Source organism: Dicentrarchus labrax, unplaced genomic scaffold (genome assembly GCF_905237075.1).
Source record: "Dicentrarchus labrax unplaced genomic scaffold, dlabrax2021, whole genome shotgun sequence".
NCBI classification, from domain to species: domain Eukaryota; kingdom Metazoa; phylum Chordata; class Actinopteri; family Moronidae; genus Dicentrarchus; species Dicentrarchus labrax.
The window spans coordinates 15372606-15429324 of NW_026136701.1; the positions used below are offsets into that span (position 1 = coordinate 15372606).

The window sequence follows — 56719 nt, forward strand, 5'->3', positions numbered from 1 at the left end:
ACTGTTGTAGAATCCTGAACAAAACTGATTGAAGAACCAGAGCTAATTTGTGGAAAAGGAGTACTCCTGGTTCACACTTCCCAATAGTTCCTGTTTGGAGCCACGACTGTAGTGTTTTTGAACCATTCATTTCACGTTCGCATACTATCTTGCCATCACACCGGCTGATACTAAAACTAAATGTTACATGAAATGCAAAACTTATTCAAAATTACATTTCCACGAATTTGTAGTATTTAGTTAATTTTATATGTTTTTAAATTAATTGATTTCATCTTTTAAAAACATATTTCAGATTTCCCCTTGTACCACTAGAAGCAGTTTGCGTACCACCAGTGGTACACGTACCATAGTTTTAGAACCGGTTTTCTAATAAAGAAAAAGTATTTTTTGATTAAACAGATCACAGCTAGTATGTAACTGGTGACCAGTGGTTTAAGCAGTGACAAGGCAAAAAGGTTAGGAAACGCTACACTAGGCCACAATCTAAAAAGAAGCACGAATAAAACCCCCTACTACAAAATATCTCCTCTGTAAGAGATCAGCTGGGACAACAGATGCCACATTGCATCATAAACTGCTCTCCACTTCAAACTGTCATTTTCAGCAGCATTATGATCGAGGCTGATACTGTTTCCTGAGCTCGGTTCACTGATGGCCCTTAGGGTACTTAAGTCTGCGTTTCCTCTCACTCATGCATACTAAGAGAAGCATCACTGTAGACACAAGGTTGTTTTCTGTACCCTTTTCAGAGAGGAGTTATATTCTACTGTATAATCTACAGCTGGGATAGAAAGCTACATGCTGGCATCTACTGTTCAGTTTGGGCAAACACAGTACAGTGCATCCTCTCATGAAAAGACTGGATGGCTTTTTCAAAGCAGACAATATCACGAAACAGCAAATGTACATTTAGTGTTTTAATGATTATGATCTGTATAATTGCATTGGCAGTTTTAATAGAATAAATCATAAGAAATTAATGTTCATGGGCAAACAAGTTGTTTAAAAAAAAAAGGATAATCATGTTTCATATATGATTGCTTTCATATTTAGACAATTTTCATCTACAGTGGTTAAATATATATATGTATGTATGTATTGAAAACAGACATTGCAATTTGTAAAAATGTATCATGAATAATCCATGACATGTAACTATACTGATGTCATAACAAACACATGAGAGTGAAATAACGCTGATTCAGGCTAGGATCGAAAAGATTTTCCCTCTCTCTACCCTCTCGGTCCTTGGTCAAAAGCAAACTCTGTACACTTTGCTAAATCTCTGTAACACTGGTTGATTTGCACTTGAGATTTAAAGCGAGCATTTGGTCAAGGTTGTGTAAACAGTTTTGAAAGGCACAAGATTATGTTATGCTCCATACATCTGTTCATCCTGTGGAAAGAGAAAAAAGGAATACTCTCCACTGGCACCAGAAGTAGTAGGTTCTGATCTACAGCATCATTTTAGAGCACAGTATATCTAAAATATGACAATCCCTCACCAGTATCTATTATGCAAGAAATACAAAGAATAAAAATACCCTCTGATATCTGAGAATATATTTTCCTATGCGAATAACTACATACATAGTGCATTTGCTTTCTCATACCAAACATAGCTCCTGCCTAACTCTAAGCAGACAATATGTAAAACATACAATATCCCATTTCCAGTTTAGTGAGCTATATATTCAAGTATTAAGAGATTTGTCTTAAAAAGCTACATTCTGTACATCTTTTCCCTCTACCAAGCTTTAACAGCTAAAGTGATTTAAAGGCAAACCTTTGGAATAAAAAAAAAAAAAAGCTAAAACTCCCCCCCGCCGAGCCTTGGATAGTCTGTAGAAGAAGCCACTGGTTGCTGTCTGTAAAGCCATTTCTGTGGCTCTTAAATAACCTCTGACTCATGTCGCGCCAAAGCTGGAGGCAGTGTAGTTCCACATGGACCCTGGAAATGGTGCCTGTGCCACATCACACACACAGAAAAACACAAGAAAGTCAGAATTTTAGGATAACAGGTGGAAGGTCATTTATTGAGTTGAAAGTGCCTTGGAGTGAGCAACTGTTTCAAGGTAACAAAAATTGGGAAAGAGGCCTGAATGTTACCTATGCAGCCAGCAGGTGGCACTAAATAGCAATATCCACGTGCATCATTACCCACTGGTTTGGTTTCACCTTTAACTCATATATTTTCAAGTTAACTTACATACATTATAGAACCAGATAGGTGGTATAGTTTCATCTTTTACAACATGCACTCGGGTTTGTTGGCTGACTTACGTGAAGTACTCCGTTTTTGGTGTTGTTTGTGTATTGAATTCCGCCACTGGAATGCCCCTGGACGCAATCTGAGGGCCAAACATGGCTGCTGGGTAAACGATTGAAGATGTGCCCACCTATAGGTTAACAACAGAGAGCAATGACACCACAATCAGCTTGAAATCTACTGTACAGCATTGTATTTCAGCTCCAGTCCTTGAGAGAGTCTGAACAAATATTTGTTTTACATAATAACATTACACAAGGGGAGAATATGACGTGAATGGATGTAAACATGAGGATAACTCACCACCAGACAGAGATCACAGATTTCCATCTCTTTTTCCACCTTGGTCAAGATGTGAGAGTCCAGAGTTTCTCCGAAAAACACCACGTTGGGCCTCAGCAGACCGCGGCAGTCGCTTTCATCACACCTTGATACAGCGGCACCAAATTAATTGTGTCATTCTGCATTCATCACAGAATAATTGGCCATAACACAAAAGCCCAAATCCACACAGACATAGTTTCACAGATTGTGTGCCCAGAGGTGCAACATGCTTGGTAGTTACGACCCGTAAAGAAAGAAGAAGCTGTAGTTTTCTGTCCTACATAATCTAATGATGGAGGGTCAGACATAATGAAACTACAGAGTCAACTTAAAGCACAGTCACTTCCCTATTGTTCTGTATGCTTCAACGGTATAACCCATGTTCTTTGTATGCTGTGTTGCTGTTCACAATGTGTGCATTTGAAGTAAAACTAAATTTGTCAGCCAACACTTCTAAGGTCTAAGAGGAAAGTCAAGATTTCCAAAGCACATTTTCAAACATATTCATATTTTCAAGCCCTGACTTCACTATAAGTAACATGGGAGTTAAGTGAGAGAGTTGAACTGCAAAGAGAAATGCACTGCTGGCACAGCGGTCTTCATTTCATTTGCTCTCACACTGATCTACAAGAGCAGCAGCTTGTAGCTACATCAGTGCAAGGTGCATTCTGTGAGTGAAAGAGTCAGTGGCTCACTGGTAGGTAGCCGGAGAGCACGAAGCTAAAAAAAAAGATGATGTAGTTATATCAGTTTAACTCAAACTAAGAAAAATAATCAATTGATGTATGTATATTATTAATGCAATGGTCATTAAGTGAACTTCTAAGGAAATAAAAAAAAAAGGAGCAACTAAATACGATGCATATACACACACACACACATATACAATATAAAAAAAAAGGCCACTGCAACAGGTGGTGAGGGTGAGTTGGGACAGAGAGCGCGCTGAGCAGGAAGTAGCAGCAGGTCCAACAGAAGTTCAAAGCTGAGCAGGTGGAGGGTGGAGACAGTGGTTAATACAACTAATGTCTCTTGAACCACGTTGAAAAAAACTGCACCTAACCCTCTTACCTAAAGAGTGCTATATACAGACATTCTACATCTCATTAACATTAAGTTCATGTTTAATGAGCACAAACCAACTCCATCAGCATTTTACTTTTGGCCTTATAAGATTCGGATATTTTGTTAGTTCATTATATCAATCTTTGTCTGCTGCTATAAAGATTTTTGTACAATGCAGTTTCATTCATGTTTTTTCTCCCACCACAAAGTTGCCTCTTAACATAATTTTTTCACATAAAACTGGCATTGGCAAAATTAAGCAAATTCCCATGGTAATCGTACACTCCTCCCTCAAATGCATATACAAGTAGAAGAGAGAAGCACATTCACTGCTGCAATGCAGAATGCATCTAAGTTGACAGAAAGACTGTATTTTCAGGCTGGTGCACCTGTTTAATAAAGGGAAACTACAGGCGCAGTATCCATCAGAAAACCACTATAAAAGGCTTAGTAAATCTAACCCTCTGTGTTATTAACATGAACCGACAGTAATCCCACCTTGGCAGTTTATCCACAGGAATCTGGGCATCAGCAACATCTGGGTCAGGGGCACTGTATAATAAGAGAACAAACACAGTAGGTTAAATAGCACATACATTAGTGGTTTAAATTGAAGAGATCGGGCTACAAGTCCTGCATGTTTATCAGTGTGTGTATACTCCAGAGGTGCTGCCTTTTACCCTTTGTCCTTTAGGGCAGCACATATGGGGCTTCTCTTGTTCACAGACACTTCTCCACAGCTCACACAGCGAGTCTCCATCAGACTGCCTGCAGTTAAACACAGAAAACACAGCTGTTTGTTATTTAGGCCCACTGGAGTCACAGAAAACATGTCCCTCTCCACAGAATTTGTTGATTGTTTTGTGCCCTGACTCATACATTAAAGCAAGGTTTCGGCAAAGAAATCAAATCAAAGGCTTTAGCGCTGTTTTTCCTCCCTGAAACTGTGCGAAAACATACAAAACAGCCTCCTTGAGATGGTAATGAGAGAATTAACACTTGAAATGATGTCATAAAAAAGAACTTGTTGTTGGTCCACTGACATTAAACTAGTGACTAACTGTGGGCTCATGGGATGTTTGTTTGAAAAAACAACTATGACTCATAAAATGTTTCCATATCCCAGTAAAACAATGGAACATACTACGCTGTCATGGTTTCCAGTCATCAATGAATATGGAACAGGATTTCAATTATAATTGACTTAATATTCAAGTCTTATTTGATTCATCCCCATAGCGAAATGAAACCTCTGCATTTATCTAGATGGCAACTTGTTCAAATTAAGAACTTCAAGAAACACATAAGCCAATCATTCCACACCTATTATCCTGTGAAATGTCACTATTTAAGTCTAATGCCTGGTAGTCTGGCCCAACTCTGCCTCTCACCATGAACCTTGAGCACATGTTTGGACCCGGCCTGTCGGTGGAGGTCATCTATGCACTGGGTGATGACAACCACGGAGCGTCCCTGCTTCCTCAGCCGGGCCTCACACTCTGCTATGGCTAGATGGGCGGCATTGGGCCTCTTGCTCAAAGCCTGCTCCCTTCTGTAATGGTAGAACTCCCAGACACGAGACGGGTTGCGAGAGAAGGCCTCCGGTGTCGCCAGGTCCTGCATTAACATAATGCTGTTTTAGGACAAAACTCAAGAGCTAAGAAGTTAGTGTGGTACTCAGAGGCAAGAATTAGACACAGATTAAGTTTAAATACTTCAATTAGGGAGGGACATTATATTTTTTGTACAAAAGACCATTTTTGATTCTTTCCTGGAGGTAAATCTTTCAGCAGCCCACGACAAGAATCAATATTACGCAACAAACATCATCTCTCTCTTTACTGGCTGTTGCTCCTGAGTTAAGGCCACTGAGCTGTGAAGATGTATTATGTAAACATAAAATACACCCACTCCACAGCAACAACTCAAAACTACAGCTGGAAACCAGACCACACACAAAACTTTGACCTAAATAAAAAGACAAAAATAAATAAATAAAACCGCCACGTGCATAGTGCGTGTGCTTCGCTTTTTAAGAACTTACCTGAGATTGCCACTTCCTCCACTTCTCATTTTCTCCCCTGAACGTTGGTACTCCGCTCTCTACACTCACACCTGCCCCTGTGATGATTGCTATGTGCTTGGCTTTAGAAAAGGCTTTACGGAATTCAGACATGTCTGGGAAAAGAAAGGGAAAAGAAAAACACATTCTATAACTTAGCAATTACTATCAAGAAAATGTCAGTTTGAGTTATCAGTGTTTTTGTTCTGAAGCTGATCATTTCCAACATTTTCGTCCTGAAATTCACTGAAATCTTTTACTACAGTCCAAACAAAATGTCAACTAATGCTATGTCTGGCTAGATCTCTGGATGCTGCAATATATGATCAATACTTCAGTAGTATTACAATATTTGAGTCATATATTATAGTGTTTTTGATGCCCCTGCTGTACAAAAGTGGAGTCAGGAACAATTGATTAGTGAAAGAGGTCAGTATGGAAAGTAGCAGATAAGTAATCATTAGACACTGGTTCATTAACATAGAATATATTATTGAATCAATAATAACATATCATTATCTACTACATGGTTCTTGATTTAGTTATCCAGAAACTACATGTTTGTTTGCCATTAACTGGCAGTTACTACTTGATTGATTTTTAACTAATTTTCTCGATGCTAGGATATGTCTGAACCTCGCTGTGAAGTGTTACTAAAAACATTTCATTTCGTTTAATCATTTTTATTATCGTGCTTGTCAGGAAGGACAAGGAGGGATCAGTACTGAGCTGACACAGCAGCAAACCAACTTTATATAAACCTAATACCTTTCATCTTACCTGAGTTTGGTCTTGCTGTGTCCATCAAAGGCCCTCTCGTCACATTAGTGGAGTACATGCGAAGACCGAGGGCAAACGCAGCTCGATTTTGGAGCAGCATTGTCACTATTGTTACACGAGGAACAAGACAGTGAACACAAAAAGAGCAGAAATTAGTCCCACTTTTAACTCTTATCTGTATTCTTCTCACCAATCAGTTGTTTTGATTTACTGTATGTGGTGCAGATTTTCTCTCTTTATACAACATGCATTATGACTTTCTGTACTTAATATGAAGATGACAAATCAACCTTTAACCTCAACTCTACTGGAGTTACTTTACTTTACAAATCTGTTCAAACCCACAGAACTTTACCTTATTTTTTTATTTATCCTTCATTTAGTCAGGAAGTCTTCCAGGGAGCACTGGTCTTAAATCCTTAACAGGAACAGTCCAAAGACACCAAATGCTACATATGGAGCATATTTACAAAATTATGCAAATTGTGCATTAGGTGCAATAGCAACCATGCTGTTTTGTTTAATGTATTTCACTGCAGTGAAATGTAGGAAAATGCAGTCTATATGTAAAGCTATTATAAAGAATGTAAAAAAAAAAAGGGTGATTTTGCATAGAAGATTAAATGAGCCTGTGTATGTGCAACTGTATAAATATGCCCCCCCTTAACATTGCTTCGAAATAAATACAAGATATGGAAAGAGGAATGCATGTAATGAGGGTTGTGCAATCACAGCAGCGGTAACTCTCGTTTTAAATGAAGCCTGCAATTGCAACAAAACTGAAGAAGCCTGGTTAGTGGCACTGGCAGGACAAGGAATGTCCAAAAAACACAATTTAAAACAAAGAGGTTGGAAGTAAAAGTAAAAATTGGCGTTTAAATGGGACTACTTAAATAAAACTATCAATAAAAAACAGGCAATTGGGTGAGCCCTGCAAGCCTGAACAAACTTAAAGCCGAACGTGTCGAAACAGGTTTTACAGGCTGCACAGCTTAATGTAGAAAAGACCGCGATTCACTACAAGTTAGAGACAAAGAGCTGTAACTAGAAAGTCTGCATATTTCCATGAGTTACAGCGAAGTTGTGCTCACTACTATGGCTGTTTGTTGTTCTTCTTGGACTTTAAACAGTATTCTTCCAAGGTAACCAACCAGACACTTGAAAATCATATACATAAATATCTTGAAAGTACAGTGCAGTGGTTGACTTTAAGTCCTTTACAGTGTCCTAAAATGGAGCACGGTAACACACCGTCGCTTGTAACGTCGTGAATTAGTTAGCTAGGGATGAAATGTTGTCGTGCTCTCTGTCACATATGCAGGAACTAACGTGCACATCCAAACACGTGTATTTACGGGTAATACCCACCCAACACAGCATTTACCTTCCCCTTAACTAACTATCTTCCCTTAGAAAACCTTGCCGTACCTACCTAACTTTGTGGTATTCCCACTTTGGGAGCAGAAAGCCTCGCCGAGTTTGCTTGTTTACCTCTATCACAGCAATTATCTTGAGAGGCCGTAAACGCACCACACTGTCGTAAATCGCGCTTTACAAAATGCCCTTAAAATGAAAAAAGTTTAGGAGAGTCATCTAGTGGTAGAGTGCTGTAAGTGTGATTCATTCAGGATGATTCATTCATTCTCCTACTCAACACTTCATGCTCCACCATTGAAGTCCTGTCGTTAAATTGTGTTTGTATTGTGTTTTTTATTGTTTACATTTTTGTAGTTCTTCCTGTGGGACAATTAAAGATCTGACTTGAACGCATCACACAGCCTATCACATGATACTGTACTGATCCCTCTAAAATCAATGTCAGTGCCATTTCATTGTGTTAGTGTGACAATGAAAGCCCTGTTTACAATTATAACAATACAAATTATAATTATAATTAGAAATTAGAAATAATCATGCTTCATTCTTATCATGAATTATTATATTGTTAAAGTTTAGGCTATAAACATTGTAGACAAACTATGTAGGCTACAACAATACTAGCAAACACTGTACTTAATTATGGTCAAGCCAAATTGGAATTTGACAGATAAAATAAACACATAGGCTAGTGTAGGTCTAAATCAGCATATACAGTATATAGCCTGAGATCATATGTTATGAATTAAAGTTCTACATTTGATTTAAATGTAAATTAGTTTTTCTTGTGTAACATTGTTTTTCCTCCATATTTTGCCATCTTTACATATATATATAAAAATATATTTTATTCACACTGAAGCCTATCCATGCCAGATTTCCACCAACGCCTCTCTCTCTCTCTCTCTCTCTCTCTCTCTCTCTCTCTCTCTCCCCCCTCCCTCCCTCTCTCGGTGTATGTGTGTGTGTGAACTCTCCCTCCTCCCCATCAATAGCTACCTCTCGGCGTGTGAGTGGCCGTGGTTCTGCGTCTGTCCCCAGTCGGCCAGCAGTCATCCCCCCCCCCCCCCCAACCCCGGACACTGGTTCAAATTGATGGCGACCACTCCAGACAGCAGCACAGACCGCAGACCGATAAGGAGACTCCGCTCCAAGAGCGACACCCCATATCTTGTTGAAGCCCGGCTCTCCTTCAACCTGCGGACAGGTAGGCGCACATCCATCCATCCAACCATCCATCCATCCATCCATCCATCCTGCTCCCCGAAATCTTTTTGTTAGATGTTGTGCCAGATGTCTTTATGTGGTGTGTGTATGTGTGTGGGGGGGGGTGTGTGTGTGTGTGTGTGTGTGTGTGTGTGTGTGGGGGGGGGGATTATAGCCTGAGAAACGCTCCTGCTTTACGCGAATGGAAAAATGACAGGTTATTCAGGCTCCGGGCTATTATCCTTGTGGGCTGGTGTTATAGTTCTTGCTGTGATAGTACACAAATATTCCTGTGTGGTGATGTGACTGAAATGTTATGCAACTTTGTGGACTAACGCTGGTGGTTACTGACGCGTCTGGCGCAAAAAAATAAAATAAAACAAATAAAATATGTGATGGAGTTCAGATATTAAACTGCACATTTTACAGCTTCAAACGCCGTTCATGCGTGAATTTCGGATTTCGTCAGCGCTCGGTAATTTCTACCGCTGTAATTCAACGCGGTTACATAACATGAAGAAGCTTCAACGTGACCTGTAGTAGCCCAAGCTTTGGCTGTGGCTGTGGTGCACGAAATCTGATGGGACATCCGGTTTCTTGTAGATTTTAATCACCGCATTTTATACAGTTGTAATAGATCCGGCGATGATGCTCGTGGTGGATAGTCTTCCTTACAAAGCGTGTTGCATCCCCTGTTACCATGGTGACTTGGCATTTTATGCTGACTGAGTCAACAGGATTCAGATCTTTTGCACGCCAGTGTAATTAAGATACACTCTGCAGCCAGCAGATGATTTACCAGAAATCTCTAGAGGATATTTGATGTTTTGTAGCAGTCACAAATGAGCTTTTCTCTTATTAGTCTCATTCACCGGGATCATTTGCCCACATGTGTAATGACTAGGACGACATCACAAGTCCTACGCCGTTCCCTTGATGCAAATGTTCTGAGATAGGGGATGAAACACATATTAGTACTAAGAGCTATTGCAACTTTATAGCGATATCCTTGCCCCAGCATCTCAGCCTGCTGGAGTCACACCCATTCATCCCCTCAGCAAAATGTGTGAGATGAGTACCACGCCTATAGTCTGCTGTGGTGTTTGGATGATGGCCAATTCAATAAGGGATTTAATAGAAGATTAATTGTATGTTTTGGGAAATGATTTGCAGATGGTCCTATTTAGCCTATAGCCTATCTTATATTGTCTTTAGATAACTGGGGTTTTTCTCTATTGAAATCACTGATGTGAAGAACGTGGTTTGAGTGTTTTTTCATTGTTCTGTTGAAAACAAGCTAATAGTGATGCACATTGCAAACATCTTCTGTGGTGCAGTGTGTATGTGTCTGTGTATAGGACTGCAATTACAGATTGTCATAGATGAATCAATCAACATTTTTTAACCATTAACCATTTAACAATTTAGTCTATAAATGTCACAAAAAAGTCCATTGCAATTCCCTAGAGACCAAAGTTACATCTTTAAGTTGCTTTTTTTTGTCCAACCAGCATTTCACCAGAGATTTGCTGACACTTGAAAAGCTGCCAGCAAATCATTTTAATCAACTACTAATCTTACCTCTAATGTGTTTTACTGTATAAGGGCACTAAGCAGAGTCTTTGTTATCTCAAGTAAGCACAGTAGCAGTCCAGACTCTAGAGGTTGGGATCACCGGGTTGTCACTTTAATCGTAAAGTCACTGCAACCTTCTCCAGGGTTGCAGCTCAGTAACCAACCACGTAGCAGCTATATTGACAGCTCCCAGGTGTGCAATGTGAACCAGGGCCCTGCTGGAAAAGAGCAAGGGTGCTCAGTTGTGTTTTCCTGGATGAGTGAATGTTAAATAAAAAAAAAACCCTCCCAGCATGTTTATCTCAGATAAGCCTCTGTATTTCTAGGCTGCTCTTGCCACTGAGTGTTTGGCCTGTGGTGACAAGCTTGTTGTCAATGGCAGGACACTGTCATTTGTCTCTGTGCTCCTTTTTTTGTTTAAATTTCCCTACTCTACGACAAGCTCATACAAAGCATGAGGATGGTACGGGGGCGATTTGTACAACAGCACTGTTGACTCACTTCCACCTGAAGAAGTGGAGCAGGATTTAGCTTGCTTGCTTATTGCCAAGGAAACCAAAAGTCTTGTGGTTGTGTGCCCAGGTGCTTAATAGTGATAAATGACCAGAGCCGCCGAGGATGTGAAACAGGGACTAAGCAATTATCTCTGTGTAGTTCTGGACAAGACAATGGCATTAGTTTCTCTTGAAATGTTTTCAGGGTGATTACAATGGTCTAAAACACAGCCTAATATTCTCCATAGATCATAAAAACAATTACATTTAGCGAACTCTTTTTTTTATCTGAGTAGACACATTTATTGTGGGGCCACTGAAAATGTTATGTGTTCACGTTTCTATCAATGAACTACTGCTTCACAGACAGCAGGAAATGCACTTCAATATCTAACACAGTCCTGTGATAATCAAGACACTGCCAGCCTGGCGTCTGCTTCAATGAGACCGAGTTGTGTAATATCTTTTGATGTGTGGTGAGTTTGAGTGTGTGATCATTTGGAGACGAGTCGAAGGTTCGAAGCCAACTCAACTGTTCAGTGTGTACACAGCTGATGCTTCGCTTTACTACCAGATGCTGAAACTGAGCTTTGTTAGCCCGTACATGGATCAGCTGAATGTGTGTACGGGGAGTCAGTCTCTGCCGCATGTTATAAACAGGGCTTGTTGCAGGCAAATGACAGATACTCTAAGGGCTTCTAATGAAATCAGAGAGCATGTATGAAACATTGTTTTATTGTGTTGACCTGTTTAGCGTCTGTGCTAATCTAATTTGCCCCACAGTTAAATGGCCCTGTACACAGTCACAAAGACGTAATGATATAACGGCATCTGTTACTGTGCAGCTACCAACGGTTGTGTCACCTGTCATAAAACATAAGAGGATGTAGGTGTAGATGGATGGTTGTCCTATTTCACAGGTTTGATTTCAATCTTTACTGCCTCTACACACACACACACACACACACACACACGCGCGCGCACCCACGTTGTCATCTGGACTAGCAGCTGAGAGATTACAGTGTTTGTGGAATTAGAAACATTATTGTTTACCTAAGGATCTTGTCTATGGATTTTTGGCCAAAAGGCAGAGACATGTTCATGTGTATTTGTGTGTACATGTCAATGTGCATGTTTTGTGAGCACCAAGCTTGTATGCATATCGGTCCCTTGTTAGTGTGATCTGCATGTGTTGCCTGCTGACACAGCATCTGTCTCACTAGAAGAGGTTGTCTGCTTGTTTTTATTTTCCCTTCATTCAGCAGCTCAACTACAGCCCCATCTGCTTTCTGTCTACACACTCATGCTACACACAAAAAAACCTCTCCCAATTACAGGAGCTAGCTCTTTTGATTTTCCACTAACAACCTTCTACCAAAGAGACCAGACATCTTTGGGGGTTCTTACGTCTTTGCTCACACACTCAACCTAACCTTTTACTCCAGTCCTTCTTTCTCTGCATTCGACTCCTTTTGGTAATACTCCTTTGTTGTTAATATAACAGACTGACTGTCTGGTCCAATTACAGTTGTGATTTACAGTACAGCTATCTTGTGAATGCTGCACATTCATGCTTTTCCGCAGGAATGTCTACATGACAGAGTTTTTCTCATTTTTGCTTTTTTAATTGTGCTAAAAAAGAGTAAATGAAGCAGTAATCTAGGTAGGTTTTGTTCACTTTTAATGAAGATGTTCTCTAAACAGAACTTGCTTGTAGCCATGCCAGAATTTGGGTACAGCTCATGAATAAGGATCATGCAGCATATTGCAATTTAGAATGCCGCTAATATGTTTTGATATTCATTACGTTGTTTTTTTTAGTGCACCCTGCAACCTCGACACACAGGTCAGCTTGTCCTTACAGGCTTAGGGTCTTCTCAGGTCTGCTCTGGCATATGGGACATTAAACACAGCACACCTACTGTACAGATGTTAATTGTGCCGAACAGCTGGATGATGTGTGCGGTGTAGAGGTGTGGGGACGCCAATGGCTAACGCTCCCACCATAATACCTGGTCGGAATGCAAATAGACAAAGCCCAAAGCCCAGACATGGCTGCATTGCAGTTGTTGGAGAATAGATACTATGGCATAGTTCCCTTGCAAATGTGTATTTGCATTCTTACACATATTCAACATACATACAACAGACTAAAATTTGAACATGTATACAAATGTAGATGTGAGTTCACATGTAAATATGCACATAGATGTAAGGTTGAACACACAGTATTTAGATATGTACAGTACATGCACTCTCTGTCTCACAATTCAGTGTTCAAATCTGGCTCTGTGTTGCAGCCACATTAAGCTAAAAAAAGCTAAACTCAACTCATTCACCACCCACCACTCCCTGCATCTCTCTCTGTCTCTCTCTCTCCCACTGCTGCTGCTCTGTGTTGCAATCCCTGTGTACAGTAAGCACCACTGTCCGAAAGAGTACAATCAATACACACTAGATGCATGGTGGGACGGGACAAATTTCTGCTGCAGAGCCCTGTGTGCCAGCAGGGTTTACCAGAGGATTTAATGTATGTAGGAGAAACGATTCATACAGGCACCGGGAGAGATTTAACTGCAGCCTCTCTAGACAGGACACGTGTGCAAATATTGTTGTATTGTGTCTCACTACTTTGTTAATTATTTATTGATTATTTGCATATACACTCTCATAGAATAAGGTCTAGTCTAGTTGTTGGAATTCAAAAGGCATGCTAAATGGGACTGCAAGGTCAAGAACAAGCAGAATTTTCAATTACCAATTCGAACTGTCAGTCCTTTTTTTCAAAGAGAAAGTGAATTTCAGATTAACTAGTTGGGCTGGCGCCAGTGCAGAGGCTGTTGAATTTGTAATGTTTTTAGCTGTTTGTAGCAACACCAGAGGCTATTAGCAAAAGTGTTTAACAAAGTGGTGATAATTAGTAGCAAGAGATTTATATACATTTTGTGTTTCTGCCTCCCAAACACAAGCACGCGGCACATGGCTGACATTTCAGACCATCATATGATAGACTAACAGCTCTGCATCTCAAAAGACAACCAAGCATCCATCTTCTCTCCTTGGTTGCACACAGGCCTTCTCGTGCTGATGCATCCCGGGTCTGAATAAAACATGAGTGGAAAAATCAGAGCAAAAATAGCAATCTAGGACCCTTACTGGATGCTCCTGCTGCATAAAAGTTCAATCAACCATCAGTGTCACCAGGCCAGAAAACCTGCCCAACCTCTGGAGCAAAATGGTTCAAAGAAAACGACAGGCAGGTGTCTTCTATGAGAGCCTGCAGGAAGCTGCATCTTCCCAGAATCTCTCTCTCTCTCTCTCTGCTTTCTTTTCATCTCTCTGTCTCTCTCTTTCTGCCACACTTACAAGTGTGGGAAAGGCTCCTGGCTGTGATGTGCTTTTCCACACGCCAGCTGAGAAATAACGCCTATTTCAAAAGCCTCCCAAGCTGAAGAAAGCTGCATGATGATGTGCTTATGGGTCATATTTATAGTAAGAGTGGCAGCACATTGGGCAGAGAGGGGTAAAAGATACCACTGCAATCTGAAAGACAGCATTGCCAAGGAACCAATTATGCTGGAGGAGAGAGCTCCGCCTGAATCACTGTTACTCTCTAATGCTGGTTTTACTGAATTTAAAGCAACATGCAATAATTTCAGTTGGGTACAAGGGTATAAAAGTAAAGAGGCAGCACTCTGTTGCCTGAAGAATGGGTGGGTGATATCCCTGATATCTACCGTGATAACAAAATGTATATTCTCCGAGAGATAACATCAAGCAGGTGGGGGGACAAACGATGGGCATCCATTAAGTGGATATGATGAATGTCTACAGAATGGCATTTGTTGCTGGCGTCACCAGTGTAGCTCCCATAGTGCACCAGCTCTTAAGGACATTTCTGCTGAGTAAGAGACTTTACAGAGTCAGAATCCGTTCTACACTGCTGCAAACCTGGGACTCAATTCAATCAAAGCTGCATTGCACCACTCAGCAGTCCTTCAAAATTGAATCCTATTTTAATGATAAAAGTCAGGATACATTTTGGCTCTTATGCTTCGAAACATGGTCAGTATTTCTATTATTTAAATGAGGTGTAAGGAACCGTTTACATTAACAGCTGATGTGTATTATTATACCATATTTGATTAGCTACACCACTCGATCTTTGTCAAACCTCAGTCCATGAGTGATTCTCAAATGTTTTGTCACAATATAAACCACAAATTAATAATATTCCAGCTTCCATTTTGGAAAAGCATTGCCATTCTGTATTTTTAGAATATAAAAATTTCAGGTTCAGCTGTCATTTATCCTTCTTTCAATTTTGCTGTTAAGCAATGTAGAGTAGATATTACTTTTTACGTTATAGTACAAACCTTATTTTGTCATGAAGCTCTTCAGAACAGAGATGTAGCCTGTGTGTATTCTCTGCACAGAACAGTATGGTAAATTATGCCTGCACTTTTCAGACAGTTATGTAAGTCTGTGCAAAAACAGACCAGTAGCCTACAGGATAAATGACTGAGATCTGAAGAGAATAATTCTGTGAAATTAACTGATTGAACCAGGGGACATTTTACTCCTATTCTTTACGGACAGATCCAATGTAGAATTGATTTTGTGATCACATTACATAGTAACAGTGTGATAAAATGTGAAGTTTGAATACTAATTATAAATAAAGTCATGTTCATGTCATAAACTTGACTAAAAATAAACAGCATTCACTCTATTACCTGTATCTATTTAAGGGTGCAATGAGTTAAATACGTATGTCTCTTTAGAAACATTTTGTCGAAAAATGTGTGTTGCTATATAATATATATTCCACACATATGTGCTTTAAAACTAAAACGAAAATCTTGAGACCAAACTTAGTTTTCATTTTTGTTTTACATGACAGTCAAAGCAGATTGAGTTTTATAATTTGTTAGTTTTTTTATGCCTTTATTAAATAATTGCAGTAGAGTTATAACAGGAAATGAGTGGACAGGAATATATGGGGACCGACAAGCGGCTAAGGTCCCTGGCTGGACGCTAACAGTGGCTGCAAAACTCGCCTTATCTAGAGCTAGTGTTTGGTCTATCCATTCTGGACTACTGTAGAAACATGGTGGTTCCACATGGTGGCACACTCCCTTTATAGATAAAAGGCTAATTTTAAGGTAATGAAAACAGCTCTTATTTTCAGGTGATTATACACTAATGAAAACATGCCAATGAATATTATATTCAATTTCTGCCAATAGGGCCTCCTAAATGTTACAAGCTGGACCTTTAACCATGCAGTTTTTATTTTCTCATAGAGGATACTTTGCCGTACCATTGCTGTATCAATAATACCAGACAACATTACAGATTTAAAATCATGGTCGATGGGGAATTATTCTGTAGTAACGCCTGCAATTATGACAGACGTCAGGGCTCATAAGTAACCAGGTAAACTCTTTGATATTACGTGTTATATAATGCTGAGCTACCTGTGCCTGAGACCAGGAGATATAAGTCTTAACTCCAGCAGGAGGCCAGAGGGGACCTAAGCTCTTTAGTTGATAGTCCACTCCATACTGTGGTGTTCATCAAGAGCGAGCAGGACAGATGGAGGTTTCAGTCAAAGAAAAATCAGAGTGTCTCTGCAGACAGCCAGAACATCCCAGAGGCATGGCACAGTCTGCCTACCAGTAAGTGTTGCAGAGCCCACTGAAGATTGCTTTCATTTTGTGGGATTTCTTTTCTTTCGAATTTTACTTGCTTGCTGTCAAGTAGCGATTTTATGAGCATATAACCAACTTTATTACATCAAAATTAGATTTTGTATAGCACATCCTGTCCACAGCCCTTTCCAGACTCTAAATAGGAAAGCATGCAGTGTTCCCTTTCCCCTTATTGCACTGTTCATTAAACAGAACTAAGAGAAATGTCCTTGCATCTCTACTGTGCGGTTATTACAGAGATGTTCATTCCCCCCCCAAAAAAAGCTGCTGTCTGTCACCCTCTATCACCTTGCCTGCAATACTGTTTCTTAATTAGCAGACAAAGTGGAAAAACAGACAAAGTGAAAAATAGAGGGTTCCTCTGTGCTCTGCAGAGACGATGCTCAGTATAGAAATTAGGTCTGATGCTTGAGACAACAGATCTAATGAAAGATTTAACATTAGTTTCATATTTATCCTCTCAAACTTGAGGATTACTATCATACATAACAATTTCTAATATCGAAATGTTCTGTAGTCCAAAAGTCATTTTCATTTTGACAGCTGGACATGCATTCATAGAAATGTGTTGCATCACGCCATTTTATGGGATGTGGTCTATGAAATTAAGAATGACTCAACTTATAGATCCTGCACATGAAACACAGTTGGACTCTGGCTGATGAAACCGGTCCCTGGAGCACCACTGCTCTCTGGTGGAGCAATGCTTTTTCTGCAGCAGTATTGCACAAGGTTATGCAAAAATTACACTTATATCGCTGTGAATGGACAACATAACACAACACAAGCAATGTCAAGACATGATCTATAGTTATGGGAAATTTTGACTGCCATTTTCACACTTTTGGGGCATTTTACAGACTAATCAGTTAAAAATGATCTAATTTTCTCCAACAGATTCTATATGTGAATTCATCAGTAATACTCTACAATATACAATATATGTAATAATAGTGCACTTGGCTGCCTTTACTTCTGCGAGAGCTTGACCACATTGTGCTCTACTTAAGTAGTGTCTGCTGTGCCGATTTAGCTTATTGCTGCACTGGGCATCAGCAGAAGTTCATAATACAGTCTGATTAAAAAATAGAAAATCATGAAACTGTTTATTTCAAAAACTTAAGTCTCTTTAATCAAATTGTTTGCAACACTTTGCAGAAAACAAGAACATACCATTTTTTTGCTGCTACTTCCATGATCAAATCTGGCAATTATTTCTCAATGAATTTAATAGTTTGGTCTATAAACATTAGAAATTAGTGAAAAATGTCTGCCACTGTTTCCCAAAGCGCAAGTGGACATCTATGGAGTGCATGTGTTGTCCAACCACCAGTCCAAACCCAAAGATATTCAGTTTATAATGATACAAAACAATGAAGATAATCCCAAATGTATGGCATTTTGCTTCTAAACTGAGTTTCCCATTCATTTTCTGTTGACAAAACGTTTCAGCTCGACTCCCATCAAAAATAAATGTCTGAACAAAGTTTTAAACAAAATTAATCAAGAAATGCACTATGCATTATGTGTCTCCTGGGTTTATTTAGACATGTCATTAAGCATAACAGATGTTACAGAACTATAGCCCTGGGAGTGTAAGTTTCACCAGTTATTCTATCTTTCTGTGCAATTTTTGTTGGATTGGATGCATACAAAATTATCCAAATTGTGAGTCTTTCTCCTACTTCTATCAGACAGCCTTTTGCTTCTTTTAAATATCAGCACATTTAAGAAAAGACTTTGATTTGACACACTGTTGTTTTTATTGTCACTGAATGAAAATCATTCACAATCAAAATCAAAACGCTGTAGTTTATTTACACGTGTAGCTTAATTATAAAAGTCATCGTACATATTGAGACATAGTTGATGACAGCTTATGGTACATGTATGTACTGTATAAAGTGGTAGAATGTAGTATTTCACATTAACATGGTAAAATACATAGGCTGTTACATGGTGCACAACCAGCATAAAGTTACAGACATGCCTTTTCTCTGTGCTCCCTAAGGCGAGACTTTCTCGTAAATGTTTTGCCACATCTTGGACACGTGAATGGCCGCTCCCCTGTGTGAACCATCATGTGTTTTTTCAGCTCATTGTTTAACCTAAAGGCTTTGCTGCATATCTCGCACACGAACGGCCGCAACCGCATATGTTTGGCTCTATGGTGAGCCATCAAATGCGATTCCCTCTTGTAACACACGCCGCAGTCTTCACACTTGAACGGCCTTTCCTCTGTATGTTGAACCATGTGAAGCTTGAGCTGAGCTGCACTCGGCCAGCCTTTCCCACATGTGTCACAAAGGTACGGCTCTTGCCCTGTGTGTTTGTACAGATGCCATTTAAGGTATGTTTTTTGAAAGAATTTCTTCCCGCACACTGGGCACGGGTAACCACCTGTGTGCCTCACCATATGCGCTCTCAGGTAGTCTTTTGTACTGAACTGTTTCCCACAGTCGGAACAAACGCTAGGCTGCCGTTCTCTGTGCTTTCTCTGGTGCAGGACCAGATGAGCAAGATATTTGAAGCTTTTCCCGCAGGTCTCACAAATGCGCGGTGTCACGCTTGCAGTGTGTACTTTTTCATGATCACTCAGTAGTCCTGGCTTTGTGTAACATTTCTTGCAGACGGCGCACTGGTACAGTTTTTTGTTTTGCTGATGTCGAACCAATTCGCACAACCTCACAAAAGTTCTCTTGCATAAAGGACAGGGGTATGAGCCTCTGACTTTATGTGACTGGGAATAATGTCTTTTCATGAGGACGATTTCTGAAAAGTTCTTCTCGCACATGGTGCACTTGATGGTGCGAGACGTAGCCTGGGAGTCGTATGCGTGGTCTGCGGAGGTTGGAGTTTTTGCTGTTTCTGAACTAGCTTCGGCATGGCTCCCATTGGTATTATCCGCTGGTCGTAAATTACATGCATTGATAACGAAAGGGTTCGTGTTGGTTCTTTTTTTCCTTCGAGGTGCTCTTTTGGAACATTTGTTCTGGTGCTTCTCAAAACTCTTGTAGTAAGTAAAACTCTGGCCACATTCCTGACACGTCAGAGGTGATCTACACAGCTGCATATCCAGCGAGTTGGCAGCTGTATCTGTGATTATCGGGACTTCACCCATACCACTTGAAACTGTATTCTCCTGATTCCTTTTATTTGCGTTACTCAGGGAATTGTCCTGTGAATGCTGGTTTGAAACTCTGCATTTACCTTCCTGGTGTGTCTCACAGTCTTCATAGTTGTCAAAGTCTTTCCCGCAGTAAGGACAAAGGTAAGGACTCTGCTCAGTGTGGGATGTCATGTGCCTCATCAAGTCAGTAGAACAGGTAAATATTTTCCCACATACGGAGCATTGTTTGACACGCCTGCTTCTTTTACGCGTTTGCTCTTGGTGTGAGTCCGGAGATACTGAAGGCCCGGTTCCCGTTTCACTGGTGAGAGACTCTTTGGCCTTGGGAACCGGGTTTAGTTTGGAGTGATGAGCTAAGCTTGTGGAACACTGTGGGTCTGTCTCTGCTTGTTGTTTACTACTGACCACACAAACCCTCTGGTGTTTGTCAAAGTTCTTTGGGTAAGTGAAAACCTTCCCACAAATATGACAAACAAGACTACAGTCATTAGACTGCTCAAAGTTTGGAAGACTGATCAAATTTGATGGGTTATGTGTTGTGACACTTTCTAAAGATGAAAGCTCAGTCTTGCTTCTACAAGCGTTATTCACAATACAAGTCTTTAGTGTAGGGTGTAAATTTATATTTTCAAAAAAACTACTTTGGCTTGCAGACTGACTCATTCTGTTTGTAAAGCAACCACTATGGGTAATCTTGTGCTTCTTTAGTTTGTTAAGGGAACTGAAATCTTGGCCACAAACAAGACACTTGAAGGTTTTGGTTGATGTCCTACTGCCAGTTTTCAAATGGTGAAACGATTTTTTGTCCGCGCCATCATCGTTCGACTCAGTTTCATCAAAAGGTTGAAGTATTACTTCAACAGAAGCTCCCTGGTCTTCAGTCAGATCATCAACATGCTGCTGTCCGTTTCTTTCTACACTGCTAAGCAATTCTGACTGTATCTCCTTTTCTTCTTTATCCTTTTTTGACTCACTGTCAAATAAGTTATCTCTCTGTCCCTCTTGTAAGACACACGTGGATCCAGATTTGACAAGTGTGTCTCCTTTGTCATCGTCCACATGACACGTTGGTAGGTGATAGGACAGGCTGGATAGGATGCAATCATCACCAGAGGAAGATAAAGCTAGACAAGAAAAGTGACAAACACAAATTATTTTCAATAACTAAAATGTAAGAAACATTAATACAAAATACAAGAATTATGTGGAAAATGTAAGTACTACCTTGTGAAGTTTTATGCCCATGATGTCTGTGATGCTGAATGAGTGTATTCAGGGGCTCAGGTTGATTCATGAAGTCTACACACTCTTTTAAGATAGGCGGGGAGAGACTGAGCCAAAGGGAAGTCTGGCAATGGAACAGAACAGTTCAAATCAACTTCTGATATTTTATATTAACTACACACTTGCATCTCAGGAGATATATTGTATAATTTATTTTTTATCATAACAGCAGTCCAGCAAATTTCCTTGTGCACATTTACATCACTTAATTATTTTCAACATTTCCCAGAATGTCTCTCAACATCTCCCAGAGAAGGGAAAAACTAGTGGAAACGGGTCATTGTAAATTCCTCTTCTAGTAACAGCAAATTTATGCATCAGTGTAGATTTGATTACTTAACAAGTTCATAAAGGCAGGAAAAGTAATATAAAACTTATTCCACACACAGTTTTACATGAAGGTTAGAAAACAAATTTTCTTAAAACCCTCCAGCACACACCTACAGTTCGGAATTTTCTACTTATGAGAAGAGCATATCAGGAGTATCAAGTTACAATCAACAGACCAAATAGGATGGAATAACAGTATAAACATTTATTTGTTTCTGTGCTTACTTACAAGCATACGGTTAACATACTGAACATAAATTGTACCCCTGAAACTGTTAAAAATGTTAATTATCCATATATTTTTTTTCTTTATTTGCCCCAGGATTATTGTTTGTCATGTACCTACTTGTTCGAGGTTTGGAACAGGCAGCAGCTTCTGCAGATTGAAGAGGAATTTTCTCATTAGAGCCTGTAAGGCTGAGTCATATTTAGGGCCGAACATTGTTGGGAAGATTTTCTGAAGAATAAAGAGGAAAATATTTTTAAGTATTACGTATTACATTTCACAAAATACTGCCCCTTAAGAAGACATTTAACCAAATAAATGCAAATAATTTTAAAATATGATATAGTACCAAACAGCTCACCTGATAAAAAATTTCCCTCTGGCACTGATCATCCACTAGAGTGAGAACAAGCTTCAGGAAGTTTGTCACTGATGCTTTAACCTCAGAACTGGATGTCTTAAAATAGCAAATAATAAAGCAAATGTAAGTAAAGGCAAATGACACAAAGAGTGATAGATATTTAACAAGAGCACCTACTTCTTCATCCTGGTTTTGAATGTAGGTGTTTATTCTGTTCAGATGAGGCTGGATGGCCTGTGGGCTGGCGAAATCATCATTGCGGCACAACTCTAGCACCAACTGTTGGCATATCAAGAGACAGAACTATTTAGTGAAGGCTGTCAACTAAAGTCACATAAGGAGGTGTGAATTTGAGTCCGTGCATGGGTAGATTGTGATTACATTCACCTGATTTAGCAGTTATCCTTAAAACAAATGATCCTTTCAGTCTGAAGTTAACATTTGCTTGTCTCAAGCACCTTGAGCAGAGCAATGGCTGTATTTACATAAAATTGGTTACTTGAGTTTCCTGCTTTTGTGTTGATGCACGTACATGTAATAACATGGTACGAAACAGTTAAGTGCAAGGTTTATCCAGAGTATGAGATACCTGGTTGAATTAGCTGGCTTATTCTAAAGTATACACTGTACATCTTCCCCCTTTCACAGCCAGCATAAACTCAAACTTGCAGTGTAATGATGTCGTTAGGGATGTCATGAGAAGCGACACTTCGGTACCAAGTCGATGCCAAAGTACTGAAAATGTGACATACTCGTTTTTCTACAGTACTGTAGGAACTGCGGATTCAATTCTTCCCCACCTGACAGGGCACTTCCTGTCAAAGTCCTGCACAAGGTTGGTTACCCGCAAATATGTTGAGTAATGAGGAAGAAATATATTTTTATGTAAATTCATGGGTTTGGGCATAAGTAAAAAATCTATTAAATTGGGTGGACAGCAGGTGAGATCAAAAATGTGTTGTTTTTTTTCTGGAGCAATCAGAAATGAAATAACTGTGCAAGCTGTTTTCAACATTTAAAACCGGTTTTAAAAAAGGGTAAAAGTAGCAATCCTACAATTGTTTTCATTATAAAAGTAGACTATAATAAGCTTAATGTAAAAAGTAAAAATGCCTCTTGTGCAGAATATTTTTATTACATATATTTAATACATTTTTTATCATTACCGATGCATAATTTTCAGCATTTCTTGCTATGCTTGGTGGAGGAGGAATTATTATTAGTATAGCATAGTTTAAGCAAGAGCATAGTTAACATTTCACCATATTTTATAAAATTAAAAATAAATGTTTTATTCAGTTATCTTTTTCTGCAGTATCTCTCTAGTGTCAAATAAAATGTGGTGGAGTAAAAAGTGCAATATTTCCCTTTAAAATGTAGTGGAGTGGAAGTATAAAGTAGCAGAAAGAAAGTACTCAAGTAAAGAACCTCAAAGTTGTAATAATACTTGAGTAAATGCACTAAATTACATTCCACCCCTGCAGCACCTCATCTCTCATATCTGTAGCATATTGAACCCTCCAGGTAGTACCAGCAGCATTACAGAATAACCAATGCATCTAGCCTCTTATTCCTACCTTTGCACGTAGACCCATAACTAGTTGGACTCTCTCTGTGTCTGTGAGCAGTTCAGGGACCGTTTCCAACACTGTGCTAACGAACTCCTCCAGCAGACCGTAATACATCACAGCTCCCTGCTTCACTATCTCCCACAGAGCTGCAGACACAAGCTGCAGAGGCGGGACGATAAGACGGAGAGAGGAAAGGGGAAGGGAACCTGAAGGAACAAATGTTAGAACTGTGAGGTAACAGCACAGGAGACGACTGTTTTGAAGGGGGGAAATAAGCGACACATTTATTGCAGCGCTACAATATTCCGCACCGTTTTCCGTTAGCATTAGCCTTTAAGTTACCGCAAAACATCACTTTCTAACACTATCTTTTTTATCTAGCGTTAGGGCAAAATGCGGACTGAATCGAGGTAAGTTTAGTTGAGTGTTAAACACTCACCATGGTCCGTTAATATCTTGCTCATTTTGGCGTTATGAACATCACATTTTACGTCTGAAGGTGGAAATTTGCTAACATTGCAGCATATGATAACGTCTGAATGTGGAACATGGAAGCCACGTCCGACGCATCCGCATCTTCTCTTTGGGAAGTTGACACACTACGTCATTACGTACAGACGTGCAAGGCAGAATCAGAATCAAGAATAATCTGTATAATATAGAATATAATATATATATATATATATATTCAGAATATATATCTTAATGCCTCTGGTGCACACATTCAAGGAATTTGACTCCGGTTTTACGTTGCTCTTAATGCACATACTCAGAAAAGGCATGAATAAACAGGTTCAACAAAATAGACATAAACTACTATGTACAGTTCTACATAGCCCATAGATATATATAAACACACAATAACGTTTGTAGACACTCCACAATGGTGCAAAGTGCAAAGGATGCTGGCTGGTGTCTTTCTGTACATGAGGTTCAGAAGTTCACTTCATAAGATTTTTTTTTTCTCATAATAATATTCCTGGCATTTAGAAAGCTCAAAGGGCATTGTGAATGACACGTATTCGTTTTTGTGATTAAAGAGACAAATAAGCAGCGGATAATTTCTAATTCACTCAATCATTGTTCATTGTTGAGTGTGCTGTGAAGTTATTAAGTAGACTACTAAATTACCCCACTAGGTGGCGGCATTGTTATACGGGATAAGTTTCTGAAGTAGAGTTGCCTCCTTCACCTGGCACTGCGACAACCCAGTATTTTGTATGCTTTTAGGCACTTGTGTAGTATCTCATAATATGAATACCGTGCAAAATGTGATAGCATCATATAATGTGATAAAGGTCTTATAATGTAAACTTTTTACACAATATCAATACATGCTGGTGATTACATTATCAGAATCAGCTTTATTGCCCAAGCATGTGTATGCCCTACACGTACAACGAATCTGACACCGGTTTTTACATTGCTCTCAATGCACTTACACATAGAATTAGAATAGAAACAGACATAGAGCTAAAAACAAAGACAAGTAGATGAGGAATAGGTATATAGGCAACAATGACCAACAACAACAATGTATATATGCAAGTCAAGTGTTACGTAGATGACATGGTTTTATTGGCTTTGGAAAACCAAATGATCACATGTACACTTTTGTCCATTTTTCTCAATTGTGTTCACATATCTTTACTTTCTTACTTTAGAAACAATAAGAGATGCTCTATATGAAAATGTTGATAGTATACTGGTTATCCATTAGAAACTGAAATTATCAAACTACACAAAAGTATTCACTTATTTTTAGGAAATCAAAATTCTTCAAGTACATATCACGCAAGTTATCAGGTACAACCTGTTAACTTGCCCTTTTGTAATTGTCAGTGTACCCAGCAGTACAGAAAACATATTGAGACAGGGCAAGACAACCAGGAGGAAAAGGGGAAAAGACAGGCAGGAGTGGATTATAACAAGATGAGAAGCGAGCAGTCATCTGTTTACAGTTTTCTGGAACTGTAGTTGCAAGCATCTTACCACAGTCCCTGACAGTCTGTGACAGTACTCTGTGAACATTTCTGTTGGCTTCAGTGGCTGAGCAGAATTATATTCACAGTGACTATTAATGTCAAGAGGGAAAGTTGTCGACACAAACAACTTTCTATAAAACCAAGTGGATACATTTCTATCTCAGTTTGACATTTGTCTGTCTCTTGCTCTGTGTTTGATTTCTTTTTCAAATGAATACATTGAATACATCTCTGTTTCCCTCCTGAAGTGTTGCAGTCTATGGACTTTACATAATCATGTCACATTACTCTGCTGCCTGTCAAGCAGAAGACTGAGCTTAAAGCTGAAGGTGGAGCCAAGAACTGCATAAAAAAAAACAAATTGTGAGGAATCATTCTCCTCACAGATTATAATTGCGTAACTGTCATTCACGTTTCCCTACAGCAAATTGAGAAAAGGCAAAGGCACTGCACTTGTATAATTAATTCCCTTTTAGATTGTGTCAAAGAAAATGTGGTACTTTGTGTCTGTGTGTAACTATGGGAGAGTAAGACAGATAATAATGCAGAGAGAGAATGACAGATGGGAAGAGACAGAGAGATACACGGAGAATAGGAACAGCAGATTTGTAGTGACAGGCTGCTCAGTCGGAAGTTGTAAGATTGTTTAGCCTAAAACCTGCACCGCATCCATGGAAACCAGCTCAAACCAGAATCCAAAATATTAAAGGAAGATCATTATTAACTCTCTTTCAAGTAAAATCTCACTATGTTACAGTTTAATTTGAATTAATTTGAGTAGAATCCATGCTTTCCCTGCTTTTCAGTGGTACATAAGAACTAACATTTACTGAGGCTTCATGGCAGCAACACTACGAGACAACATGTCCATCATGTGAGTCAGAGAGGATTGGCAAATACTTCTTAGCTGCTTTGGGTGAGCTTACTGTGTCAGTTTAAGTTTATTGTGTGTCAGGTAAGTTGTCAACCACAGGAACATTTATTTTGTTTTTGATCACAGGATTTGTGCTGAATTAGTCACACAAAAAATGCAATGACACAAACTTAAAACCAACTTTTTCTGAGGAAGAAAGAGTGTTAATAATAATGTTTAAGTTAAAGCTTGAAATTTAAATCCAAATAGATCAACAGCAACAATATCTACACAAATTTTCTAAAGTTAAAAGTGTATTAAATACATTTTACTCTTATGCATTAACCGAAGTGATGTGCCAGAGCGCTGATCAGCGCTGCCTGACACAGTTGTTACATAACCACATTGCCATGTGAGCATTCTTCCTTGCAGGTGACAAATGACCTGTCTTGTAGCTTTAATTATCAGATTTTTTGTAAAAATAATTTCATAGGAAAGTGAGGCCAAAGTGGCGTTTTAGGGCTGCCTTGGTAGCTCACCTGGTTGAACGCGCGCCTCGTGTACACAGGCTGAGTCCTTGCTGCAAAGAAAAAAAACAGACATACAGATACAGAATAAGGGTCATACTTTTCTGTGGTACCTCATGCATGGCAGACTTTTGCTCCTTTATCCATTAACCTATCCATTGGAAAATGTTTTTCATAGGTCATTCTCGCTGGTTTCCTAAACTTTGAAAGCATAATGAATGCAAGGGAGTGAGACTTTACAGCAAAAAGAGGCAACTGAGGGCAGCTGCTGCATTGCACCGTGGTGGGAGTAAATCAAGTGCCTCTGTCCCTCATTTCAGAGAAGGCTTTGATGTCACTGGAATAAGCTGCTGCTCACTGAAGAAGCATCAAAGATACTCACCCCCAACCCACGACCATTACTGTTCTGGAGGAAACGTGATTGGAAATGCCGTGGGGTCTGTTATCTTTTCCATGATTAACGCCTCATTAACTGGCCATTAATGTTATCAATTACCCCAAAATGTGCTCAGTAACTTCAGGGATCAAGCAAGTGGCTATTTGGAATTTGTGATGTAAAGAAAGAATATTTAATGCTTATTACTTTAGGCTGAACTCTCTCATTTGAAGTACTGAGCTTTCTGATCACTGATTACGGTCCCTTTGCTGTGTTTCTTTTCTTTGATTTTAATTCTCTGAGTTCTTGTCTGTTATTATCCCCGAATTAGATGGATGTCATCATTTTTGCATTCACTACAGTTGTCCCTTGCACTTAAAACTGACTTTTTAAATCTAATATAGTACTTTAGCCTTTGTAATCAGTTTTGCATCATTAAGAAGGTGGATAAACCTGGTGGACATATCCTTAATGTATCACCCATTGATGTTATTTGTGGATAATGTTGAATTCATTGATGCACATACCTGTGTGTGTATATGAGCTACCAGACGGTCATTGTTTCTTCTGTTTCATATGCTCGTATTTCACACAAAAGTGTAGCGTGGGATTTAATGTGCATTCCTGGAGATGATTAATATATAGTGTCATAGTCTACGTGTCCATTAGAAGGTGTATTATGCCATGTTACTTAAAGAGGGAACCCTAAAACTATAGGACACCCCATAGATCTCTCAGCTGTTTACTTGAAACGAAAGCAGTTTTTCAGATAAACTTACAATCAACTTATCTATATGTCTGTTCAAGGGCTTTAAATAGCACAGGGAGCATTCACTTAACAGCGGATACAAGAGGAACCTGCTCCCTTTCAGACATAGAATTCTCCACTATTGGCAGCAACTCAAAAAGGGCTCCATTTTAGGTCCACTCCCCTTCATTTTATTGGTTGCCAAGACCCAGTACTACAATGATCTGTATAAGGAAATAATTTGCATTTAACCATTTTCACTTTTTGGGGGATTTGCCAAGTTGTCTAGCTCTATTTATCTCTGTTCCATTTTTTTAACGTTCTTATATGTGCAGAGTTTGACACTAGAAGGATGTTTTAACATGAAAGTGGAGTTTCTTTGTGTTCATTGAACATCTGTTTTTTCAGGGGTGATCTTATGAGCATGATTTGTCACATCACAAATAGTTTGGAAATGAAACCTGGCCCACTATGCAACTTATATAAGTGTATTTTAGAAACCTGAAGCTGCCAGTGCACATAAAATGTGGAGACATCTTGTATCCAGCAGGAAAAAATTAGAGATGAACCCAGTTTGCATATTCATAGATTCTGGGATTGTTAATGAGGTAGAAGGAGTAGATGTCTTTTTAACGATTTTAATGAGGAAATTATACTTTTTTTTGCAGAGAAAACATATCACACACACATTATTGTTGCAAGCAGACTATTTGTGTATGTCTGAATACATGTCTGTAGGGGATGTTTTAAGATTAGATTAATTATTAAAGCTCTTCCGACTAAATAATAGCCTATGGTGATTATTATTTATTAGTGGTGGGTTTTAGTTGCTGTTGCAATGTTTTTAAATACAGAGAGGGTCTATCATATAATGCAACTTGCAAAAAAAACAAACTGTTATTGGAATCCTATTATCGGAGGAGCAACTTTTCCTCCGTCCACACTGGCCTATTAGAGGAGCGCACCGTGCAGCCAATCACAGGCCCTCACTGCTCAGCTCCACTAATCGTGGATTAGCTACAACCGACTGCAGTCTACAGCTCTGGGAGGGAGAGGTAGTCGCTGCCATTCACTACTCACCCTCTATTTTATTATTAGCTCACTTGGATCTGGCAGCGGGGACTCTTGCATTGCGCAACCGAGTAGCTGCACATATTGGGATCTCAGGTAAAGGTGCGGGGGATACAGCACAAAAAAAAAAAAAAAAAAAGAAGCGGCTGGTTTTTTGGGGGTCGATGGAAGCTGCTAACGTAGGACAGGTAGGACTCATTTGATGGGGCCTTTAATTTAAAAAAAAAAAAACCACACCGTCCTAACGCCGCGCACCAAAGCGCCGCTCTCGTTTTTCGCGTCCCCGATGTTCAAGACGGCCAATTACCCGACTGTGGATCCTGCGCCCACCATCATGCACGGCACTTGGTTTACCACGGGGTGCCGAGAAAACACGCCCGTGGCGGTGGAGAAACCCAAGAAAAAGGCGTTCAGCCTGGTCAAAATCATGTCCCTCAGCAACAAGAAAGGGCACGGCCAGCATCCGCACCACCACAACAACAACATGCCCTTTACGATCCACTGTCACATCGGGAAAGAGATCAAGCACATTTGCAGCAATTGCAGTCGCGGGAACGACACACAGGACGGTGAGTAGGCTCAGCCTCGTGTGGTTTCGCCCCATAGTAGCCCTGCGGTACCGCCATCCAGGATACTCCTCTCATTATCCGCCGATTGCCATGCCTCTGGGCTCCTTTAGTGCGCTTGACAACCAGACCCAGGCGCTCCATCATTCAATGTGCTCTGCGTCTCCTTCGTGTGTCTGTGCTTGTGCGGGGGTATTCTGTAGTCTTAATTTTTAAGTGGGTCAACGTATACCTTTTTTTTTTCTTTTAAAACACTACACGACAGTGATTCACTGTTGCTGTTGTGGAAACTGCCTCTGACTGGATCAGAACTTCCTCCTACAGGGTTGGGCTCTGACTTGGATTGCTACTTGTCGGTTTGCGTCACGAATATATATATGTGTGTATATATATATATATATGTGTGTGTGTTTATATTATATATATATATATGTATATATATATATATATATATATATATATATATATATATGAATTTGTATTATTATGTGGGAAGCTTAGCCTGAGTATTTATTTAATTGACCCATTCATCCTATAGGTGTCATTCAAATGGCATGGAAGTGTGCAGGCTGTTTGCACAAAGCCATTTCTAGTTCAGTGTCATTACATCATCACTCAGCCATCTTGGTATGCAAACAAGTGTTTTTAATTAAAAGCAGCCACATCAGTGTGGTGTGTTACAGTAGTGGAGAATGTAGGTTATATATGCAACACAGTGAAGATGGGATTTAAATGCTATTGTGCCCCAGATGTCATGTAAATGATCACCTGCCCTGAAAAGACCACATTGTAATCACTCTGTTGGGACACTTGGAAGACCCATTTCTCCTTTTTACTTTGCAGATTGAGCCCCCGTCTCTCTGCCAGGCAAGATTGTAATTAATTAATTAATTAAATCATCAAGACATTCTTGTGGGTTTCTACCTTGAAATGGACCTGTAAAAAACAGTGAATAGTATTTGAGGAATACAAACAGACACACCCACCTTTTGGGTAGAGCATAAACAGAGGGTTCATCTTCACAGGATGCACCAAAAAAAGAATGCTTTTTTTTTTTGGTCCATATAGTATATTATTTCAGGAATGTAGAATATGTGTAATATATAAAGAAGTGTTTCAGTTGTAAGCACTTATTTTATTGAACTAAAAGTGTCAATTTAATCTGTCTATCATACATGCAATAGTGCTGGGTCCTACTTGGTTGTTGGATGTTACTCTGCTTAGATTTGCTTCTTTGTCTTCCTGTCTCTATCAAGTTTTTGGACCTCCTAATGAAGTAATTTGAATCTCTACTGGATTCGATTAGCATTGACTGTAGAGCCTATTTATAGAGTGGTGTGGTGTCAGTATTGCTAAGATGGTCGGCTCTGAGGCACCAGAGCATTCAAGTGAGTGTCTGTGGCACTGATTTTTACTGCATTACTGTCACATTATTCATCCTGCTGTCCATTTGCCTTGGGGAGGTGACTGGCCTGCAAAGTAATATGTCGAGTTGGCAAAACATGAATGTGGTCTAATTATTTAAAAACAAGCAACCAGCACATTTCCTGACAGCATGTCATGAGTGATGATCTGATGCAATGTGGTGACACTGACAACTGACACGACACGCTGTGCTAGAGGTCACCTCACACATACGGACTGTAGTCGGACCAGTCATGAGAACAGGCTTTTTTTTGCTTGTCTTGTTCAATTAGTGTTGTATGTTCATACTTAAAGGGTTTTTTTTTTTTTTGTACTTTGTAGCAAAACTACTATTTAAATATGTGTCCCACCTTTAAAGGCAGTCATTGGTATCCATTCTTGTGTCTGGTTTCATTGTTGTCAAAGTTGGGTTGTCATTGATCCCAAGAAGCCAAAAAACTGTGAGTGCTGTTTATAAGTTAGGTGAGAAAATTAGTTTTAGTAAATACCTTGCTGGTCCACTGCTCCAGTCATATGTTTTCATTCAGCTGTTTGAGTCGGGGCATGTTATTTCATTTCTACGGCTTTTGAACTACTTTTAATGTCAGTTAGTTTTGCAGTAAGAACATTAAACGGCAGAGTAGAGAAACGGTTCCATGTGTAAAGGCACATCATAGTTTATTTGCTGCCAGCATTGTTCACAGTTATTAGATCTGTTCACAAGCTGCTGAGCGTGTTTTGAGCCAGAGATTTCAGTTTGAATACCTCTTCATGATCACACCCCTGGAGCTAAAACCTTAGATTTTCATCATCACATGAGCACAGCTTGTGTGTGTGCCCTGGTGTCTATTTTTTTTTTTTTTTTTTTATGTAAGTGGAGCCGGTTGTAGCCCTGAATTACAACATCTTTCAAACAAAGCATGTACTCACCTTTTCATTTAATGGTTTGTTAGAATAAAATGCTTAACATTTGCTTTTGATCTCCAATGGTACGTAAAAGTGTAAAAAGCCGGGCCTTGTGAATATTTTATGAGGAGTAGAAAGATTTCCCCTTAATGAGGTGCTTATCAGTCTCTTTAGTGTGTTTTGGCAAGCTAATGCCAACCTCTCAGTGTGATGCAGCCTCAAACTGTTTAGACTCTGAGCGTATCCTGCGTAATTCTATCTGATATGCAGGTTTGTTTATCCTCTCCCAACCTCATCCAGTTACGAGGGAATTCAGGAGGCCACTTGGCAAAGATCCCTGCTGCTTGGGTTTTTGTAAGCAAACATGTCTGCTGCATTCACAGCTAGCTCTCCCTGCATGATTACCAGAATATCACCACCTCTGCATCCTCACCTAAACTAGACCCTGTTTTTTTTTTTTATTTTATTGTAATTTTAAAATTTTTTTTGTTCCCTTACAGCTGAGGAAGTAGAGAGGCTGGCCGCCATGCGTTCTGAGTCCTTGATCTCAGGCACCCACACTCCACCCATCCGTCGTCGGAGCAAGTTTGCCACTCTGGGACGCCTCCTCAAGCCCTGGAAATGGAGGAAGAAGAAGAGTGAGAAGTTCAAGCAGACCTCTGCTGGTACATGACTCTTTATTTCCTTAATTCTACAGTATGTTAATATATGCAGAAAAAAGACATGCATTGTGTTATGAACAACCATGCTTCCCGTTATCATGTACCATGTCTGGTTGTGGAAAGAAATTCAGTGTATATCCTTTTGACCAAAAGAAAAATTATTAAGTCTCCAGGGTGATTGCAAATGCAGAAATTGATTCGCCAAAAGTGCAGCGTTGGAGTTTCATGTTTTGAGGTCTCTTTTAGAGTTTCTTTGATCTCGCAGCCCAGTGTTGTCAGGGGCGAGTGAAGGACATGCTTTCTTCAGATGTGGCTGTATTTATTTTCCTTGGCTGACACATCCGGAATTCTGCTGTCAGCCTGGTCGACAGGAGGGAGGCACATTGTCAGACTGCGTCTTGCGGGTTGGAGGCAGAATTCTTGCTTTTGTAGAATATGAGCAATTGCACAGAGACCTGTATCCGGTCTAAGCAGGACAGGATGTTCTAATTTAGTAATATTATTACATTGGTATTGGGTGTGAGTTTGATGAATGAATCAGTCTCTGTCTGATTGAATCGTGTTTTGCTCTCTTTCTGTCTCTTATGTGATGTCTTTTCATCACTTTTCATCATCAATTGGAAAAAACAAAAACAAACATACATTTGACTTTTAGGTTGAAGTAACCTGTCAGCCTTTGACAGTTGCTGTTCCCAGAGTGCTGTTTGGCTGCAGTTTGTATTTCTGCTCCAACATGGTTTTCAGCAGTCTCTCTGGACTAAGTGGTATTTTTAGTAGGTTGCAAAAGGTGCTGATGAAATCTATATTAAAGCATTAAATGCTTAATGTCTTGATGTTTTACTGTATTGTAAAAGACTGTGCATATTTGATGGAGATGTTTTTCTGTTCATTGGTACAGTCATGTACAGTATGCTCTCTGATAACAGCATCTCCCCTGTTGTGATGAAGGACAATAATGAAGAGCTGAGCAACAAAAGGTTTTTTTTTCTGTTACAATAGTGTTAATGCACAGTGGACTTGAGTGAAAAAGCTCTCTCCATCGCCTTTGTTATCCACTTGTTTTGTATCCATAATGCTGCTGTCTCCAAATAATCATTTTTGCTATTGTTCTATTCAACCCTTTTTGATAGCAACATGATGGTGGATTATGATGACCTACCAGTATATCTCACTAGAGTGGTCCCTTAATGGAATTTCTGCATTGTTTCAAGCTTTGGTGGCATACACAATCCTGCAAGGAGCTCCAGTGCACAGACAGGGTTCTTTCACCACATTGACGCCACTACAACTGCACCCACACTGTCACATCGATCAGCGAGAAGCATGAACCCTCAAGTCCCAAATAAAAGGAATGTGGCCTGTGTGCAGCAGGCAGTAACATGAGCCGGTGTGGCAAATTTAAATTTAAAATATTTTGCGTAAAAATGGCTCAAATGACTACAAAGGGGTCGCTAATAGTGATGAACAAGTAAGATTAAGTTAGCTGGTGAATGTAGTGACGTGTTTAGTGGCTAAAGAGACAGATATTTCAGATATAAGATGGTGTAGACTAAAACTGAGCTGGATGAATATTGTGAATATTGGGAGTTTTTGTCAGGTCAGAATCATGAATTCAAATGAATGCCAATAATCTGCATTTAAATAGACCTGGGAGCATTAACAGCACCTGTTGTGTTGTGTTATGTAACTCACTCTGAGTCTTAGCCACTTTGTTTTCCCATTTACCATAACCCAAAGCATCGGTATTTGACGACTATGCTTGGTGACAATTTCTAATATATCTTAGAGCAGAGCAAAAATGGGGAAACAAATCTGATAAGTGAAAATAATCACTTTGAGAAAGAAGTAATTGCTTGCTCCTTATCAGAGAACAAACGATAGCTGGGTGTAATTATTCACATTAATTTAGTCCTCTTGTAACTACAATTTTGTTGTGATGAAAGCTGAGTTTAGTGGAACAAAATTCAGCCTGTTTAATCTAGGAAAGGGCATCGACTTTGGCTGACCTGTAAGCCCCGCTATTGATTTGTGTTTTTAAAATGGAACATTGCGCATACTGTTCTGCACTTGTGCAACAATTTATTTAATTTGTCAACGATAAGACGGCAGCCTGTTTATTGCTTTCCTTACAGCCTGGAATGGGATGACCTTATTTGAGCAGATATAATAAAACTGCTGCCACACAATTACGACCCTATACTAGACTTAATATAAAATACTTGAGCTGGCAGGTTGAGCTTTTGTTTGAAATCTCCAGCAGGCACTGTTGGTCATTTATCAACCTGTTGCCTTTTTTTTTTTTTTTTTTACATTTATCATATTCGAGACAAAGTTGATGGCCAGGATTCCTTCTGCACTGCTATGATCTTGGACTTTCCTGTCCCCGCATACTGTCTTCTTTTCTCTGCAGTTGTCTCATTGTTGATTATGTTTCCTGTGTCAGCAGGGAGCAGACCAGCCACTGGGCATGCAGATGTTGTCGTAGATAATTGGACACCGAGCACAGTAGAGGATTATGAATGTGCTGTGATATTAGGCAGATGATGGCCAGCTCTGGGGGTACTGTACTCTTCACCTCAGGAAAGAAGGAGGTTGGGAGGGCCTGATGGTCGGATGTCGTATCATGCTGTCTTATCATGCTCAGTACATCCTCGCAGCGAGCTTGTATCCCAAAGAGATCTCACTCGGCAGAGGTTCATCAAAAGAACATGCATGTGGTAGTCTGATGTTATCTTCATTTTCATTTCTAATCCAATTAGTTAGCAGCTTTCCTTATGAAAAGCTGTCATCTAATTCACTATTCTTGCTGTTTCTTATTAACATAATCTTTAATGAATATCATAAGGTTCCATTGATTCTATACTGTGTGAAGAGGAAAAACAAATGTCACATTAGGAACCGTTCTGTATGTGTCAAGAGCTTGTTTAGCCAAGCTACTCGCATATAAGCCTTAAAGCTCGGGCTTCTCATTGATAAAAGACTCCATTAAAGTTTTAATACAGTTTTTGTGAGGCTCAGGCTGAGAGAATTGCCGCGGTAAAAGCCTCCACTTTGAGCTACAGAGCCTCGGGGTTGGTAGGATTTGTTCTGACTATCTGGGTCACTTCGCAGTGGAATATATTCTCTCTAAAAACTAAGTGTAGTGTTCTCAGATCAATACAGGCTATACTCGGATATGCCAGTTTCATTTAATATGCTCTCAGCTGAGTCTCCCCGATGAGCGTCTAATCTTCTCATCTTTGTGCAGACTGAGTGGCTGCAGAGTTGGACACAACTTGGGCCATGGTGGACTGTCCAAAATAGAACTTGATATTCAAGGTGATTTAGAGGACAGTTTCTGCTTTTCATACTCCGATATGAAAGATTGCATTGTGTTATCTGGTAGTGATAGGCCTATAAAAGTAGTTTTGGAAAAGTAGTTAAGTAACACACACAAGTAATATTTCAACCTGGCAACTGGTGATTTGCCCTGGTGGTTCCTGTCAATCATACTCGGGACCAAAGTTAAATATTTGGTTTGAGTGGCAGTTTTTTATCTGCATTTTTTATTTTATTTTTTTTGAGTGTAGCCCTCACAGGACCTCGATGATGAAATTAACATGAAATTCCACTTCTTGCACACTATTAATGTATTCATAAAATATTAAACAAATTGTTGTTTTTTTTTTAAAGACCAGCCAGTGTTTTAACTCCTGACTGGATGCCCGGGCTAGTGCAGCAACTGCTGCGGTTAGTTAAATTAAATTTCTTCTTCTCTTGTTTTATGGGCGCACAATATCTGTCAAATCTGAAGATATCCTCGCAAAGGCTTTTCAGTTAATGGTATTGCGTAACAGCGCACATCCCATGGCATAGCAGTTATGTCATAAAGCTTTGAGTAATTACTTTTCATTTTGGATGAAACCGCAGTATAATCCCTGAACATATTACAGCACTGGCAGACCTAGCATCAACCTTTTAGCCCGGGGTTTTCCCTGTCTGGCATAGAGTTGATGATTTTTAAAGAGATTTGTCATTCTGATGAACATTGTGTCTGTCAAGCAAAAGACTGGCAAATAAGTCTGATAAAATAAATAGATTTTATTTTCAGATAACCCACACCAGGGATGTCAAATCGAATTGAGGTTTTTGATTATTGGTGCTAAAATGAAGTGTCAATGAATAATTTGTATTTAATAAAAAGAGATGTTCTAGAGACTAAAAATATTAACCTTATTGTAACATGGCTTTGTGTTTTTATGTTGTACGTCTCCAAAGAAAAGATCAAAACACATCCTCAATTGACATTTGTAGTCAATAGCGCAGTCAGTGCTTCTCAGTTAAAAAGGGTTGTTTGGAGAGTTTTATGAAAATTGACTGCCAAGGTGAAGAAGTCCCTAGTTTTTGATGACATTTTCAGAGGACTTCAGGGTTTACTTTTGTCATTATCCAGATTCTGCTCAACTTGCAGACATTATTAATAGAAAAACCACTCCAGTTTCTGAACTGTTGTAAATTTTAATGAAGTTTGAGAATGCACAGGTACAAAGAAAGGAAACGTGTGATGTCTGACTGCCTCTTGATGCCTGCAGTGCTTTGGGGAAACCATTTTTGTGAACTGGCTGCATTCACTCTGTCAGAAAAATTCCTCTAGGTTTGTTCTGGGTCAACTCTTTTGATAAGTCTATTTACTATCCCCTTGATATACTCAACCTAATGTTAAGTTTGCTTCCTCTGTGGGGAAAAAAATCCCTTTTTTTTTTTTTTTACAATGGAGCTGTCGGATTTAGCACCCAAACCCAAGTAGCATCTACAATTGGCTACAAATTTCTTTTATTTCACATTCTTCAATTTACTGCTTTGAAGGGCTCCAGTGGAGATGATTCTTTGTGTCACACATTTTGGTCACGTATTTTTCCCCAAAAATGTTTAGCTGCCTAACTAATTCCTGGCTTGGAGCTGATCTTAAACAGGCTTCTTCTCAAACTTTTGAAGTATGGATTGATATTGAACATCTGGTATCCTGGAGGAGCTCATGGTGGAGCATACTGTTTGATGATAACTTGCTTTGCTGGGGTATTTTTGAACACTGAAGCACAAAATTATCCAAATTTCTGCCCTGGAGGCCTGTCCCGTCTGACATTTTGTATGACTCTTATTTGTGTTTTTTAATTTTGGACTCTCAGCAGTTGGTTTTAAATCCACTGTGTTGTGACTAAGGGCAAGGGAAAGAGAGGTCAAGCTGTCGGTATTTTCGTGAATCCACACTGAAGATGTATTTAGCATTGAACACACCACCCTCTGACAGAGGTGGGACAGGACTCCTGGGTCATATGTAAAGCACACACACGGCACAATCTGTGATCTCCCTCTTAAGCGAGGGCTACAGAGGCATGCAAGAAAAATGCTGCGCACTGGGCTCAAGTGCTGTTGCTGATCCTAATTTCACATTCTTAATTGGTTTCTATGCAGGGGTGGATTTTGAAAATGCTAACATGTTTTTTTTTTTTTTTTTTTTACTGCTTTTGTTCAGCTTACTGTTGGAAGATGTTAAGTGCCTCAACTTTTGAAGCTAAAAATAGAAGCAAGCCGTAGCTATGGGACATGCTTTCTTCTGCATAATGCATTACTATGAGAAGTGTTGTTGGTTAGTGTATCTCCTCCATCCTTTATCGCTTTTGTTAATCAAGATTTCGTTTTTTCGCTTTAGTTGTTTAGAAGAGAAGCCGCTGTTTCACAGATTATCTTTACAATAAAATCAATTTTTTTAATACTGCTATTCAGCCAACTGAAATTGCATTTTTATATCTGATAAAAGATCACATCTTTTGTCAACAACACCAGTGATATATACTGTAGATACAGTTATGTTCAGGTAAATCATTAAAAAATGTTTTTACTTACAGGATATCTTTTGGCAATTCTTATTTTCTTATTGACAAATCCCATAAAATGACAAAAAACAACAATGATTTGATCTTACTAACAAGTAGCCAAAGCCTGATACATCTTTCCATATACCTCTATTGTTGTCCAACAACTATTAAAAACACATTAATGAGCCACATTGTTGCACTGGGTGACATGTTCAGTCATCACAATTAACATTGACATTGTAATTTATTTTGTGTTCATTTCACATAATCCATCCTGCTGCCATAAATAATAAGTAGCCCACCAAACGATTAAAATTGTCTACTTACTTCTGTTTGAATAGCTTGCTAAGAACTACAGTACCCAGCTGTTTTAAACAGTTTCCAAATATATAGTTTTAATTTTTTTTCAAATGGCTCAATACCTGCTTAAAACATTCTTTACATCTTCAGTTGGAATAATAATTTATATTAATCCCTTATCTTCTAAGTTTCAGCAATCGGGTGTCATGTTTTCAACAAAAAACTCTCTAAAAGGTTGTATTAAAGCTGTCAGAACTTCTTTCTAATTCTATCTTAAAAAAGAATATGGAGATTTTTTGACAACCATGCCCTGCTATTTCTAAAGTCACACAGAGACTTCTACTTATTGTCAGTATCACTGGAGAAAATGTACTAAAAAAACACAGCTTATGATGGCAAACTATTTTGCCTGGGGTCCTCTAAGATCAGGACATATTTTTTTAAAATTTTATTTTGTGTTATTGAAAGATCTCACCAACATGAAAATGACTTTAACATTATTCTCTGTTACCCCCTCAGCTTTGGAGAGGAAGATGTCAATGCGACAGAGCAGAGATGAGCTGATCAAGAGAGGAGTGCTGAAAGAGATCTTTGAAAAAGGTGAGCTGGTTTTATGCAGCAAAGTCTGATTTAACCGTGCCGGAAACTGTATCGGTTTTAAGTAGAAAACTGCAAGGGGGTGGACTACATTAAATTAGAGGGTCTTCACTTATTCATCTCCTCATTAATCGGTAGTATCTGAAGTGCACTCTTCCAGATTTGGCATGGGGTATCTAGAGATATAATCTTTCATTATAGAAATTTTGAAGGGGTTTATGAAGTCTTTGATCTTGATTTGATGTGCCTCAGACACCCCATATCCACAGCTAGAGAATATATTTGAGTCTGACAGCAGGGTGCTCCATGCCTCAGGACATCAAAAACAAAGTTGCTGAAGCCGAAAAAGTCCATTGAGTCTTGCCAAGATGTGAACAAATGAGAAAAAATGTGGGCTTTATTCATATTTTATTTTAGAAATTGAGTCTTTTGGACAGTGTTCAAAAATGATAACTGTTTTTGCTATCAAACCTAACACAAATGTCTCACAAAAAGTCACAAATCAAGTACAAGCCACATGTGCTTGGCTTAAAGTACCATGTGCACCTTAACAAAGACGGACAGACATTGTCCAGCTCAGTAAATCCAAATAAACTGAATGGCTACCTCCACTATTTCTGCACAATAACTGTGCCACTCCTTAGAATGTATATTAATGAGGCCCGGTGTGCTCAATTCTTTCCCAGTGACAACCTAGTTTCCATAATCAGAAAAAGGCTTGTGTGCACAGCTCGATAGATCAGCAGTAGTTATTTTTACATTTACTAAATCTGTGAAAGCTGTATTATTTTTTTATCAGCACTGACATCCCTCTGATGTATAGATGTACAACAAAATGTATTCTACTCTGGTATGCTCAAAATAGAAATAATAGACCCATGGGAACAAGTAATAGAAATGTATTAAAAACAAAAGAAATCTCATATTGGCAGAAAAAAAACTGTGTGAACCTTTCATCTGATTGGCTGCTGGATTGTAATCGGCTTTAACTGGATGCCGTCTTCGACTGGCACTCTGTGTGCCTGGATTTAATGTGACACACACCAGCCAAACTCTACCACTAGTCTAGGCTAGAATTATTAAATGGTGCAGAGGCCAACTTCTCTGTGGCTGAATTTAAAGATGCAATCAGATCTTTCCTCATGGAGATGCTTCAAAATGAGGCTCTTTGAAGGTCTATCTGTATGAGAGCTGCTTATGAGAATAAAAAAAAAAATCCCCTCAAAATCCCTTGGAAGACTTTCTGAATGTTTAAAAAGTCTAGACACTAACCTTGTTTGCTAAATCATACAGGGATAAGCATTCTTGTGGTTTTCCGTTTTAAAAGACTGTTCAGTCAAGATGAAATTTGGGAACAAGGGAGAGCTCCCAATATAAATGCATTGTTTGTCGGAATACGTGAGCAGCATTGTGTATTGCGCTGTCAGCCTTAAAATGTGATCATACAAAAACCATCAAATGGCTCTGCGCTGTAAAAGCATTAAAAAGCAAAAGTTCTGTCAAACTGCGTTGCCGACACCGTTCCTTGGTCTGGTTTGTGCTGATAAAAGGCTCCAGGGTGGTTGAACAGTGCCCCCCCCCCATTGTTTCTAAACTCAACTCAGAGTTCATTTTAAACTTTGAACAGTCTTCATGAGACGTGTCTTTGTTGTGCAGCAAAACAAATTTTCGATTGCTTGTCAGGTTTTCACTTCTCTTGTCACTTTTTTGTGCTCAGCGACCGTTGAGTTCCGATCCTCGATGGACGGCGGAGTCTGTACTCAGGAGCCCTCTATCAAGTCATCTATGATCATGTCCACCAAGAAATCTGTCACCTACCCGGGTGACCTTCAGGATACCCCCGCCAAGCCGCCGATGTACCACAAACAGCCTCCTGCTCTCCCTCCAAAGCCTTTCTCTAGGATCCCAAACCATAGCACAGGTCAGTGGTCTTAGTTTATGCTTGGGCACTTGGTTTTTCCCTTCTTCTCTAAACCAACATACAGTAATAGTTGTACCCGTTACCTCAGACCGTCACATATGTGGAATTCTCTCAGTATATACCTATTGTATATTACCTATGTACTTATTTTGACAAATGAGCCATGACTGCTATTGCTTTAAACCCTACCTGCGTTGCCACACATGTGCACAGGATTATAGTAGTCTCATTAAATTCCCCTGTGGTTAGGTCAGCTGGGTTCTCTGTCATTGTCAATCTGTCAGTCAGAGGGAAGTGGCATTACCCTGGCCTAATTCCCACCACTCTGCGCTGACGTCTGAGCCATGTCTGATCGTCCATGAGCTCTGTTTATCTGTGTGCATTAGCAAAGTGTAGTGGATGCGATATAACACAAGTTAACCCAACAGACATGTTCAGTAATGCTTCTTTCTGTCCTGTTACACTTTTCTCTCTAGATTCTTGCCAGCCAATGAAGTTGCCCTGTATGCCCGGGGGAAAGCACTCTCCACCTCTGCCTCCCAAGAAAGTGATGATTTGTGTGCCTCCAGGGGGGCTGGACTCTACATCCCCTTCTCCATCCCCCAATCCCCTCAGCGCTCTCTCCCAAAAGTGTGCCCCTCTCCAGGGCATGACCCTCCATCACGGCACCCTGCTGCCCTCTCAACTTGCAGGCCTATCCAGTCTCCACCAGAGCCACGGTCACCCGCTCCAACTTCAGTATGGCAGCTTGCACACGCCCAGCCGCATCATCGAGGAGCTCAATAAAACCCTGGCACTCTCCATGCAGAGGTTTGAAAGGTTAGTAGCCATCAGTGCTCAGGTCATTAAATCTGATTGTCCTCCAGTGATGGCAGGGAGGGATTATGGATAAGCCTCTATTTTTCTTTCTGTCTGTACATTACACATAATATCTTGGTTGGATTTGGGGATTGAAATGCGTTCATGCTGGCATTTAAAACATTTCACCAATGAAAGTAATAACTTAATACTGATTGGCCCAAATAAAATTAATCTCTTGTTTATTAAAGCTGTTGCCAAAACGGCACTAATCAGAGTAATTACAGAAAAAAAAACAGCATTTAAAATTAGCTTAGAGCGCCCTGTTTATTAGGTTTTATTTTTATGGTGACTTGTTCGCTACTCTCAGATATATAAATATGTTATTGAGGTCGCCTCTTGACATGTAGCACTGGTGTACAGGTCTAAATCAGCACACTGCCTCACAGGGCAGCATGGCCTAATTTTGAAGTAAATGTGTGTATGTGTGGGCACAGGCTCATGGAGTAGGCGTCCCTCCAGCAGTTGGCCTGACATAACATGACCAGCTGCTCTTTACAAGAGCTGCGTTTCTTCGTGTTTGGAGAAAAGGGACAGGGTAGCGGATTGGACATTATGTAACCTCTTACATTAGGATCTCTCTTTTTCACCAAAGCCATTTGGGCAGGGATAAGGAAGTAATGGAACTGACATCTCTCACAATTAGTCTGAAAGCTTGAAAATGGTTACGTAACTGTGGCTCATCATAAGGAGCTCCAAGTAGACTGATTTAATCAATCTTATCCAAACATGTCAGCGGTAGGCAATTGCATGTAAATGATGTGCTCCTGAAAGGAAAGTTTATTTGTGTCACCTTGTTTTGAATTATACAAGTTGTATAATCAGTTACTCTTCTCTCTTGTGTAGTTCAGATGATTGCATGGCATTGCGTAGGACTGCACAGAATTGTGCTCAGTGTGTATTCGGGCTCTCCAGTTTCATTCAGCTGGAGTTATACATCTCCTCTATACTTGGATTAAAATCCCACTAAGCTATCATTAGACTATGTACCAGAAGCCCCTTTATTGTTTTAAATCACTTCCTTTATCTGGATTGAGATGGTTTATTGTTTCAGTAATAGTACAATGATATAGAGCTAGGCTTGAAATATGAGGTTTCCCATGCAAATTGGATTTTTGCCTTCACTGTTGTTGGGGATGGATAGGCTCATCGTCTTACCATGGCCAAATGGTGTTGGCCATAAGCATGACCCTTTACATTCATGTCCAGATTCTGTCCCTTTGACTCCACCAGCTCTGCATTGCACGGTGTTGGTCAGTGTGTTCCCCTGGACAGAAGAGAAGTGCCGTCTGTGATCATTGACTATGAGGATGACAAGGAGAACATGCCCGACGAGTCTGACTATGAAGATCTGCCCAGCATGTATAAGGACGAGGACGATGACGTGGATGACGACGAGGACGACGATGAAGATGACGACTCCATATTTACAAGTGAGTGGCAGCAGTTTTGCTGGGCTTGAAACAATATATATAAATAGTGTGCCTTGGCAGAAGAACTGTCTGTCTATTTTGTCGGTAAGGATAGCTCATGTTTACAGATATGATGACAGTACTGCTAGCTTCACCCAAAGGCTCTCAGAACTCAGATGTAGTTTGACCTTCAAAGCAGGGCCAGAATTAGGTTCACAGAAGTGGATCCAGCATCATGCTGTCATCCATGGAAACACTTTCCACTTGCGACCTCTTGGCAAAACTGCTGAACTGTGCAAAGCTGTTCGTGTCTTTGACACTGTATCCTTGTTTCCACATGGGAGCATGTTGGAGTTTTTAAAGGTTGTGATTGGCCATGTGTGATGGAATTGCTCAATATGCCACATCATGACCCTTAAGGGGCATTGAAAGTGTGAGTTATGCTTTAAACCTGCAAGAAATATGATTTAGAATCTTGTTTTTCCAAATCTATGTACAGGTAAACATTTCATGTATTGTGCAGAAAATCTGAAGTTACTCAAAAAATCCAATAACAGTAAAATCGCCATAGCTTAGATGTTAAGGTTAGAGCAGTATTCCGTATTTGGAAATTTTTCAAACATTTTGCCACTATTTAAATCATCATAACCATGAGAAATATAACATTTAAGTATAAAATGGCGAACAAAAGGCAACATTTACCACCTTTTTATTTACGAATGCAGTTTTGAGTGTCATCTTTAACTTTTATTTTTAATTTTGTAGTCCAAATCCAAGGTGTAATCTATTTGATACAGTTCACAGATACAGTAGAATGAAGAAAAAGTCAAAGATAATTTTGGTAAATGAGGCTCCACATCTATGCCTCATGCCTGCAGCTCCTCTCATGTGTGACTATGGTGTTTGGGTTTAGGTTCCCTGGCTCAGAAAGTGCTGAGGAAAGACTCTCTGGCCATCAAGCTGAGTAACCGTCCATCCAAAAGAGAACTGGAGGAGAAAAACATCCTGCCCATGCAGACAGATGAGGAGAGACTGGAGTCTAGGCAGCAGATAGGCACCAAACTCACAAGGTGAGACATGTCACGCGCATGTATTTTTAAACTCGGAATACATTTACACACATGCACAATTCATGGGCCAAATATTTTCAGCAAACCTGGTTGATGTTGCTGCAGTCGACTTAACAACAGCTGGCCAGAAAGCGGCACTGACTCCTCACAGACAAAACCGAGCATTTTGTCTTACTTTGGGCTGACGTTGGCCCAATATCCTGTCTGATAGAACTGTGACTCAGTCCAAAGCTGATGCAAATGTGAGCCTTTTTTCTACCCAAACACTTTTATATGCTTTATTTTTTTTTCCTGTCTCAACATCCGATAAAGATAAACGCTTTATCTCGTTTAAAATGAAGCTCTGAAAATGGAGCTGACCTAATTTCAGCGATGCATCTCCCCCCCCCTCTTTTTTTTCTTCTCTTGTCTTCTCTCTAACTCTATCTCACTCACTCACTCTCCCTCTCTCCTTTTTCTTCCTCCTGCCTGACTTCCTCCCTCGACTGACTGAATCACCACGGTGATGCATGTGCCAAACTATCTCCACCCGACTCCTCCACACAGCAGCACCACGCAAGCCATTTCATACCAGCAGTTTACACACACACACACACACACACACACTCTACACTGCTGCAGTGCGTACAAAACACAGGAATTTGTATACATATGTTAAGATCATAATTGTGAGTTCTTGTAATTGGACAGATCAAACAACGTTATGTTTTTTCCCCAAGGGATCACAGGCTTCATTTGATTTTACTCTTCTCTTTGAACATGACTCGCCTGTCTGAATGAAGGGGATGTAATGGCGTGTTAAAAGAGGAAAAGACCGTCGAGTGACTGGGTAAAAGCTTGGATAGTATAATAAGATACGAGACGTGGGAAATATGGTTGCAATGGAGGGATGGAGTATTATCTAGAGACATTGGCACACGAGTCATTATTCCCCACTGTGATTGGAACACAGCGCATGTTCCCAGAAGGCCTGCCTGCTTATTGGTTATGTTCCCAAAAAGCTCTGTCACAGTGTCCTTTGCACAGTGTCATCTGATGCACAATTCCTAATTTTATGCTTTTTGCCAACAGCATTGTGTCCTGTAATGTTGTCACTTGCGCCAAGCCAAACAGAATTGATTCTAGGACATTCTGACCTCAACTTACTTCTATTGACCTGATTCACTGGGAAAACCCTGGAGAGCCTTTATCTCAAGGGTAAAAACGGAACGGAAGAGTTTTAGCTTTTACCCTTGAGAAAGTTGATAAACACTGCTGTGTCTTTGGCTTACTGTTTGTGATTCTTTCATGCTTTAATATGTTTGTTTTTTTTATGTTGTATTTTATGTCTTTTAAAGGAACAGTTGGACATTTTGGGAGACTTGCTTTCTTGAGGAAAGGAATAGTTTGACATTCTGGGAGATTTGCTTTCTTGCTGAGTTAGATAAGAACACCAGATGGTTTTTTTATATATATATATATATATATATAAAGCTACAGCCAGGAGAGGGTTAGCTTAGCATAAAGGCTTGAGGAAGGGAGAGACGGCTAATAAAAAAAAATCCACCTACCAGCACCTCTAAAGCTCACAAATAAACATATCACCTTATTAAGTTGTTGTGGTAGGCCTATATTATCAAACCTATTGCCTGTTTACCCATCCAGTAGACACAGACTAAAATAAGCATTCATTTAGAGTCACAATTCTGGCCACCTTGTGGATGCAAGTCCCATATTCAGTCTCCTTTTTAAGCTTTGTTTCTGTTTCCACCAACCACTGAGAAAAAACATCTGCCTCTTTAGCTGTGAAATCTACTATGTCGCTACCTAGTAGCTAACTTTGTCTTGTCTGTTAGCTGCTTGCTGTTGGGCAGGTTTATTAGAGCTTTTTAATTGAAAACGGACTGCTTTTTGCTGCTGCTGAGAACAAGGTTGATGAGAATGACCCAAAACAGTTCAGTTGGTCAAACAATGAACTGAAAGACACTAAACTGCTCCGTAGAGCTGATGGGACCTGCAAAGTTTGGTGATAATTATTTGTGGGTTTGTCATTATGTGTGACTCCTTTCACATTACACGTTATTTGATCCATTGTTGATATAAAAATATTGATTAGTACAGCTTTACACAAATTCTTATTACACAAACGTTTATGAAATGGTTAACTCCTTATATAATTCCATTATACTCTCGTATGTCTCTCGTCTTCGCATTGCAGAGAACGGTCAGAGAGCACTTAGTTGATAATGACCTTAAATAAATAAACCGGGTTGTTATTTGGGAAGGAGCATTCATATGGGTGTTTGTTGACTAGTCTGTGCATGTTTATTTACGGTAGATGGGTTTTTGCTGACATAATGCTGATATAATGCTCTGGCCACACTGAGAGGCTGAGAGCTCTAGTCTGAGATTCAGTGTCTTGACTTTTCCCTCTAGGGGGACAAAAAATAACACGAGATGAGACAAGCTGGTCTGAGAACAGACCTAACCCTGCATACAGTAGCTCACAGGGCTGAAAAGCTCCAGATGGTTGTCATATCTAACAAGATGGAGAAAATCATTGATCCAGTGCCTACAGTTAGGTCTGCTGCCGCAGGGTCCTGACACAGTGCTATTCTAAGATTCCCCAGTTGAAAGCACTTCGAGTGACCTTTCAGAGATTGCCTTTGGGTATCTTAGTCATTTCAGTCACTTACGAATTGAGGAAATTGGAGATAATGTGTGCAAAACACATCCCTTTTGATGTTACAGAAATGGCGTGACAGTGCCTGAATGTCATGTTCCATGTGTCTTTGTGTAAACATGTCTGGTAGATTTATTTTAGCAGTCTTGAGTGTTTACCTTTTAAGCTGGCATGTGACCGTATCATTTGCCTTATTTAGCATCGGATGAGAGCTGAGTCTTCAGGAATATCTTTCTTTTACTGGCCTTCATCCCTGCATTGCACCAATGTATTATCATGCAGTCATTCAATTAGAAGAGAGGGATTGGTGATCATGGCTATCTGATTTTTTGGGAAGTGAATATGTCAAGCTGTCATGATGCAAAAGCTTAATTAAGATGCCAATCTTTAAACTATGCAACAAAAAAAATAAATAAATAAAATAACCTTGTTGCTTATAAATAAGTGGTACTCAAAGTGAGGAAGCATTGAGTTCATGTATATTTAATTCAGGTTGGGTCTAACACATTGCATGTTACTCTAAAACCCAGATTTGTGAGTTGTAAAAGTACTCATGCTGTGAGTGAAAATGTCAATAAGATAACCTTGCTAGGAGTTCCTGTGAAAGCAGTGAAGTGAATACTGAGCATCATTTAGAGAAGAAAAGGCTACAAAGCTATTGAGCAGCTTTTCTGAACTATGTGTCGTTATGAAAAACCTGTGAAATGTCTGTCCAGTTTTTCTTTTTAACAATGACAGCAATTGGATGATTACGTGTAAAGTAGGTGGATATGCATGAGGAACTTAAGCTTCCCCCCCCATACTGATTCAGTATTTCCTTGCTGACCCTGGTGCCTGTGATTTTGTGCTGACCATGGATCCATGTTTCTCAACAGGCGCTTGAGTCAGAGACCCACAGCAGAGGAACTGGAACAGAGGAACATCCTCAAACGTGAGTGTCTTTAACATTGTCTCAAAGCTGCTATAGTCAATTTACAAGTCGGAACAGTTTGACAAAACTGCCAAAATGCCTCGTCTAACCGTAAATTAAAGCATGACTCCATATTTGCAGCAACCTTTTGTGCATGCAGGCTTCATATAGTGCAGCCTAGTGATTTGAGAGACCTAGTTATGTGAAAGCTAGTGGCATACATCTCTCCCTTTTATTCCTCTTCGGTCTGCCTTTTCATCCGAGGCAGGCAGGCACCAGGGCTCCCCGAGGAGTCATGTCCAAGGAGACTGGTTTCTTAGCTCAAACACATGCAGTATCAGAGTAAAGCAGTTCTGTTGCCTGGGACTCTGTGGCTCTCACATCAAAGACTGATTTACCAGCAGTTCCCGCTCTTCTGGAGTCTCCTGCATGATTGGCAGAGTGCAGGAGGAGAATACAAAGTTGAAGAATTCATGAGTGACAAGTCATGTCCTCCCCATTGTTCGCACACGTACAGTAGCAAGGTTAAACAAACAGGGCTTTATGTTCAGGAGAGATTCCAAAACTGTGAGTAGTATTATAGATGCAGTATGTGTTCAGCACAAGCACAAATGCAGTTTGACTGCAGAAGCCTTTGCAAACAGGAGCAGTATCCCAGTGTGCTTCTTGTTTACTCTTGTCTTTCCTTTTAACTTGCTCCTGTGAGCCTTTTTGTCTCTGTAATTGACTTTGAATATATATTAGAACACATGGGGGAATTTAGGGGAGATGTAAGAACATCATGTGCATTTTTACTTGTGAAATTCTTAAATAGGTCAATCACTTGATCATAAACATGGACATAACAAAAAAAAGCCCTGGGACAACTTGAAGGGAACAAAGCAATCATTCTCCCCTGATACCCATTCCTAATGGTATTAAACAGCCAATGATGGAAACTATTTTAAACTTTAAGAAACGTATCCAGTTTAGTTTGAATGTAATGAGCCATATTATGCAAATGGTGTTTGTTCCCTTTTCAGTAATTTCTAAACGTTTCATATGTTTGCATGTGCCTGTACTCACAGTATAACACTCTCATTCTCTGCAGCTCGCAATGAGCAAGAGGAAATGGAGGAGAAGAGGGAGATAAAACGAAGGCTAACACGAAAGGTGAGTCCGAAAATAGCGCCAAAGGTGCAAACCCACACTTGTTCTCTAAGCATTCGGAGGGGGTAAATTGTTTGCCAGGATAAACAAACACTGTGACAGTGACTCATCTGTAGTGAGAAGTAAGAGTCTTGTCGGGCCTGTTATTGTAGTTCTCAGATCTCCCCTAGGAGACACCGATCTCCTCTTTGCCCTTGGCCCTTTAGCATGTTGGCTGCCAAATCCTTCGACGCCATAGGGAGGTGTTGAGCATGTTCCCATCACTTTCAATTAGATTATAGCACTTTCTGTGCACCTGCAGACATGCTGCTCAAAACAAAAACCTTGCAGCTGTTTAGGAGGAATTTACTGTATGCATCATACCTTACTGTTTGTTTGGTAATTTCACAACCAAAAGGCTTATCTGTGTAACACACCAACTATGCATTTATAGATATTTATGTAATGTTTTTTTATACAGATTCTCTTAGGATATATTTATAAGCCCATTTTAAGATTGTTGTTATAATGAGCGAAGGTTGTTTCTTAATTAGTTCATGGGTTTTTATCATGTCATTTGTTTTCATGCAGATCATGAGAGGTATCTGAGAATGTGGCACAATAAAATTGAGCTGTGCAAATGAGGTGCAAAGCTGAAGGTGCTTAAAGTGATAAACTAGTCTTTTCCTTGTAATTTTAGTAAAGAACTCTTATTCTAAAGAAGGTCTGCAGGAACTGAAATATGAATGTGATGCACTGGTTCAATAAATGTCCTAAATGCCTGAGCAGTGTGACTCCTTTCTGAAGCACCTGAATAAGAAATACCGGATGTGCAGGTCTTTTTTTTTTTTTTGTCTAATCTTTCTATATACACTTGGAATATATGCAAATCTCTCTATTTTTCTTTTGTTGTTCCAGCTGAGCCAGAGGCCCACTGTAGAGGAGCTGAGACAGGCCAAAATTCTCATCCGATTCAGTGACTACGTGGAGGTGTCAGATGCCCAGGACTATGACAGGCGGGCAGATAAACCCTGGACCCGGCTCACAGCAGCTGATAAGGCCAGTATCACTCATCTTATAGTTAAATTGAGATAATCATTTAAAAATCGTAAGATCCCTGCTTTTAAATTTCTTCAAATACCATCATGCTCCCCTCAACCTCCCTGTGTGCGTCATATGATGCAACCTATACGCAGAAGTAATGGTATGACAACGTGTGCCTTCCCTCTTGTTATGGCAAGTTCCACCTCAGCTGCTTGGTTCCCTTTTCAGGAGTAAACATCCTGGAGCAGTCCTGCTGCTCAATGCCCAGCAGTCCATGTTTCTGACTTTTAATGAGTACTTGATTTTTCATGGAGCAGTGATGCAGCCTTCTTTGCTTTGATGATGCACAACTCTGAGCACGCCAGGTCACACCTGAGGACCACTCATGCGAAAATCACGGGGATTCAGAGTTTTGATTATGCAACATCTCCCCTTACGTAAGAGAATAATCGGACAAGCAGTGCCTCTGGACCCCTCAGCCGCAGCACTGCTCTGCTGACATTTTTTTTTTTTCCTGCTTCTACCATCTAGCACAAATTTGAATATTGTTTGCTCTCCTGTCGCAGAAGCATCCTCCCCAAGGCAGAAGACATCCCATTGAGTCATGCTGACTAGCAAAAGCAATGACTTCACCTGGCTGGGTTGCTGTCACACATAACATTTTAGAGGGGATGTATGGTTATTAAAAAAGTCACAGAATGCCATTTTATTTCCTGGAACTTTGACTCATCCTTAGATTTAAAATCTCTGAGAAATCATTCTGCCTTTCGGGGGAGACGCTCAGTCCTCCACTGCTCCAGTGGTGTAATTTAAGAAGCCATGATTTGCTGGGCATTTTCCCAAATGTGAATGTGTAGAACTACATGAATGTGAAACAGCTTTAGTTTGTGCTCCAAAACCCTCCTGGAAAAAAATATGTTTTTATAACCTCATGATGGCACTGTGGTTTCACTGTTGCCATGAATAAAAACAGGCACTGATGAGAATGTTTGTTTACATTAGCTTACTGTGACAGTGACATGATGACGCAGCGCTTCGCTGTCGGGGTTTAGTGCAGAGCAGCATTTACCTTGGATATTGGAAGGTTTTGATGACAGCAGCTCTGGAATCAAAGACACTGATGATGACGACATGAGCCCTAAATGGGACAGGAGTCAAGAGAAGTAGGACTGATGAGGAAACCATCATACCTCGACTGCCTCAACCTGGACACTTTTCCTGGCCAAATTTCCAACTGGGGATGCCAGAAGGTCTCCCAAGAAACATACTTTCCTGGAAAACCGTGGCTGCTGTGGCCATGACTAGAGGAAAGGAAAGAGGTGCCACAACTTCCAAAAGCTGATGGATGCTTTTATAGAGTTTTTTTTTTTTCCAGAAACAGAACCTCTAGTTGAGGAGATTCCACATCTGTTGATCCATCCAACTGAAAAACAGCGGGGCAGTGATTAGTGATTACTGTGCTGACTAATCTGGGCTTGGTTGGTGTCAGTCAGTCAGTAGATAGTACAGTTAAACATGAAATACAAGTGGTTGTGCTGAAATATATTATTTAAATATTAATATTAACATATTAATTATATGGCTAATCTGCGTTATGTAAATGCTAGGTTGCTAAAGACCCGAGGTATGAAGGAATGTTTGAAAAAACACCCATGCATTTAAGGGTTAAAGAAGAAAATTACACCACAGTGTCCCCTATTGAAACATCCAGAGCACTGCTTGCTTTATTTCCAGTATTTTCTTTGATTTGTAGTCCTTTTTCACATTGAACATGTGTATATTATCTTGAGCTTTTGCTCCCAAGGACTGACAGCGTGCATCACCTTACATATACTGTGCAGCTTTGATGCCCCTAAAAATAAAGCTGTATTGGTTGAAACTGAACATGTTATATCTATGTGTTTTCTGTGTGTTTTAATCAATGTAAATCTGCGGCATCACCACTTCATTATCGTTAAAAACACAAGCTGACTACCCAAATAGACCAGCAACAGATTGCATATGATTGTTCATGCTCTTGGATGTCTCCATTGGAGAAAATTGAGATGTGAGAAGAGACTTCAGCAGAATCATTCATGGCCTCAAGATAAGCCTAAATGATGCATGAAGCATGCTAAAAGGAGGAAGAGTCAGGGCTTAACGGCTGCAGTTTGTGTACTAAGCCTCTGCAGCTTTTCTCAAATTTCCATCTTGTTTGTCCTCTGCAGGCAGCTATACGGAAGGAACTCAACGATTTCAAGAGCAATGAGATGGAAGTGCACGAGTCAAGTCGCCATTTAACCAGGTAATGTACAGAACCAATGCATTTGCATGTGACTATGCAGGCGTTTAGTATCAGCTCATGTACAGCTGGAGCTGTTCGTGCTGGAGGATTTTGGCTGTACAGTGCAGAGCAGTTCCAGCTGAGGTGATGAAATGTGATGAAATGTTTGAAACAATCCTTTTTTATGTTCATCTTCTTAGGTTTCACAGACCATAGTAGACCACCACTCACTGTCTCGAGCAGTGCCGAACCGGCGCTCTCCTCCACTGAGAACCTTAAGTGCTGGACAGTAAAATGGTGCCCGTTTCTACAATAAGGCCATGTCTTCTGAAATGCCTTTTCAAGACCCACACAACTGAGTCGGTACTACGCTCCAAGATGCAGGCACACCACTACTCCATCCACTGTAGTAGCACATAATGACTCCAGTTGATTCACATCGCCCCTCTATGGAATTTGCTCGACTGTCTCTTCAACCTCTCTGCTGAGCTCTCAGGCAGGCGCTCAGTTCTGCGGTGATTGGACAGCGGGAGAGTTTTTTTGTTTGCAATTGGTTGACACTTTCAACATCTAACTGAGGGCAACTGTACCTTGGATCATCAAAAACACCCAGTGGACTTGTCTCAGTGGACATGTTTCCATCCCTCTTCTTTATTATGCTGTCACTCCGAACTCCTCTAGCCCTTACGGACGCTGGGTTGACTGTTCTGAGCTCACTGTATCAGCAGGATATCCATCTTAACGCCGCCTGCCAGGACTTTGGAAAATGGCTTAGAAAGACACACAGGAGAGGAGGGAGGGGATCCAACATTAGAATCATGTGCAATATTTTTTTTTCTTCTGCTTTTCCTAGGCTATAGCACCCCCTAGAGTCCCCTTTGTGTCATTACTATGTAGTCTTGACTTTTTTCTTCTTCCCTCATACGTGCAATTCACACTGTACCGACAATGTTGACATCTAATTGCTAACTGTGAATTTGAGAGTTTGGGCAAATGCCTGCACTCTCTCCAAATGTAAATTTTGTTTATACTGAAGGAAAGTTACATTTAAAGAAGAATCATGCTTGACCACGTTTCATTCTTGTCACAATCTTAGAAATTTAATGTAAAAACAGCAGCTGGCAGATATACTCTGGTTCCAGTGCGTTGCAACAGTTATCTGTTTTATATATATTTTTTGTTTTTGATAGAGGCACTTGGATCATAAATTATTTTACGTGTTTTTACATGTCCCAGCTCAAGAGCTGACTCACCAGGTTGTTATCTCTTGACATTTTTATTTTATTTTGCAGCACTGTGTTTACTGCTCTTTGCTTATAATGTGCATTGTATTATACACTTTACTTTTATACTCATAAGCTTTTGACCAAGCAATATCTGTTGTTTGTTGAAAAAAAGGTTAAACTACAGGTGTACTCCACACCATTTCTTTTTTTTTTTACAGCGCTTATACACTACATCTCACTTCAGGGTTTGAATTTTTCTTTTATATTTTACTTGTGAAAGGCTTTATTCAGGAGGACCTTTTCTGCATTTTTCTCTGCTGAGCCACCAAAAACATCTCTAACAGCTTACTAATGCATTCGGACAAGATTTGATTTGAGTCTCAAGGCTAATAATTGAACACGATGATGCATTCTCAGTTTTGAAACATGAGACTAGTGAATTCACTGAATCAGGATTTTTACATTTTTATTGCTAAAATTCTTTGCACTGTTAAGAGTTTGGTCACTGTTTTAAGGTCAGGGCCCAAGTGTGTAAAAATATTGTTGGATTTCTGATCTGTGACCATTTTGTTTCTTCACTTTAACGGTCTTGTTACCTTATCACAGATCCTACACCAGTATTCCAATGCTCACAAGCTTTATGTACACAGAATATTTTTATTATTTTTTACTGTATTACTTTTAAAGTTGCAATATGAAATTCTTGTTGGTCAGATGAAGAAAAGTAGTAGAGGTGAAAGGCTGTTGGCCGCCTACTATAATGCATCTGTCTGCAAAGGAAAATGTGTTCTCCCTTATTTTCAAGGTCTCGATCAGTGATGGATAGATGACCCAATAAAACCTGGGAACTGAGGACACAGAAAATTGTTTTGCACTTTATGGTTTTTATGTGAAATAATAGGGGTTTTATTAGAGTTTGGAGCAGTTTTTCCTCGGAATCAATACACAGGTCATGTCACATTGCTCCTTTTTTAAAAATCTAAATTTAATTGGGTCATCTAATCTCAGAGATTTTGAAATATGAGGGGTTTTTTTGTCTTAGAACCAGCTTCTGTATGATTCCAGCATCATGCCATTATTTGAAATTTCCCATCCATAGGTTCAGTACAATAGAGCATAATAGGAATGAATTTATACAAATAAGCTCCAGTTCTCATTTCAGCTCTAAGAAACAAACCTGAGCCACTGGGCTGAGCATGAGGTTTTTCCATTTTGCTGGAATCAAGGAACATGAATTCAGCAATAATCTGTTTCCTTTTACATGTTGGCGGAGCAACTGAACGAATTTGAAAGTGTTCCTTTTTTCCATTTTTGAAATACAGAATACCATGTAAAGGATACACCATGCCAATTAAATTCCATTTCTGAATGCATTTGCATTGTTTGAATTATCATTTTTGAGGTCATCGCTGTTCATGTCATGCAATTCTGAGAGATACATTTACTGATACAGACACATTTATTTATTTAGACTATTGTGATATTTATGACTATAGCTTCTTTTGTCAGTGCTAAGTTAAGCTTTTACGTTTTGTCAGGTATTTGCAATCAGGCTTGCTTTACATTTTTTTGCCTTGTACATTCAGTACTTTATTCCCCATTTTACTTATATTATCCTGCCAGGCCTGTATATTACTCTTGTATTATACTGGTCTTTATAGCAAATTTGTGTTACATATTTTAAAGTAGTGGAAACGCATTCAGGCTCAGAGCGTGAGTGAGAGAAGTCCTTATGAATGCAATGATATTGTGGTACACACACTGTAAAACACAGCTGTCCCATTTTCAACTGAGGGACGTCTGACGCTGACTGCAAATAAGTAACACATTAAAAATCTGCTTAGCCATTTAGATGTCAAAAACACATGGTTAAAGGTAACCAGATGAGCAGAATGTTGTTTAATGTAACATGAGGACATCTTCCCATCTTAAAGAATCAATCAATAGTCAGGTGTATTTTTTGCTCACTTCCACTGGAAGTACCTTAGGAAGACATCTTTAAATCCTTTTAACTATGGTAGATTTTCATCAGCTTTGTTAAGAATCCCCATGAATCACTCTCAAAAGACCACTTTCCACAATGTGAGGTGTAAAGACTGGAATGGTTCTAGATATTTTCTGCAGACCTTCCACTAATTCAAACATCACCTTGGCATCATGATGAATGTATGCTGCATTCACATACAAATACTAAGGCTGATCTGGGTTTGACATTGGAACATAAGACTTGCATGAAACAGTTCATATGCTTTAAACGGGTGGACAAAAGCCTATAAGTACCTCGAATTACAGTTCTTAAGTGAATGAGTGAGTGCATTCCACCACTGGCAGTCACACAAGTCAATGTGCAAATGCTCTGCACTTAATTTAAATGATTATAAGAAACTCCACATGCAGTTTGATAATAAAACTGGATTTGCATGCAGCTTTTGGCTCAAAGAAAAAGGGTTGACCTGAGAAAAAACCACCGGGCTTGTTCTTCCTCGGGGTCGCTGCGTCCTCAACAGGATAAAAAAAAAAAAAAAGTTTAGGTCAAGCCTTGTATTATGGTTTTGCTCCACTAGATGGCGAGAACTACAACAGAATAAAGAGCCCGTAGACCGA

The 56719-nt window shown here is 39.7% G+C and overlaps 3 protein-coding genes across 10 annotated transcripts; 1 reads left to right on the forward strand and 2 right to left on the reverse strand.

Moving 5' to 3' along the window:
* Positions 1-1824: 1824 nt before the first annotated feature.
* LOC127367541 (NAD-dependent protein deacylase sirtuin-5, mitochondrial) lies at positions 1825-8077 on the reverse strand. Of its 2 annotated transcripts, XM_051407465.1 has the most exons (10): positions 7936-8049; positions 6859-6952; positions 6504-6608; positions 5706-5839; positions 5053-5278; positions 4342-4429; positions 4160-4213; positions 2576-2699; positions 2287-2402; positions 1825-1967 (listed from the first exon to the last, which is right to left on the reverse strand). In XM_051407465.1, the coding sequence occupies exons 3-10, from the start codon at positions 6601-6603 to the stop codon at positions 1895-1897; spliced, it is 915 nt and encodes a 304-aa protein (XP_051263425.1). In that variant the 5' UTR covers positions 6604-6608; positions 6859-6952; positions 7936-8049; the 3' UTR covers positions 1825-1894. The 2 variants fall into 2 exon arrangements, with proteins under 2 accessions (XP_051263425.1, XP_051263416.1); XM_051407456.1 differs by lacking the exon at positions 6859-6952 and having other exon boundaries at positions 7936-8077.
* An 819-nt stretch (positions 8078-8896) lies between these two features.
* LOC127367486 (phosphatase and actin regulator 1-like) lies at positions 8897-55488 on the forward strand. Of its 5 annotated transcripts, none has more exons than XM_051407395.1 (12): positions 8897-9087; positions 32708-32872; positions 39544-39624; positions 41339-41542; positions 42019-42361; positions 43610-43833; positions 44726-44882; positions 48420-48475; positions 49545-49606; positions 50501-50645; positions 52838-52910; positions 53090-55488. In XM_051407395.1, exons 1-12 carry the CDS (start codon positions 8976-8978, stop codon positions 53103-53105), a joined length of 1638 nt encoding a protein of 545 aa, XP_051263355.1. In that variant the 5' UTR covers positions 8897-8975; the 3' UTR covers positions 53106-55488. The 5 variants fall into 5 exon arrangements, with proteins under 5 accessions (XP_051263355.1, XP_051263371.1, XP_051263343.1 ...); XM_051407411.1 differs by having other exon boundaries at positions 8898-9087; positions 43634-43833; XM_051407383.1 differs by lacking the exon at positions 8897-9087 and adding an exon at positions 29280-29900.
* LOC127367456 (zinc finger protein 665-like) lies at positions 18390-24384 on the reverse strand. Of its 3 annotated transcripts, none has more exons than XM_051407348.1 (7): positions 24211-24384; positions 23778-23977; positions 22378-22479; positions 22201-22296; positions 21956-22070; positions 21224-21347; positions 18390-21123 (listed from the first exon to the last, which is right to left on the reverse strand). In XM_051407348.1, the coding sequence occupies exons 1-6, from the start codon at positions 24233-24235 to the stop codon at positions 21280-21282; spliced, it is 606 nt and encodes a 201-aa protein (XP_051263308.1). In that variant the 5' UTR covers positions 24236-24384; the 3' UTR covers positions 18390-21123; positions 21224-21279. The 3 variants fall into 3 exon arrangements, with proteins under 3 accessions (XP_051263308.1, XP_051263302.1, XP_051263294.1); XM_051407342.1 differs by having other exon boundaries at positions 21960-21989; positions 24211-24371; XM_051407334.1 differs by having other exon boundaries at positions 21960-22070; positions 24211-24371.
* Positions 55489-56719: the final 1231 nt, after the last annotated feature.

What these genes read in the sequence shown, in the direction of transcription:
- LOC127367541 (XM_051407456.1), bottom strand. Translation starts at nt 6,603, where the DNA reads ATGCTGCTCCAAAATCGAGCTGCGTTTGCCCTCGGTCTTCGCATGTAC. An exon ending in GGAGGAAGTGGCAATCTCAG is followed by an intron (nt 5,279 to 5,705) that starts GTAAGTTCTTAA and finishes ATGTTAATGCAG; the next exon opens with GACCTGGCGACACCGGAGGC. An exon ending in CCAAAAACGGAGTACTTCAC is followed by an intron (nt 1,968 to 2,286) that starts GTAAGTCAGCCA and finishes GATGTGGCACAG; the next exon opens with GCACCATTTCCAGGGTCCAT.
- LOC127367456 (XM_051407334.1), bottom strand. Translation starts at nt 24,235, where the DNA reads ATGAGCAAGATATTAACGGACCATG. An exon ending in TTATGGGTCTACGTGCAAAG is followed by an intron (nt 22,480 to 23,777) that starts GTAGGAATAAGA and finishes ATATGCCAACAG; the next exon opens with TTGGTGCTAGAGTTGTGCCG. An exon ending in CTGTTCCAAACCTCGAACAA is followed by an intron (nt 21,348 to 21,959) that starts GTAGGTACATGA and finishes TTCCATTGCCAG; the next exon opens with ACTTCCCTTTGGCTCAGTCT.
- LOC127367486 (XM_051407383.1), top strand. Translation starts at nt 29,618, where the DNA reads ATGTTCAAGACGGCCAATTACCCGACTGTGGATCCTGCGCCCACCATC. An exon ending in TCCATGCAGAGGTTTGAAAG is followed by an intron (nt 42,362 to 43,609) that starts GTTAGTAGCCAT and finishes ATTCATGTCCAG; the next exon opens with ATTCTGTCCCTTTGACTCCA. An exon ending in ATAGGCACCAAACTCACAAG is followed by an intron (nt 44,883 to 48,419) that starts GTGAGACATGTC and finishes GTTTCTCAACAG; the next exon opens with GCGCTTGAGTCAGAGACCCA.